Source organism: Sus scrofa, chromosome 1 (assembly GCF_054392235.1).
Source record: "Sus scrofa isolate SSC_HxYL_T2T_F1_AM1 chromosome 1, Sscrofa_HxYL_maternal_Yorkshire_Landrace_v2.0, whole genome shotgun sequence".
In the NCBI taxonomy this organism is placed as follows: Eukaryota; Metazoa; Chordata; class Mammalia; order Artiodactyla; family Suidae; genus Sus; species Sus scrofa.
Genome location: NC_139383.1, coordinates 275,155,101 through 275,227,189, shown reverse-complemented (window position 1 = coordinate 275,227,189; position 72,089 = coordinate 275,155,101). Strand labels below are relative to the sequence as shown.

The 72,089-nt window shown below is 39.5% G+C and overlaps 3 protein-coding genes and 3 pseudogenes across 3 annotated transcripts; 2 read left to right on the top strand and 4 right to left on the bottom strand.

The window, feature by feature from the left end:
- The first annotated feature begins 10,508 nt into the window (after positions 1 to 10,508).
- Positions 10,509 to 11,450, top strand: LOC100524066 (olfactory receptor 1L4). The gene has a single exon (XM_003122131.4). It carries the CDS (start codon positions 10,509 to 10,511, stop codon positions 11,448 to 11,450), a length of 942 nt encoding a protein of 313 aa, XP_003122179.3.
- A 12,887-nt stretch (positions 11,451 to 24,337) lies between these two features.
- Positions 24,338 to 25,393, top strand: LOC100525852 (olfactory receptor 1L4-like). The gene has a single exon (XM_013988865.3). The coding sequence runs from the start codon at positions 24,338 to 24,340 to the stop codon at positions 25,391 to 25,393; it is 1,056 nt and encodes a 351-aa protein (XP_013844319.3).
- Positions 25,394 to 49,852: 24,459 nt separating this feature from the next.
- Positions 49,853 to 50,788, bottom strand: LOC110258948 (olfactory receptor 1J4-like; annotated as a pseudogene).
- Positions 50,789 to 60,078: 9,290 nt separating this feature from the next.
- Positions 60,079 to 60,881, bottom strand: LOC100510999 (olfactory receptor 1J1-like; annotated as a pseudogene).
- Positions 60,882 to 61,251: 370 nt separating this feature from the next.
- LOC100511363 (olfactory receptor 1J4) lies at positions 61,252 to 62,247 on the bottom strand. Its single transcript, XM_021082257.2, has one exon. The coding sequence runs from the start codon at positions 62,245 to 62,247 to the stop codon at positions 61,252 to 61,254; it is 996 nt and encodes a 331-aa protein (XP_020937916.1).
- Positions 62,248 to 67,066: 4,819 nt separating this feature from the next.
- Positions 67,067 to 69,301, bottom strand: LOC146407226 (olfactory receptor 1J4-like; annotated as a pseudogene).
- Between the last annotated feature and the right edge of the window lie 2,788 nt (positions 69,302 to 72,089).

The window sequence follows — 72,089 nt, the reverse complement described above, 5'->3', positions numbered from 1 at the left end:
GGTGGTTTCTTAGTTTCTTACAAAACTAAACATACTCTTACCCAGCAATCATATCCCCTGATATTTACCCAAAGGAGTTGAATCTCATTTCCAAAGTATATGTGGATATTTATAATAGCGTTGTTCATAATGGTCAAAATTTTGACCTTTGTCCTTCAGCAGATGAATGGATACATAAACTGTGGGACATCCAGACAGTGGAGTATGATTCAGCTATAAGAAGAGAGGGAGAATTTTACATGCCTATCACTAACTTAAAAAGGCCAATCCAAAAATACTGTAAGATATATGATTCCAAATAAATGACATTTTAGAAAAGGCAAACTATGCAGACATTAAAAAGATGAGTGTTTGCCATGGCTTGGGGGAGTGTGGGGAGGGGTGAACAGGCAGAGCACAGAGGGTTTTTAGGGCAGTAAAACCATCTGTATGAAACTCTTACCCATGATTACGTATGATTACACATTTACCAAATCCACAGAATGCACAACACCCAGAAAGAACCCTAATATCGATGAGGACTATGGGCAAAGATACACCAAGGTAAGCTCATCCACTGTAACAAATGCACCACTTCAATGCAGGATGTTAACAACAGGGGAGACTATGTGTGTGCAAAGACAGGAGGGATATCAGCAACTTTGTTCTTTATGATCAGTCTTGATGTGAACCTAAATTTCTCTAAAAGAAAAGCTGAGATAAAAAAGAAAAAGCAGAAAAAAATTAAAAAATCAATCCAAAAGTTGTCTTCACATACACATGAGGACAATGTGGGTTAGTGAAGATAAATAACTTGCCCATTTAGTCATGGAAAACTAGGATTCAAAATCAGTAAGTCTGGCTTAAGAAATTGAAACAACAAAGGTTTAAGAAAGGTAAACAGCAACAAAAATTAGGCTCAGAAAAGGTGACTACTGCAAAAGATCAGCCTGTAAGAGGCAGAGCCAGGATCTCACTCTATTCATCTGGCTCCAGAACTTGTACCTTAATTCCTTGCCCAATAACATGACACTTGCACCTAGACACTATCATCCACACAGACACAGATGCTCAGAGATATCAGAGGTCATCTCTCCATCCTGTCTACACACTGACACTCACAGGAGCACAAGCATGTCCAGACAGCACATACAGTGTGCCAGCACACACATGTACATAGTGCACATGCACCTGCATGCACACATCCAACCCTGTGGCTTTATGGCTCCACTGCCCTTCCCAGGTACAGAGGCTACACCCCTGGAACCCAGGCTTCCAGGCTCCTGGAAACAGAGCTCAGAAAGTGCATCAGGAAGGTTCTCCCTCCTGGGAAGGCTGCAGGGATCCTCCCCCAGCATTATGGCTGCCTAGGGACTGGGGGAGGACAACCCCCTAGGCTTCCTGTTGTCAGAAAATCCCACTGTGGACAGAGAGAAGAACCAGCAGGGTCCTGAACTTAGAGCAGCACTTCACGCTGCCTCCTGCCTCAGAGATTCAGAGCCTGAACACAACCTGTCAGCAGGACCCCAGGCCTGGTCAGGACCCAGAATCTCCTCTGTCAAGCCCACAGGTAGGCAGGCTGAGGGATCTTTGGGAATAGAGCCCAGGGGTTAACCTCTTCCTGTGATCTTTTCCTAACCCCATTTTCCCTCCTTCATCTCAAAAGCCAGGAAACATTGACCCTCCTCTAGTTTTTTCTCTCTCTCCTTCAAAGTGTAGATCCACATTTTTCAGAACCTACTCTGGGTGAAGCACTGGCTCCTGCTTTAAAGGGAACCACCCACATCCTACAACCCAGAGCCACACAGTTATCTCAGCCAGGAGATGGATCAGCAAGGGAACAGGTGAACAAAAAGTTAGCATAATGCAGGGGCTCAGAGCAAAATCTCTGAAGCCATCAGAATCCACCCATCCAGTTGTGTGGCCTTCAGAAGTCACTTCCACCCTTCTCCCTCACTTACATTATCTGTAAACTGGGGTCTGTAAAGACTATGTATGTCAGTATATGTGAAGTTCCTAGAGCTGAATCTGGTACATGTAAACACTGTGTGATTCTTATCTAGGACATGACTGTGATTGAGAATGCATGTAGGAAGGGGCTTCAATGAAGAGGGGGTCTCAAGGTGGAGATACCTGGGTGAGGCATGGCCAGCTCAGCAGGGGACACAAGAGAATGGCTTTCCACACAAATTCTACTTTAAGCCCTCTGGCAGATCAGATGGGTATCAAGGGGTATTAAGACAGAGAGAAGGCAATTATTCACAAAAAGGATTCCAGTGGGCATATTGTAAAAGTCTACTTGCCTTGACATCTACAATAACAGGGGTGAAGTAAAGCTTTAATGTGATAGGGGAGGGAAACCTCAAGAGGGAGGAGAGAGTTCAGAAAGGTGAGGAGGGAAAGACCTTCCTGAAAAGGGCCCTGCAGACCCCGGAGCAGGACATCCCTGTTCAGTAGGCTGCACACCTATGTCTTAGTGCAGGCAGTGGAAAGAGAGGAGACAAGGAGAAGCTGAGTTTCAGAAAACCTGGGCTCAAATTTTTAGTTTCCACCTGTAAGTGATATTTGTCTTGGACTTACTTCACTTAGTATGATGATCTCTAGGTCCATCCATGTTGCTGAAAAACTAAACTTATTTACTAAACAGAAACAGACTCACAGACTGTTTTATTTTATTTTATTTATTTTTATATCTATTTATTTATTTATTTTTTCATTACTCAAATGAGTCAGACTCACAGACATTGAAAACAAACTACTGGTTACCAGATAGGAAAGAGAAGGAAGGATTGGGGTTTGGGGTTGGCATGTGCACACTAATATATATGGAATGGTTAGTGGACAGGGACCTGCTGTACACACAGGGAACTCTACTCAATATTCTGTGATACCCAGCATGGGAAATGAATCTGAAACAGAATAGGTATGTGTATATGTACAAATGAATCACTTTGCTGTACAGCAGAAATTAACACCATTTTGTAAATCAACTACACTTCAATACAATAGTTTAAAATGAAAAAAAAATTAAGAAACACTTTAAAAACTGGAGAGTTCCAATTATGGCTCAACAGGGGAAGCACCCAGCACAGTGTCTGTGAGGATGCAGGTTCAACCCCTGGACTTGCTTTGTGGGTTTAGGAGCCAGTGTTATGGCAAGCTGCAGAATAGGTCACAGATGTGGCTGGGATCCAGTGTTGCATGTGGCTGTGGTGTAGGTTGCAGCTGTAGCTAAGATTTTACTTCTAGCCCAGGAACTTCCACATGCCCCAGATTAGCTATAAAAAGAAAATATAAAAAGGACCTCAGGAAAGATTCTAAGGTCAGATACTGATGATGGGAAAGCAGAGAGCATTTGTTTGCTCACAATCTGCCAGAGCTGAGGTACACAGACTACACAACTGTTCTGATCTGAAGGCAAGGAAGATAGCAGAGCCTCTGGCTTACTGGGATGAGAGGAGCAAAGGAAGGAGGAGGAGGATCAGGTCAGCAAGGAGGCTTCAGGCTGTTGGTAGGCAGAGAACTTCTGCCAGCAAAGGACATGCCAGTTTAGTTCTCTACACAAGATGATGGTCTGGGAGAGATGTTTGATCAAGTCATTTGAAACACACAGTCTGAAATCAGGCATTCCTAGATTTGTGTTTCAGATACACCGACTGTGTGACCCTCCGAACTTCAGTCTCTTTATCTACAAAAAAAAAGGATAGTAATGCTACTAACATCACAAGTGCTGAGCTCAGAATCTCTCCAGTGCTGTCCACTACATTTTCTTTCACTGTGGTCACTTTTCAACTGCCCTTGCTCATTCATGGGAGCAGGCACGTGAACGATGGTAATTTTGCACCAGTGTTTTACCCGCTAAAATGTTTATATCCCACTTAAATAGTGCACTCTGTGCTCCAAGTTTCTGTTCTTTGGTTTCAAGTGGGCTGGTGGTGAAGCAAAGGAAATTGCATAAGTTATTAGGAATCAAGGGAAATAAAATAAATCTTAGATGATAAATGTCCACAGAGTAGAAAATTCCAGAGGAGAAAGTAGACAAGTATAGAAATAGTCTCCTATTTCCTATCTATCAAAAAAGGGAATAAATACATTTTAAGGAGGGATAGTATGATTAAAAGAGTTGGAGAGGTACCGATCCCTCTTAGTCCTTCCCAGCCACTGACTGATGACAAGCGCCATCATCTAAATGTCATTTCTACAGCTTATTGTTTAAGCAACAAGAGTACAGAATATTATAGAAAGCATTACCAAATTCTCACTCAACTTTCTTATTTTTCATTTTGCCAGTAACACAAAATATTTTATTACTAACCATAATTACATTCCTTTATAAATTCCTCTACCATGTAAATATGCGTTAGCATGTATTATTTAAATAATAGGAGGATGGTGAATGAATGTATAGAAATAATAATAAATTTCAGAAGACACATAATCTAATCAAGCTATTATAAATTGTGATTTGAAAGAAATGAAAAGTGCTTCCATTTTTACACTTACGTTGACTCTGAACCAAAATCCCATGTTTCATCTTAATCATCTCCAAGTCTTAATAAAGCAGCATTCTTCCACCACCTAATATGGGTCATGCAAAACCAAAAGCATGGGAAGGAGAGGCTAAATATTAGGAAGGGCCAAAGGTGGTTCATTTCTGAGTTCTAGCACTCTCATTCATGGACCCTGCATTTTTATGCCAAAATACATAATATCTGTCATGATATGGCATCAGATAACATGAGTTTATATCTAACTGTGCTCTGGGGGCAAGAAACAGATATTCCAGGTAAGTGGAAATTGACTTTTAGACATGAGACTGCTCAATCAACTGCAGTCAAAAATCACTGAATTCGGAGTTCCCGTCGTGGCGCAGTGGTTAACAAATCCGACTAGGAACCATGAGGTTGCGGGTTCAGTCCCTGCCCTTGCTCAGCGGGTTAACGATCCGGCGTTGCCTGTGGTGCAGGTTGCAGACGCGGCTCGGATCCCGCGTTGCTGTGGCTCTGGCATAGGCCGGTGGCTACAGCTCCGATTCAACCCCTATCCTGGTAACCTCCATATGCCCCAGGAGCGGCCCAAGAAATAGCAACAACAACAACAACAACAAAAAGACAAAAAGAAAAAAATCACTGAATTCTTTTCAGGTCTACCTCTGAAAAGTTTACAGAGACAGTCAATATGGCAGGATGCTCATTATCTATGAATATTATGTCTGCAAACCTTTCAGGATCTACAATGCTTCTTCTTCTTTTTTTTTTTGTACAGTTTTTGTTGGTTTGTTTGTTTGTTTGTTTTGGTAGGGCTGCACCTGCAGCATATGGAAGTTTCCAGGCTAGAGGTCAAATTGAAACTTCAGCTGCTGGCCTAAGCCACAGCCACAGCAATGCAGGATCCAAGCCACATCTGCAAACTATACCAAAATTCACGACATCATGGTATCCTTAACCCACTGAGCAAGGCCAGGGATCTAACCCACACTCTCACTGATACTAGTAGGATTCATAACCCACACTCTCATGGATACTAGTAGGTTTCATAATAGGAACTCCTTTTTTTGCATGTTTATTGAAGTATAATTGATTTACAAGTCATATTTAATGCATAAGATTTGGTGTGGTGATAGTACATGGCAATATACAAATGGCATTTGAGTGTAGGCAGGAAGAAAGTTAAAAAAAAACCATTTTATTGATGGTACATCGTGGGGAATAGACCTTCCCAAGGCGTGAGGAAATATGCAATGTTATCACTTTCAGCTAAATGGAAATGAGGGTCCCTATGTTTTGAGAAATGTCACAAGAGATCTGAAGAATTCCAAGTTCAGGACCAAGGAGGGTCAGATATCCCTTCACCATCAGGGAAAACAAAGTCCCAGAACTGAGGACAGGGAAAGACATGGGGAAAGAATCCAGAGTCAAATCAATACATTTCCCAGGAGTGAGATGAAGGATAATTGCCTCATATTGGGAGCAGCTACTAAAATTGTCTATGTTCTGGGAGTTCCCACTGTGGCTCAGCAGAAATGAATCCAACTAGCATCCATGAGGATGCAGGCTTGATCCCTGGCCTCGCTCAATGGGTCGGGGATCCAGTGTTGCCATGAGCTGTGGTGTAGGTCACAGATGCAGCTTGGATCTGGCATTGCTGTGAGCCATGGCAAAGGCCGGCGGCTGTATCTCCCATTCAATCCCTTGCCTGGGAACATCCATATGCATGAACGCAGCCCCCCACCTAAAAAATGTGTAGGTTCTTAACTCCAACTCAGCCGTCCAAGTCCCAGAATGTACTCTATGCTGTCACAGAAACCTCTCCTGAATGCAAAATATTTATATACAAAAGTATTCATTTCAACACTCCTCTGTGATGGGAGGAAAAAGTAATAGGGATAAATGACCCATTTCTGAATATAATATGTGTATAGATCCAGGCAGAGAAAAAAAACTTTAAAATATGCCCATATCTATAGTACTCTGGGAAGTGGAATTTTTAGTGAACTTTCACCTTTTCATTATAAAATTAATAAAAGAAATATGTGCCCCTCAGTTTTTAAAAGTTAAATACGGAAGGAACTTCCCACTCCCCCCTCTATCCCTCTCACTTCAGGAGGCGAGGACAGCACAGAAACACACACACCACACAAACACAGCATAGAAAGGGGACATCTTTTTGGACAAAAATGAGATTATTCTATATCCATTGTCCTGCAACTTGTTTTTGCCACTTAAAATATCACAGACAGTAGTGTAACTGGGATGACATAGCCCAGCAAGGAATCGCTCTCTCTTTGCCATCAGACTGACTGGACTCAAATCCCAGCTCTACTACATACTAAGTGGTTTAACTTTGCTAAGCTCTTTTTTTTTTTTTTAATCTGTAAAGTAGGGATATAATGGTGCCTATCTCTTAGGATTTGGAGACAATAAAATGATAAAAGACATGTAAAGATAGCTCAGTGTGTCATGTATATACAGGGCTAATAAACATTTATTAGCATTACTCATTTAAATTCTTTACACTGTGTGATATGAAGTAATACAAATTCACTATAAGTTATTTTAATAATTTAACTTCTTGTGGATATTTAGTTTGTGTGATCTGTGGGTTGTTTGTTTTGTTCATTTGTTTGCACTGTTTTATTTGGCAATATAAGGAGTGCTACAATAAAAATGTGTGTATATAATTTTGTGCTTAACATATATGACTATTTTTAAATGACAGATTTCTGTAAGTGAATTGTTGGATAAGGAGAGGTAGTTTTCAGATCTGATGGAAACTACCAAAAGGTTTATTTTGATAACCGCCTCACTATCAGGGAACTTGAGGGTCTTTTTCCACTTGGATATTAAAAAAAAATAAGGCCATTCCAATGAATGATAATTGTACTTAAGTCTAATTTATGTTTTCTGATCACCAATGAGGTTGAACATCTCATATGTTTTCTTTGGTGAATGTGTTGTAGATATTTTCTTGGAGTCTAGAGTTTCTATTTTACCTTTTCTTATGGTCTCTTTTGGTTGAATTTTCACATTAAAGCATTTTGTCTTTCATGGACCCTGCATTTTATTTCTTTGCTTGGAATGTCATCCCCAATTTTAGACCATAAAAAAAATGTTCCCTTTATTTGGGGCTAATATATTTTATGGTTTGGATTGTTTACATTTAGATAATTGATTTGCGTGAGTTTTACTTCTATGTTCAGGTTAGAGAGAAATCTAGCCTTACTTTTTCCAAATGTTCAGCCAGCGCCATAAATGTCACTTCTTTAATAGTTCATCATTTCTCCCTTGCTATGAAATAAATATTACATATTGAGTTCTATGCATATCTAGATCTATATATATACATAAATACAGGTACATAAACTTCTTCAATCCATTGATTTATTTTTCTCTGTGTGTAAAATTACCTTATTGTTTTCCATTATTATGTGCTTTGATTTTCAGTTAGAAAAGTCATCTCTCATTAGTCCAGTATTTTCAAAATGATCTTGCCTTTCCTTAGCCATTTACTCATGTAGATGACTTTGAAAAGGGCCTTCTCCAGTCCCATTAAATTCTCTTGGGGTGTTATTATATATGAAGTGAATTTGATTAATTTGAGAATGGACCTTTTTTCCTCAGATTTATTGAGATATGATTGACATGTACCACTGTGTAAATTTAGGGTGTATGATGTGATGATTTGATACACTTTTTTATAATTGACATGTAACACTGTGTAAATTTAAGGTGTATGATGTGATGATTTGATACACATTAATTGCAAAATGATTGCCACAGTAGGGTTAGTTAACACCTCCATCACTGCACACCATTTTCTTTGTGTATGTGTGTGTGGTGAGAACATCTAGGATCTACTCTCTTATAAAGAATGGAGGTCACCAGGGATGGGAATTGGGGGAACTGGGAAAATGTTGTTTAAAAGTACAAAATTGCAATCATTAGATCAATAAGTGCTGGAGATCAGCACAGCGATTATAGCCAACAACAGTAAATTAGATAGGCACTTCAAAAGTAGCTAAGAGACTCATCTTAGTTATTCCCGACAAAGATATAAATGATAACTACATATGGTGATAGACGTGTTAGCTAATGTTCCACTAGTAATTATAGTGCAATATAAATATGTATCAAATCAACATGTTCTTCACTTTAACTTACACAATGTTATATGTCAATGACATCTCATGAAAATAAATTTTAAATGAATATGTGAATAATATATCCTTTTATTAAAATTCAAGTATATAATATAGTGTTGTTAACTGTAGTTGTCATGCATCATTATGGATCCCTAGAACTTATACATCTTATTAACTTGATGTTTGTACCTTTGACTCAGACTGACATCTGCCCATTTCCTCCACCCTTCAGCCCCTGGCCACCACCCTTCTACTCTCTCTTTCCAGGAGTTTGTCTTTTTTAGATTCAGTCATGAGAAAGAAGGAAGGCCTACCATGTATGACAACATGAATGGACCTTAAGAGCACTGTGCTAAGTTAAATAAGTCAGACAGAGGAATACAAATGCTGCATGATATCATGTACCTGTGGAGACTAAGAACAGACATTTGAAATATTGAATCTTCCTTTTTTGGAGTATCTCACTTCCACTCAGTCTGATCATCCTTTCTATTCCGTTATATCCTGTTGCAGCATAGTTATTCTCACCTCTCTTTACAAACTCCTTCTCAGGTTGATTCCTAATTCTATTTTAGACTTTCATCCTATATTTTTCTAATACATGAAAAGTATTAATAATCATATACTTAATATGTATCTGAACACTATTATAAACTTCATAGGTTTTTAAAGAGTTCAGATGTTCCTCTTGGATTTTTCTAGATGGACAATCAAATCAGTTTTTAGTGTCAGTTTCATATTAACTGATTTTTACACCTCCTTTTCATTCATTTTGCTTCTTCAATGGCTTAAACTACCACCTGAGCAATATGACAAAATAGTAACCAAGGCCATCTGTACATCTTTCTGTGGTATTGTAGGAAATGAGATTCATATTCAAAGCGTTATATTCCTGTATTACTAGAATGTTTAGAATGAGAACTTCAAAGTTTTTAGTCAGGAAAAAATATGTATTTAAAGGAATAAACTCAGTACCATAAGCAATTTCTTGTAGGACACTGGACCCTTGAAGAACATTGGGGTAAGAAATACAAAATCGTCCTGAGTCAAAAATTCCCATTTTAATTCACAGTCAACGCTCCAAATCCACAAGTTCTTTATTTATGAATTCAACCAACCCACAGATGAAGTAGTACTGTACTATATATTTATCGAAAAAAATCTACACATCAGTGGATCTGTATGGTACTCCTGCATTGTTCAGTGGTCAATTCCATTCCTATTTTGAGTGGCATCCATCAACCAAAAACATAGGTTTCAAGTGTCCAGATCACTATTAGCCAAATAGAAATGCTTAAATAAATATTAAGCAGGTTTTGCTCTGAAGCCATAAGAAAGTTTCATGTGAACTCTCTGGGACCAAAGAGAATTCATTAAATCCAATATGGCCCTAGATCGACCATATGGACGATCACCAATGGATGTATGAGTAGGAGAGGATCAGTGAGAGGATCTCATTCATGCAGACCCCTTGTATTAAAGCATCCTGATTCAAGGTGTGACTCAGAAACCCCTTCCCCTAAGACAAGAAGGGAGCAAAAGGAACAGGGGAGGTAGGGTACCAGTCAAGAAGCAACTTCAGAAGAATCTTTAGAAAGAGTATTGAGACGAACACAAAAATTTAGGCAACTTAGAAGTTCCTAACATCATCTGGAAAAAATACAGTTTCTCAAATAGGGAGCACATTAGAATTATTTAACTTTCCCATTGGTGGATTTTACCTCCTGCTCTCTGTACTTTATTGAAATAATATCATAACAAAGAACAGTGGTCTTCTTCTCTCTCTATTTTTTTTTTTTCTTAGGCTGGAAGTTAGAAAAGAAGCCATTTTTGTCAAATTGCCATCTCTCCTAGAGCTTCTTCAAACTCTGTGCAGGAGGTCAAGGTCATGGACATGGAGACAAAAAACTATAGCAGCAGCATGTCAGACTTTATCCTTCTGGGCATCTCTTCCAACCCTCATCTTCAAAAACCCCTCTTTGCTGTCTTCCTCATCATGTACCTGGTCACCCTGGTGGGCAATGTACTCATCATCCTGGCCATCCACTCTGACGCCCGGCTCCACACCCCTATGTACTTTTTCCTCAGCAACCTGTCCTTCATGGACATCTGCTTCACCACAGTCATTGTGCCCAAGATGCTGGTGAACTTACTCTCAGAGACAAAGTCCATCTCCTATGTGGGCTGCCTGGTCCAGATGTACTTCTTCATGGCCTTTGCAAACACTGACAGCTACCTGCTGGCCTCTATGGCTATAGACAGGCTGGTGGCCATATGCAACCCCCTCCATTATGACGTGGCTATGAGCCCACGACACTGCCTCCTCCTGCTGCTGGGTTCTTGCACCATCTCTCACCTGCACTCCATGCTGCGTGTGCTACTCATGTCCCGCCTGGCCTTCTGTGCCTCCCACATCATCAAGCACTTCTTTTGTGATACCCAGCCTGTGCTAAAGCTGTCCTGCTCTGACACCTCCTCCAGCCAGATGGTGGTCATGACTGAGACCCTGGCTGTCATTGCAACCCCTTTCCTCTGCATTCTCTTCTCCTACCTGAGAATCATCTTCACGGTGCTGAGAGTCCCCTCTGTAGCTGGGAAGTGGAAGGCCTTCTCTACCTGTGGCTCCCACCTCTCTGTGGTGGTTCTGTTCTATGGAAGTGTCATTTATGTCTATTTTAGACCTCTGTCCATGTACTCAGTGGTGAAGGACCGGGTGGCCACAGTTATGTACACCATAGTGACACCCATGTTGAACCCTTTCATCTACAGCCTGAGGAACAAAGATATGAAGAGGGGTTTGAGGAAACTAAGGGACAGAATTCACTCATAGAAGGAACATGATAGAATATCACAATTGGGAGGTGACCAAAGAGGTGATCAGATTATCCTTCCTTCCTACCATTTTCACATGGAACCCAAAGAGGTGATAAGAGGTGGTATTGAAACACAGTGAGAGCACCGACATTAAAGCAGGATTATTTTGGTTCTACAGTGACCTTGATCAGTCCCAAGCTAATTACTGCTAGGAATCCTGATTTCAGGAGAAATAGTGGAAAAAAAGTATCTCCAAATAATGCTTGCATACATTTGACAATGGTCAGTACTCAAGTACTAGAAAATCCTATTCATTTTTGTAAGACATTACATGGACTCCATAGAGTATAGGGAATGTCTTCTTGAAATGTCCTTAAGTATGAATTGAATTTTGACAGGTTAAAGTTAATAGAACAAGGAAATAGAGAGTTTCACATGTGGAAACCATCCAAGCAAGTAAAAGCAGTAAACACTGGAATGTGTTTGAGAGACAGTGAAAAGCCCTGTGGTGCTTCCTTGATTTGAGATTAGGGAGAATAAAATGGGGATGGGGGGTGGGGGAGAGAGCAGACAGAAGAATCTATAAAACAGATTTACCTCCCCCAACACCACAGTGTCATCACAGTGTGAATTCACAGGACTCAACACGTTTTCCCTTCCTTATTAATTCTTTTTCCATGTGGCCGGAGTACTCACTGAAATGACCATTATGTCCTGGATAAGCAACTGTCAGAGTCAAGATAAGTGGAAAGAAACTGAGGTTGAATACAAGCCTTTTGGATTTAAAGATAATACAATAGATAAATCCCCATTGAGGCCCAGGGGAAATAAATCTGACTAGTACCCATGAGGATGCAAATTCAATCCCTGGCCTTGCTCAGTGGGTTAAAGGAATTGGCATTGCTGTGAGCTGTGGTGTAGGTCACAGATGCAGCTTGGATCCTGCATTGCTGTGGCTGTGGTGTGGTCCATCAGATGTGGCTCCAATTTGATCCCTAGCCTGGAAACTTCCATATGCCACTGGTATGGCCCTAAAAAGAAAAAAAAAAAAAGATTTAACAAGAGGTACATAACAACCTAATGGAACACAGGGATGCCTGGGCCCCAACATCCAAGTCCTTGCCATTGCTCTATGTCTACCTCCAGTTTTCAAGAAGCCATAAGCATCCAGGAAACACACTCCTTTTGCAAACACCTATTTATTTGCACAGGCACCTCTGGCTTTCACCACTATCTCCCACCAATCACTCAGCTTTGAGAAGACTGGCCTGGAAGATCTCTACCCATTCCACTTACTCTATTTATGTGCCAGGTTTTGCATGCTCAGCCAAATACAAAAATCACATTAGAATATGAAAAATTCACAGAATGTAGTAAATAAATAAATTCGTTAATGATACCTTCCATAGTTTATAAAGTTCATTAAGTCCTTTGGTCCCAGGAAAGCTAACAGTTTTTTAGTTCAACCTCCCTCTGCCCTTAGTACCAAACACATTTTTCTCAAGAACACATAGCTGTTAAGAAATCAAGATCCTTTACTTAAGATTTATAGATATTCCAAAAAATTCAAAAAAAGAGAAATACTTATTTAGTGACCATGCAATAACACATTTGAGTGAAAGATTAGCCATAAACTTCTCAGTCAGAACTAAACTGTTGTCTTTTTTAGAACATGAAGCAATTCGCTTAAGATGTCCTGCCACCATTCAGAAGTGAGTTCATGGGGACAGGTAGTGTTTGGAGACATTCATAAAATGTTTGCTATCCAAACAAAGCAGCCCAGAAATTAACCTGGGAGGTTGCTAATAAGCATTGCTAAGAATAAGTCCCATTTGAAAGTAGATATAATCAGAGGAAATGCCCCTGTAGTCCTTCTGAACACTTTGCCAGGTTAGGAAAATTTCTTCTCTACAACCCTTGGGAGACCACGAAATTTCTTCACACTCCTTCCACCATACAGAAACCATGGAGCCTGGCTGACTCTACAGTGGAATAAGACTGCTCTAATGAGGTCCTTTGATGAGAATATAAGGAAGGGAAATAGATTAGGGTCCTTCTGCTGTAGGCCTACATATATGTAAATGTTGACAATTTTTCATTATATTGAACTAAGAAAAATCTAGTTCTTTGAACCTATTTTGCCTGTTGATCAGAGTGAATGACATAAAGAAGGAGGCTTATATGAAAGCTGAGGAGAGCCTAGGGAAGTGGGCTGAGTATTTCTCACATTGAAGAGGCTGATAGAGGAGGTATTAGCCAAGAGGTCTGGTAAGAAATTGCCATATAAGGCAAAAATAGAAGAAGTTTCAAGAGGCAGTAGCTATTAATCCACATCAAAATATAATAAAAATTTAAGCAAAATAAGCCAGGAAGATTGTTCATCAGCTTAAATGACAAGGAGGCCATTGGTAATGAGGTTTTAGGTCATGAGACTTTAATGAAAAGGGGACATTGGTAATGATGTTTCAATGGAGGAATGTAAAAGGAACCAGACTGCAGTGGGTTAAGGAATCACTTGTGATTCTGTACACTAGCAATGAACAATCTGAAAAGTAAATTTAAAAACATAGTACCACCACTAGCATTAAAAGAATAAATTACAGAGGAATAAACTTAACCAAGGAGGTAAAAGACTTATCTACTGAAAACAGAAATATTGGATAAAATAAATTAAAGAATACACAAATACATGGAAAGACTTCATGAATAGGAAGATTATGCATTATTAAAATGTCCATAATATACAAAGTGATCCACAGATTCAATGCAATTTCAAGAAATTCCTTAAATCCCAATTGTCTTTTTAAAAGAAATAGACAAATCCTAAAATACTTACAGAATTATAAAAGACCCAAAGTGTCAAAAACAATCTTGAGAATGAAAAACAAAGCTGGAGGCTTCATACCTCATATTTTGAAAATATATTACAAAGCCACAGTAATCAAAATAGGATAGTATCAGCATAAAGACCAGTGGAACAGGAAAGAGAACTCAGATATAAAACCAAATAGAAACCATCAAATTTTCTTCCTTTATTTTTTTTTCTTTTTAGGGCAGCACCTGTGGCATATTTCCCACAGTAGTGGTCGAATCAGAGCTACAGCTGCAAGCCTACAACCCAGTCACAATGCGGTCTGAGACCTTCTGCAAACTACACCATAGCTCACAGCAACACCAGGTCATTAACCCACCTAACAACGACAGGGATTGAATCCGTATCCTCATATATACTAGTTGGGTTGTTATGACTGAGTCGTGATGGGACATCCCCCATCAACTAATTTTAAAAGGCAACTGTACAGTACAAAAAAAAAAAAGGTATTGGGGAAATGAAAGTAAAACAAAATTAAAAAAAAATATATACAATCATGCATTCCCTGGTGGCCCAGGAAGTTAAGGATCCAGCATTGTCATTGATGTGGCTCAGATCGCTGCTACGGTGTAGATTTAATCCCTGGCCCAGGAAATTCTATAGCCAAGGACAAAAAAAAAAAAAAAGAAAAAAAGAAAAAAGACATGTAAATCAACCAACACCATACACGACATTCACAAAAGAAAAGTCAAAAACCATATGATCATCTCAGTAGATGCAGAAAAAGCATCTGACAAAGTCCAAAATCCATTCTTAATCAAAACTCTTACTGAAGTGGGTATAGAGGGAACATTCCTTAACATAATCAAAGTCACTTATGACAAACCCACAGCAAATACAATACTCAACGGAGAAAAGCTGAAAGACTTCCCACTAAAATCTGGAATAAGACAAGGATGCACATTCTTCCCACTGTTATGCAACATCACATTTGAAGTCCTAGCCACAGCAATAAGACAAACAAAGGACATAAAAGACATCCAAATAGGAAATAAAGAAGTAAAATAGTTACTGTATATATGCAGATGACATGATGCTATATATAGAAAACCCTAAGGACTCAAATCAAAAACTAATTGAACTGATCAACAAATTCAGCAAAGTAGCAGGATAGAAGATTAACACTCAGAAATCAGTCACATTTCTGTATACTAACAATGAAATATTAGAAATAGAATACAGAAATACAATACCTATAAAACTGCACCCCAAAAATCAAATACCTGGGAGTACACCTGACCAAGGAGGTGAACGACTTATTTGCTGAGAACTATAAAACAGTAATCAAGGAAATTAAAGAAGATGTAAAGAAATGGAAAGATATGCCATGCTCCTAGGTTGGAAAAAATAGTATTGGCAATACTACACAAACCAATCTACATATTCAATGCAATCCCTATCAAATTATCCATGACATTTTTCATGAAGCTGGAACAATTCAAAAATTTATAGGGAACCACAAAAGACCCAGAATTTCCAAAGCAATTCTAAAAAAACAAATGCCAAGCAGGAGAAATCTCTCTCCCAGACTTCAGGCACTATCACAAAGCCACAGTCATTAAGACAGTGTGGTACTGATATCAAAACAGACATAGAGACAAATGGAACAGAATAAACAACCCAGAAAAAAACCCAGACATCTTTTGTCAATTAATGACAAGGAGGCAAGAATATAAAATCGGAAAAAGAAAGTCTTTTCAGCAAGTATTGCTGGGAAACCTGGACACCTGCATGCAAATAAATGAAACTAGGACATACCCACACACCATGCATAAAAATAAACCCAAAATGACTGAAATATGTGAATACATGACAAGACACCATCAAACTCCTGGGAGAGAACATAGGCAAAAAATTATCTGACATCAACCTTATGAATATTTTCTCAGGTCAGTCTCCCAAAGCAAAAGAAATAAAGGAAAAATAAACCAATGCTACCCAATCAAACTGACAAGCTTTTGCACAGTAAAAAGTAAACAAAAAGTCAATTTACAGAATGGGAGAAAAGTTTCCAATGATACAATGGACTAGGGCCTAATCGCTAAGATTTACAAACAACTTATACAACTCGACAGCAAAAAACCAACAATCCCATGGAAAAATGGGCAAAAGACCTGAATAGACATTTATGCAAGGAAGATATACAGATGGCCAACAACGTCATGAACAAATGCTTAACATCCCTGATTATTAGAGAAATGCAAATAAAAACTACCATGAGATACCACCTCACACCAGTAAGAATGGCCATCATTAATAAGTCCACAAAGAACAAATGGTGGAGGGGCTGTGGAGAAAAGGAAACTCTTCTGCACTGTTGATGGTAATGTATGCTGGTACAACCACTCTGGAGAACAGTATGGAGGTACCTTAGAAAACTATACATAGAACTATCTTATGACCCAGCAATCCCACTCTTGGGCATATATCCTGACAAAACTCTCCTTAAAAATGACAGATGCACCCACATATTCATTTTAGCACTATTCACTGTAGCCAAGACATGAAATCAACCCAAATGTCCACTGATAGATGACTGGATTAGGAAGATGTGGTATATATACACAATGGAATACTACTCAGCCATAAAAAGAACAAAATAATGCATTTGCAGCAACATGGATGGAGCTAGAGACTCCCATACTGAGTGAACTAAGTCAGGAAGAGAAAGACAAATACCATATGATTTCACTTATATCTGGAATTGAATACATGGCACAAATGAAACTTTCAACAGAAAAGAAAATCATGGACTTGGAGAATTGCCTTGTTGCCATGGGGGAAGGGGAGGGAGTGGGAGGGACTGGGAGCTTGGGGTAAATAGATGCAGAATGTTGCCTTCAGCATGGAATAGAAATGGGATCCTGCTGTGTAGCACTGGGATTTCTGTCTAGAATGGAACACGTAATGTGAGAAAAAAAGAATGTATACATGTAAGTGTAACTTGTTCACCATGCTGTACAGCAGAAAAAATATATATATTAATGATTTAAAAAATAATATTCAATGAAGATAGTAGAGTCTCTTCAATAAATGGTGTTAGGAAAAATGGAGATCCATGTGTAGAGGATTCATTTGGACCATTAACTTAAACCATTTACAAAATTCATTTTGAAACTGATAAAAATTTACATATTTGACCAAAAAATATAAAACTCTTTGAAGAAATGTTCCTTGACATTGGTTCTTGCAACAAGTTATTGGATATGATGCCAAAAGCACAGACAGAACAATCCAAAACAGACAAGTGGGAATACATCAAACTAAAAAATTCTAAAAAGCAAATGATACAATAGACTGCAAAATGCTTTAGGGAATAGGAGAAACTATATGCAAAAAATATGCAATATGATGTTCATCTATAAAAAATATAAGGAACTCCCACAACTCAATAGCAAAAAAAAACCACCCAAATCATCTGATTTTTTAAATGAACAAAGGACTTTAATAGACATTTCTCTGAAAAATACATACCAATGGCTAATGAGTATATGAAAAGAACTTCAGTGTTAGTAATCCATCAGGGAAATGAAAATCAAAATAAACATGAGATAACCCTTCACACCTGTTAGAACAGTCATTATCAATAAACAAAGCAAAACAAAACAAAATAACAAGCATTGATGAGGATGTAGAGAAACTGGAACCCTTGTACACTCTTGATAGGATTGCAAAATGATCCAGCTACTATGGAAAACAGGATGGAGTTTCCTCAAAGTATTAAAAACAGAACTACCATATTATCCAACAATCCAACCTTTGGGTATTAGTCCAAAAGAACTTAAATCAGTATCTCAAGGATATATTTGCAATCCCATGTTCATGCAGCATTTTTCACAATGTCCAACATAGGCAGACAACCTAATTATACCTTAACGAATGGATAAAGAAAATATGGTGTATACCTGCAATGAAATACTACTCAGCCATTAAAAAACAAGGAAATTCTGCAATATATGACCCCATGGTAAACATGGAAGATGTCATGCTAAGTGAAATAAGCCAGTGACAGAAGGACAAACGTTGCATGACTCCATTAGTGTGAAGTAGCTGAAAGAGGCACATTTATAGAAACAGAAGGTAGAATGTTTGTCCCCAGGGGCTAGGAGGAGGGGCAATGGGGAATTTCTCTTCATCTGGTAAAGAGTTTGTCATAAAACATGAAAAAAGTTCTAGAGACTTGCTGTACAACAATTTTGCTTATTGTTAATAGTGTACCATGCAATCAAAAATATGTTAGAAGGGAGATCTCATGTTACATTTTTAATCACAATTGTTATTAATTTTATTGGAATGTAGTAGCCTTACAAAGTAGTGTTAAGTTCAGACATACAGCAGGGTAAATCAATTGTACATACATCCATTCCTTTTCAGATTATTTTCCCATATAGGTTATTATTTTCCCATATAGTAAATTTCCCTGTGCTATGCAGTAGGTCCTTGCTCTCTGTCTATTTTATATACAGTAGTGTGGATATATGGATCCCCACCCCCTTTAATCCCCAACTATGTTTCTCCTTTGGTAAACATAAATTTTAACCACAATTTTAAAATATAATAATACAGGGGGAAAAAAAGAAGGTCTAAATAAATGTAGAAAAGAGGAACAGAACCAGATGGCTCAGGAAGTAAAATACCCTATTTTTGAAAATATTATGAAAACAACAGCTAATTACACAAAAACATATTGAGATAAGAAAGAATATATGAGCTAAGGTTTCATATCCAGTCAAAATTACTTTTAGTATGAAAGCCTCTTTCAGTATTCAAGTTCTGAGAAACCTACTACAGCACAAGTTTCAGGAACCACAATGACTAACCAGACAGCAAATTAAGAACAGGTGACAAACAGCAAGCATATATTTACCTGTGGAACTAACAGTAAATGGAGTGACGTCACCAAGATGGTGGAGCAGCAGATCCCAGCATCCACCCCCCACCCACAAAGATCAGCAACTAGACAGCTCTCCACCAACGAAACAGCTCTGGGAGAGCTCCCGAGTCTACTTAAGAGACTTAAGGTTTTCTCCTGCAGCTCAGTGGGTTAAGGATCTGGTGTTGTCACTGAAGCTGCTGGGGCATGGGTTTGATCCAGATCCTGGGAAATTTCATGTGCCATGAGTGCAGCCAAAAAGAAAGAGAGAGATAAGGGTGAGAGGACTTCAACAACACAATGACAAAAAAAAAAAATACCCTTGAGAATAAAAGCACCAAAAGGGAAGGACAAACAGCTTCATTTTACCTGCATCAGCCCATAGTCCAGGCTGGCACTGCTTGGTGCCAAGGGGAATTCCCCAGCAGGAAAGAGTTCCCCTATGAGGAAAAGGAATATTGATAAGTGAGCAACTAGCTTCCCTAGCATTTGGGGACACAAGCTGAGGGTCCAGCTTCACCCGACTCAGAGACTGGCAAAGCTGAGACATAGAGATTTCTAGGAAGAAGGAAGAAAAGTCAAGACTTGCATTATTAGCCTTGCAGTAAGAGAGACCACAGTTCCCAGGGACCTGCCCTGCCACTGACCCCAGCAGCTCTCTCCCCTGAAGAAATGCATGGCTGGCACAGCCATCAAGATCCCCTGCAGATTTATCTAGATTTTTCCCCACATGTATTTGAACTTCCTGATGCCAGCCACTTGAGTCCCTCTCTGCTGCCCCCACCATCCCTGCCATATACAATGGAATATTGCAGTATTGTTCTCCATAGCTGAAATATGGAAAAAATCCGAAATGTCCATTGACTGATTAACAGATATAGAAAATGTAGTGTGTGTGTAGATATATGATAGATAGATAGATAGGTAGATAGATAGATAGATAGATAGATAGACAGATAGATAGATAGATAGATATGGTTATGGGTCTAGAGTTCCAGTAATAGGATGATGGAAAAGCTCTGGAGGTAATTGTTCCACAACTGTGTTAATGTACTTAATGCAATTAAACTATACATTTGAAAATGATTATAATGGTAAAAATTATGTCAGGTGTATTTTTTTAAATAGTTTTCTTTTAATGGATGGATTAATAGGTGTGGCTATATGAGCACCAACTAATCAACAAAGAACATTTTTTTTTAAGTTTCAACAGAGAACATTTATGTGAAGACCTGGATACTTGTCTTGACCCTCTACATTCTCCCCCACCTCTTGGGAGAAGCCCCAGGCTTTATCTATGAATTTTCCTCTGTTTCCTTAGAAATCATTACTAACAAGGACTAATTATATGGGATGCTATGAAAACCAATGCTATGGTAGCCTGGGTTCTCTTGGTCTTTACTGAGAGGCCTCAGTTCCCAGATCAGGGATTGGACCTGGACCACAGTGATAAAAGCACCAAATCCTAACCTCTAGACCATCAGAGAACTCCCTCAATGGAAAGGTCTCTACTTCTCTCCAAGCAAGGTGTTTAAGGAGTTCTCTGGGGTTGGTACCAGGAGAGGCTTCCTATCTCCTTGGTGTGAAGTCACATGCTGGACAGTCAGGTACTTCCAAGCCCCTACCCAATCCCTGAACACCTGATGGATCCTAAAGGTGGCATGTGGTGGATAGTTGGGGATGGATGGATGGATGGCTCATGATTCCATTGCCAGGGGCTCCATGGAGAGGTCACCTCTCAGGAGGGAGAAGAAAAGTGGCCACATCAGGAACTTATAATGTTATATCTAGGCTGAGGCAACAATCACAGGCACTCAGTATTGCAGGTCTTGACACCTGCCTCTGGAATATGGGGCTTTATCCTTTTCTTGTCCTGCTCTGAACATTCCCTCTGTTCCCCAAGCCCTCCAATCCTTCTCTAGACACCAGGCCAATAAGGCTGAGGAGAAGGTGACCCTGGCTGTCACCATCACTTACCTGAGTAAGTAGCTGGCATCCTCAACTCTATACCTAGAGTATTTCTAACCTGGAGTGTGAGAAACTTTCACACCTTCCTATCTGATACATTCATTCTTACCGAAAAGGAAAACTAGTGGTCCAATTACATGCAGAACTAAATGCCAGGGTTGGGCTAAAAGTGGGGTTATCTCATCCTTCACACCCTGCCTTCTGTATTTCTCTGAGGACTTCAAGCTCCTCCACACACCTTGTTTCCCTTCTCCATTCACAAAAGGGAGGGAGGATTGGCTCTGAGTGGGTGAAACTCCAAAGGGATCGACCCTTTCAGAGGAAGAGTGTTGCTTGAGGATGATGAGGGGAAAAAAGTCCATCTTCTGTCATCCAGAATGTCCCCAAAACTGCCTCCTTGAGGCCTCAACTGGCCTTCAGGAAATATATCATTTAGGTCAGAATTTATATTTGGAAATTTTCTTTACCACTGAAAGCTTGTCTTCAAAATTATCCTTTAAAACAAAATCTGTATGACACATGAAGGCATAAATTTTCTGGATAAAAAGGAAGAATTCTGGGACTCCTAAGTCTTCCTATTCACACAATGCCTCACTAATGACATGTCCATCACACAGGAGTGTCAACCATGGGTTAGAGGAAGAATGAGACAAGAGATGTGCAAAGATTTGAAGCTGTGTCATGGGAGTAGGGGGACGGGTGAGAGTGAACACAAATGACATGGAAAAGTGAAGTAATATGTGGACATTGGCCTTAAAGTTCTGAAGAGTGATTGGAATCTCCTCAACTCTGTGTCCCCAAGACCTCTCGTGACTATTGGAACTAAGGAAGTGCCTGCTTAATGCTTAATAAATCAATCATTCCACAGGAAGGAGAAAAGCAAAATTGTGGTCATTTTTTATAAGTGAAGACAGTTAAGTAAGGCTATTGGTTTAGAATGGATAAGCAATAAAATCCTACCAAATAGCACAGGGAACTATATCTCATCTCTTGGGAGAGACCATGATGGAAGATAATATAATTTTATATATATATATATATATATATATATATATATATATATATATATGACTAGGTCGCTTTGCTGCACAACAGAAATTGGCACAATGTTGTAGATCAACTCTAATTTTTAAAATACTAAAAAACACAAAAAGGAAGGCTATTGGAAATGTTAGGTTTATAATTCCTGACTCCTGGCTTTAACACCAAAAATATAGATGTTGCTCCTTGCGATTCCATGAAGTTAGAAGGCAGTGAGTTCTCTGTCTCTAGACGTATTCAAGCCAGATGACCACTGTCAAGGCTATTCTAGGTTTCTTGCTCTGGGTGATGGTTTGAAAAGGATGATCTCAGACTCTTCTTCTGGCTCTGAGATTATTCAGGTCTATTAACATTTCTTCAGGCACTTATTGAACACCTACTATGTGCCAGTTTCCTAAGGTTTATATACACAAATTGATTAATTAATGTTGTTAAAGAGCAGAAATAATTGAAGTTGACATTTATAAGAAGCTCATTCTGTGCCACCTAAATTACTAAATTATTTGCATGCATATTGTGATGATCCTAACTGCTTTTTTTTTTTTTTTTTTACAGCCGCACTACTGGCATAAGGAAGTTCCTGGGCCAGGCACTGAATCCAAGCACAGCAGTGACCTACTTGGCAATGCTGGATCCTTTCATCCAATGCACCAGGCTGGGGATGAAACCCACATCTACACAGTGACCTGAGCAACTGCCATCAGATTCTAAATCCACAGTGCCACAGCTGGAACTCCCCTTATAACTACTTGGAAGCACATACTCTTTAATTCTTGTCTTTATAAATAAGAAAACTAAGACAAAATGCTTAAGAAGCTCACTTAATTCACTCTGCCAAGAATCAAGGAGACCTCAACTCTAAACTACTGTCATGATATGTACTTGTTTCTTGTGTGGTGCCATTTTTTTTCTTTTTCAGCCACACCCAAGCCATAAGGAAGTTCCCAGTCTTGGAATCAAATCCAAGTCCCAGGTGTGGTAAAGTTGGATCCTTAATCCACTTCACTGGGCTGGGGATCAAACATGCATCACCACAGAGACAATGCTGGATCCTTAACCTGCTGCACCACAGTGAGAAATCCTGTAATGTCATTCTTAATACCATAAACCTACATAAAATGAAAAATTTAACCAAACCAGGAAGAAGCTCTCCTGATGCCAGAAAGTGATCTGCCCTCTTCTACACCATTCTAGAAAGCCGTTTTGTCCTCAGATCATACAGCTTAAACAGTTTCACCTTCTAGAGGGTTGTAGACTTTGGAGTTTCATGGAGCTCCTGATATAATTGTTACCCCAAACTCCCAAATGCATCCCACAAATTTTTCCCCAAAAGACTAGTGCTAGGAACTCCAACATTTTTTTTGGTCTTTTTCTCTTTTCTAGGGCTGCACTGGGGCACATGGAGGTTCCTAGGCCAGGGGTCTAATTGGCACTATAGCTGCTGGACTACACCACAACCACATCAACATGGGATCCAAGCCACATCTTTTTTCTACACCTCAGCTCATGGCAATGCTGGATCCTTAACCCACTGACCCAGGCCAGGGATCAAACCCGCAATGTCATGGTTCCAAGTTGGATTCCTTGACCACTGAGCCACCACAGGAACTCCAAGGAACACCAACTCTTAACTTTACATGGAGACATTAAGATAGTCTTATTTGGGGGGGGCACACCCATGGCATATGGAGGTTCCCAGGCTAGGTTGAATCAGAGCTGTAGCTTCCAGCCTACACCACAGCTCACAGCAATGCTGGAACCTTAACCCACAGAGCAAGGCCAGGGATCAAACCTGTATCCTCATGGATACTAGTCAGATTCCTTTCCACTGAGCCACCACGGGAACTCCAAGATATTCTGATACTCATTTTTAAGAGACTAGAAAGAGAGAAACCCTGGCCAATATAGAATAGCCTTAGGAGGAAAATTTCATAATTTCTGTCTTTATAGATCAAGGAAATGTAAGCTCAGGAGGGCACTCATGTTCAGTGTAAAAGAGTGACAGAGACAGAATGGAAAGGCAGACCTGTGTGACACTGAAATCCATACTCTTGTCAACTAGACCAGGCACTCGGAATAATTTAGAACTGGTAACCAGGCCAGGACACACACCTAACATTCCTTAATGTTTCCTACTTGCAGGAGAGCAATGACAAGAGGAAACGAGATTCACATCACTGAATTCCTCCTTCTGGGACTGACCAGTGACCCCAGAAAGCAGGTATGGCTCTTTGCCAGTTTCCTGGCCATGTACCTGGTCAATGTGGCTGGCAACTCAGTCATCATTGCAGCCATCTGGGGGAATGCTCGCCTCCACATCCCCATGTACTTCTTCTTTTCCCCTCTGTCTTCGGTGGACATCTGCTTTATAAGCATCATTGTGCCAAGTTTGCTGGCAAACATATTGAGAAAGGGAAAGAGGGTCCCCTTTGCAGAGTTCCTCACACAGATGTATTTCTTTGTGGCCTTTGGGATCACTGACAGCTTCCTCCTGGCTGCCATGGCCATTGACCACTATGTGGCCATCTGCAACCCACTGCATTACACCACAACCATGAACCCCAGGCGCTGTCTCATGCTAGTGATCACATCCTGGCTGGTGTCCCACCTCCACTCGCTCACCCACACCATCCTCATGGCCCGCCTCTCCTTCTGTGGGCCCAACATCATCCACCACTTCTTCTGTGATGTCCAGCCACTGCTGATGCTCTCCTGCTCTGACACCTCTGTCAATGAGCTCTTGGCCTTCACAGAGGGTTCCTTTGTGATCATGAGCCCCTTCCTCTTCATCATTGTCTCTTATGTGTGTATCACCCGTGCTGTTCTGCGGGTCCCTTCTGGGAGAGGCAGGTTCAAGGTCTTCTCTGCCTGTGGATCTCACATCACAGTTGTGACACTGTACTATGGCACATCCATCTCAGTGTACATCTGCCCCTTGTCCACCTACTCAGTGACAAAGGATGGTGAGGTCACTGTCATTTATACTGTGGTAATCCCCATGTTGAAACTTTTTATCTATAGCCTTAGGAACAAGAACCTGAAACAAGCTTTAAGAAAGCTGGCTGGAAGAAAAGAACAAACAATAAAGACTTTATGGCGAAGTAGTCTGAAATTACATGAGTATCTCATCCTTCATCAAATGTCTTCCCATCTATTCATTTACCTATCTTGGTATCAAATTATTGTTTCTTACTTTAGCCAGTGAGTTATACTTGCTATACCTGTATCCTTTCAATATGTTCCCACCATTCTTTGAGCAATTTTGTATCACATCAAGATGTTCCAGGAGCTCCTGTTGTTGCTCAGCAGTTAACAAACCTGACTAGCATTCATGAGAATGTGGGTTCGACCCCTGGCCTTGCTCTGTGTCTTAGGGATCAGGCATTGAGATGAGCTGTGGTGTAGGTCGCAGACATGGCTTAGATCTAGCATGGCTGTGTCTGTGGCATAGGCCATCTGCTACAGCTCCAATTAGCCCCCTAGCCTGGGAACTTCCATATACTGCAGGTGCAGACCTAAAAGACAAAAAAAAAAAAAAGTTGTTGCAGACTTGTGCTTTCTCTGCTCCAGTCCTGGAGTCATATATTTCCTTAAAATCTGGCTTCCCTGCATGGATACCAGCTTCAGCCTACTCAGACACAGATAGTACATGCTAATTTAATCCTAGCCCCTTTGGGGATCTGACTCCTCTCTCTAGGATCAACTTCACACAGATATCCTTCTCACCCAATGCTGTTTTGCCCTCAGGTATGGGCACCCACTTACCACATTTTTTCTCTGATTCCCCATCCTGTCTCTTCCTGAACCCCTTCCACTGGCCTCCCCCTTTGACGGAAGCCCTCTTGCTCATCCTACATGGACTCCCACATCTCATGGCAGGTTGCCCTCATCTTGGAAACCCTCTGCCTTTGTTCAGGCTCTATCACCCTATACCAGGCTGTCGTTTGCATAGATGTTATCTGCACTCTGCCTGGACTCTATTAGTCTGGGTGCTACCAAGAAACAAAAACACAAGGATGCTGACATCTAGATATGAAAATAGGGATCTGACTTATATGACTATGGAAGCTAAGCAGTCCCAAGATCTTCCATTGGCAAGTCAGAGAGACAATGGTAGAGTTCCAGTTTGAGTCTGAGTCCAAAGACAGGAGAAGACCACTGTCCCATCTTGAAGACAGGATGAGAGGGCCCTCTGCATGCCTGTCTCCCTTCTCCCTTACTCAGGATTTTTGGTTTATTCAAGCCATCATTGGAAACTCCTGAGCTACCTGCTTTGCCGCCACAAAGACACTTGGTCTACCTCTTGTGGTCAAAATCTGACATCTGTCCAGACTCACCTATCCATATTTAGCAGCACTGGGACTTGTCCACAGGTCTGTGATTGTCCTCATCTTGTTCTCTTGTCATGGTGGAGACTAAGATCCTCAACCATTGCAAACATCTCCTTTGTGCTTTGCAGGACGAGCTGCTCTAGTCTCCCTTCGACCTTTCATTCATCTGGTTTACAGCTCATTTGCTAAACAGGATGGTAGACAAGTCTAGAGTCTAATAAACAGTTAAGCATTTATTAACCTAAGTTTTTAATCCTTTCTGAGGTATTCTAATTTATACTGACTCAGAAGAATGACTTTTTGTAGATTTTAGCTTCAGTTTGGTTTCAATCCCTGGCCCAAGAACTTCCGTAGGTCATGAATGTGGCCAAAAAAGGGGGGTGGGGAGATTGAGATAAAAAGAGAGTAATACATGACTTATGTTCACATTTTCTCATTGCCTGAGACTAAGTCAAAAGGCCTTCTACAGCTGAAACAGTAGCTGAAATTCTGATTATAATTTGTACAGCCTGTATTCATTCTAAAGGCAAACAAGGAGAAGGGAATTGGATTGAGTCCTGGGTGCCCCAACCTGCAGTGTCTGCTTCACCTCACTCTGATGGACCCTTCTCCCACCACCGAGCTTGTGATCTCTCAGGGGAGATGAGACAGTAGCATAGGCAAGAGCATATAGAGTGGGGAGGGAGTCTCCATGTGACTGTGGAGAGAAGCCACCACTACATGAATCCAAGGAGGTACCAAATGAATCAAATCTAAAGGTGAGCAAATTTGTAAGCAAATATGGTAATCTTTCATATAAGAGGAAGAATAGAAGTGTCAAGCAAAGATAGAGAGGCTCTGTAGTTAAGTGATGCCAAGGGAATGGCACATAAAAATTCACATGGCAATCAGATGCTACAGAAAGCAAGAAAGCAAGGATTTCTCTAGCCTTAGGAAGTCCTGATAGATGTTGGAAAACAGGAATAGGGTTAGTTCACACAATTTATGAATAGCAAGCTTAGGAGCTGGAATCATTTTCAATAAACATAGCAAGCCTAAGATTCCATTCGTTCTCTCGTTACTCCAATATATTCACTCTCAGCTTGAATCACATTTGGCTATTTACAGATCCCCAGACAGATCTATTGACAGACTGAACATGCCCACCCACAAGACTGTTCTTCTGCCTTAACTGTTCTTCCCCATGACTCACAGTCCATCTTTTACTTATGATTTCAATAATCATCTCAACACATTTCTATTTGAAATGCTTTTCTCAACCCATATCTAAACTAGTCTCACCCAAGCATCAATCCAATGCTTGCCTTTTTTTTAATTTTTATTGCAATGTAGTTGACTTATAATCAGTGCTTGCTTTTCTGTACGCTCAATACGCCTTACACATACTTTTTTTTTGCCCTGTACAGCTGTTCATTTATTGGTGTGGACTGTGTTTTGTTTTGGGTTTTTTTTTTTTTTTTGCCTTTTTTTCTACTCTATATCATGTTGACCCAGTTACACATGCATGTATACATACTTTTTTTTCTCATATTATCATGTTCCCTAATTAGTGACTAGACATAGTTCCCAGTGCTACATAGCAGGAAGATGGCCCACTCCCTAGTGTGACTACATGGTTACATATCTCTCCCACACTAGACTGTAAGAATAGGGACTCACTCTTATTGATTTCTGATGTTTAGCATCTAACAAAGTACTGAGTGAGTCAATGAATTGAAGATCTTAATCAAAGAAGCAACATGATTAGAGGCAAAAAGCTCTCTCAGGGTAGTTTCTGGCTTCCTCATTCTAAGAAGCTGATTGATTCAGTGGCTAACTTCTATCAATGATGGCAGGAATACCTTTTAAGTCTTTGCTATTTCTGGGCATTAAGGCATTCCTTTATTTTGAGTCTAAAAACACTTAGAAATACAATGTTGATAGCATAGCAACAAGAACTAATCTAGTTTAGAATTACTTTTAAAATCTTAAACAAACATTTTCAAGGAAAAATACTGTGCAAGGTTATACTCTTGTCTAAAGTAGAAACTTGCTTAAGTTTCTTAAAAACTTGAAGTTTTCATAGACTATGTCCTTGGATCCATGGTTACCAGTATTTTTGGTCAAAAAGAAACTAGTTCATTCCTCAAAGGTACCTCAGTGAAACCTAAGTTAAGTTTTCAATTAAAGATGAAGAATGACTTATTATTGCTTTAAAATGAGGCATCCTCTTTCTCCTGTTTGGACTGCAAACATCTTCCATGTGAAATCTATTATAGCATCTGCATAAGTGAATCTTAGGAATTATGTACTGTTGCCAAGGCTCAGAAGAGGGCATAATCCATAAAACCATGAATTATGGGGACACTTGATAAAACTTCTGCAAATGCCAGTGTGTGCCGTTACCCACCTCCAGGTGCCAGCCAGTGGTAGAAAAGGAGTCAAGTACTAATTACAAATGGAGATTTGATTAGACAGATTTAAGAGGAACAGATGAGCCCAAAACCCCTTTTTATTACCTACTGTACACTTAGCTAATGCTTTCTGCTGTGAGAAAGGCTTAAACAGTAAGCTCAAATAGCACAATGAAATTGTAATACTCTCTCAGCATGGACCTGGATTATTTCAGCCACCAGCAATGTGAGTAGCTGCAGGTGTTGCACTAAATAAAGTAATATAAAGTGTCTAAAAAAAGAAAAAATGCTGTGTACGTTGTTTATTTATTTAATAAATGGTTTTGAATGTTCATGGTGAGCCAGACTCTGCATTACATGTTGGGCCAGGGGTGCATCCATGAATTCAAAATAAGATACAGCCCTACCTCACTGAGCCCTATGACTGATGGAGAGCCAGTGTGATAAGCACTACCAGAATGGGGGGCAGTGGCTAAATTTGTAGATGTAAAAGGTAGGCTAGCACCTTGGAGGAGAGAATCAGATGGAGCCATCTAAGACATTCCTAGGTGAAGTTTCTACATAAAAGAGTGGACAAAGTGTGGACTTTAGGAGCAGAACAACCTTGAATTTGAGCTTAGCTGCAGTACTTCCTAACTATGTGACTTTGGGCATACTATTTACTGAGACTGAAACTCATCCGCCTCATATGTAAAGATCAGGACACTGCACTTGAAGAGTTACATATCAAATGTCATGAAATTGTTCAAAAATTGCTATTATTATTAAAGGAACATATTCTTTTTTTAGCTTAACTCATCTTCCAGGCAACCCTCTCTGAGACACAAGTACTAAAAATCCCATGTTATAGATGACAATCCTAAAATACAAACAGGCTAAGAATTTGACCCACATCACAACTAATTGGCTAAATAGAACCCAGGAATCTTCATTTTTAGGACCATTTCCATGGTATGACATTTCACCCCCCAAGAAACCAGGGATGGCTACAGGGCTAGGGCTTCTCTCTTTACCTATCTCAACCTCTTTCAAAATAACAATAATAATAAGCCACTAATTATCAGATTCAAAGAAACTTGTCACCATGGAAACTTGTGTTTCAATGGCCTTTACTCTTCTCCAAAGTTTCCTTCTTAATGAGATCCCTTGAGATGGTAGATGGAAAAACAATGCCTCCTTTAGGAGAGGTCACGTGAAGGGCAACCACCTCCTTCCAGATCCCTACTCTTCCTCATCATTCAAGTGAATCTGCAGAGGCCAGTGATGGTAGCTGTGGACAAGAGAGCCTTGGGTTCCAGATGCCTGGAGCTACTCTGAAAGATTTCCTCTCTAAAGAACAAGAGAGCAGACTCTGAGATGACAATCACATGCACAGCTCTCAGAGGGCAGTGAGTCCTGTCAGCTACTACACCAAGCCTGGAACTTTTCTTCCTTCACTCAATATGAGAGCTCTACCTATGCCCCCAGCCCCATGCTCCTCCCCTCATCACCAAGGCCAATGAGGCTATGGAGGAGATGCTTGGACTCTATGATGGCCACCTCAGGGGTCAGCGGCCCTTTTCTGAGTAAGTAATCACTAAGTTCCACCCCATCACTATGCCCAAGTTCTACAAATTCTGGGGTATTAGAAACTGAGACATCATTTTGCATAACATCCTCTTTTTATAAGAGTGAATCATAAGGCTCAGCATAGCAGAGCCTACAAACCAGGTTACCTGCCTAAACGTCCAATGTCCTTGTCTCCACTCTTCTCCATTCCCCCCTCCCCATTTACATAACACAGGAAGGATTTGTTCCTGAAGAGTAAGACCCCAAGGAAGGAGGCTGTACTCTGGGGATGGGACAGATGTAACCGCCTCAAGACTGTCAAGTAGGACCCAGCTTCTGTTGGCTCACCCCTGGTCATCCCCAAAGCCAGGCATACTATGGAAGCCTCCAGATGCTCCAGGCGCACCCCAACTTCTGAATATCTTCCAAACAGCATGGTCCTGAGCTGACATATGGGCATGATATGGCAAGAATGTAGCATTGGGTAAATCGCTCCCTCACCAAGCCTCAAGTTTTCCCTAAGGAAAGCAAGTATGCTGTCTTCAACTATATCTTCATAATATTTCTTCAAGTAATTTAATATGCAAAATACTAGACATCAGAATTGCTCTGATTCACAAGAAAGGGACCTGGAGTCCCACCCATTGAGTATTCCCTTCAGATTCTCAACCTTTACTGGGGTGGTCTCTGACTCCCCCCAAGGAAGCATGCTGTGGAAATCTATGACATGGACAAATGTTTAAGATCACTTCCACCTCCAACAACCTACAAGTTTACAAATGTCCCGCAATAATTTACAAGCTAAAAGGAAATACATGGCATCACACAGGGAGCTTGAGCCATGCCAGCCAGTAGCTTAAAAAGGAGACCACAGCTGGTGGGATGATTTAATGCCAAATCCTGTTAGGTAAGATCTCAAAAAAAACTGGGGAAATTTCACCCAGGGTATAAGCCTGGGGACATGTCCCTGTTTTCAAACATCAGAATGGTCTTCCTGTTTCTTCTGAGCCCCTTGGTTGTAACTCAGTGAAAATATCTTGAGTGAATTGTAAATCATTAAATTAAGTCATGAAAGAATAACATAGCCAACATCACTAGGAGAGAGTAAAGTCAGCTAACAGAAGATGCCGATACTGCCAGGCTTAGAATCCTTGGCTCTTTCATTTCAATCCAGGATATAGACAAAATCCAAGTTTTATTACAAATAACCAAGGGACCCAATTTATGTCATGTGGACTCTCTTACTAGAAATATTTCAGTAAATTTCAATGGCCTAGCATCTGCATTTCCTGATGGCTTTTTTCTGTGAGAACTAGAAGGAGAGAAATCCCTTTAGTTATGTTGAAGCCTTGAAATTCTTTCTCTTATTCATAGAGTTCAGAGAAAAGGACTGAATTAACCACACACCTCAATTCATAACATATTGCCAACACTAGGGCCCTTTTTCATTTTGTTTGTTGGCTTCCTCTCTCATGCATGTATTTTTATACCCCTTCTCCCCATTCCTGTTGCCTTCCCTCCATTCTAATATGCTTAAAGTTTAACTTTGTGTATGGACATCCTTGTTGATTTGTTGCATTTCTAAATACTTTAAGTTGTACAATGTGATGTTTTGATATGTGTACACACCGTGATGATCACCACTTTGTTGCATTTTTAATTTGTATACATCTTCTTGTGTTCTGTATGTATTGTTTTTCTTCCTTTTGAACTCAGATTATGGATTTAAAATCTACCAATGTTGCCATCAATCCTCCTAGTCAGGTAGTTGCCACTGTGGCTCGGTGGGTTAAGGCCACAACATTGTCACTCTAAAGATGCTGGTTCAATCCCTGGCCTTGCTCCATGTGCTAAGGGTCTGGAGTTACTACAAGCTGCAGTGTAGGTCACAGACACAGCTCAGATCCAGCAATGCTGTTTTGTAGGCCATAGGCAGCTGAAGATCTTATTCAACCCCTGCCCTGGGAACTTCCATATGCCCCAGCTGTGGCCATGAAAACAAAAACAAAAAAATATATATACTTCTTTGTTTGCTTCTAAACAGCTGCATGGTACCTTTGGTGAGCTTCTGTCCATCTTCCATCCCAGTGATGGACACCCAGATTGCCACAAACTCCCCATGACTGCAAATGAGTGTGAAAAAAAAAAAAGCATCACATGAAACCATTTATTAACCTGGATATTAACCCTGGTAATTTCTCTGGGATATTCATCTAGGAGCAGGATTTATGGGTCATGAAATATTCTTCAATGTTTGATAGAATTCACCTTAAATCAGAGTTCCCATCATGGCACAGCATAAATGAATATGACTAGGAACAATGAGGTTGCAGGTTCAATGCCTGGCCTTGCTCTTTGAGTTAAGGATCTGGCATTGCCATGGGCTGTGGTGTAGGTGGCAGATGTGGCTTGATCTGGCATTGCTGTGGCTGTGGGTGTGGTGTAAGCCTGTAGCTGTAGCTCTGATAAGACCTCTAGCCTGGGAACCTCCATATGCTGCGGGTGCAGCCCTAAAAAGCAAAAAAATAAATAAGACCTCACTTTAAATCCATTTAGGGGAGTTCCCGTCATGGCGTAGTGGTTAATGAATCCGACTAGGAACCATGAGGTTGCAGGTTCGATCCCTGCCCTTGCTCAGTGGGTTAATGATCCAGCGTTGCCATGAGCCGTGGTGTAGGTTGCAGATGCGGCTCAGATCCTGTGTTGCTGTGGCTCTGGCATAGGCTGGCAGCTACAGCTTCGATTAGACCCCTAGCCTGGGAACATCCGTATGCCGCAGGAGCAGCTGAAGAAATGGCAAAAAAAAAAAAAATCCATTTGGGTCTAAATTTCTTCAAGAGGAAAACATTTTGCGCTATTTTTTTATTTTCTTGCAATTATTTAATTAACTTTATTTATTTATTTATTGCTTTTTAGGGCCAAACCAATGGCATATGGAAGTTCCTTCCCAGGCTAGAGGTCAAATTGGAGCTGTAGCTGCTGGCCTATGCCACAGTCACAGCAATGCCAGTTCTGAGCCTCATCTTCAACCTACACCACAGCTCATTGTACCACCCAGTCCTTAACCCAAAAGGCAAGGCCAGGAATTGAACCAGTAAACTAATGGTTCCTAGTTGGATTCATTTCTGCTGCGCCCCAATGGGAACTCTCTGTAAATACATTTTGTTTATTCTTCTTAATCATTTCATCATGTTGATTGACTCTTTTTAAGACTTGTGTAGGTCCTCTTTATATTAAAGATTTAAACTTTGCCCTCTCACACTCCTAGCGCAAACTTTCCCCAGTCACCTTTCATCCTTTGGTTTTCTTTTTGATTTGTGGACCTAAATGGGTTTTCTGTTTACAAAAATGAAACATAAAAATAATTCCTTGTGATTCTTCTGTCAGTGTTATTGGAAATCCTTCTCTGTGTAGAGTTCATGTGAGTAATAAATTGTTTGATTTTCACTTCAGTGAGATGTGTTATTTTTAAATAAGTCTTATGGAGATGTAATTTGTATATCATAAAATTCATTTTAAAGTCTATAATTCAGTGGCTTTTAGTATGTGGTGTGTTATTTATTTTTTGGCTACACCCACAGCTTTGGAAGTTTGTAGGCCAGGCATCAAACCTGTGGCACAGTATTGAACTGAGTCACAGCAGTGACAACACCAGAACTTTAACCCACTGTGCCACCAGGGAACTCCAGTGTGTTATTTTACTGCAACACTACATGACTCTTAAAATGATATTATGTATTTAAATAACTCTCCTCCATATACAACTCACTCTCTTCCAGAATGTCCTGGAACTTCCCTTGTGGTGCAGTTTGTTAACCATCTTGCTCTGGTTTGCCACAGCTGTTGTACAGATTACAATTATGGCACAGGTCCAGTCCTTGGCTTGGGAACTTCTGCATACTACAAGTTTGGCAGAAAAAAAGGTTTCTTCTCCATTTCAGGTCCCATAATTATTCAAAACCAGGATGCTGACTACAATGGAGTTCTCATTCACTCACATATAGCATATACATTGTCCCTCAGGGCCTTTCTTTCTAATATTATTTCCTCCTCTGTGGCACATTACAACAAGCCCACCTAGTTTAAATGCCATGTCATCTTCAAAAAGTACCCTCTCACACCAGCCCACTCCAATAATCAGACATATTCTCTTTTTATTTTGAGCTACACTACCCTTCAGCTGGTGTTCATATTCTTGGTCTTCCAAGATCAAGAATAAAAATAACTCTTGCAACTTCCATTTAACATTGCACTAGAGGTTCCAATCAGCACATCTAAGTAAGACAAGGAAATAGAAGGCATTTAGATTGTAAAGAATGAAAATTATCTCTACTTGCAAATGGCAGATGCTGTATATTTTTAAATTATTATGAAATCAATCCCCACAAAAACCTAGTAGAAATAATAGATGGTCTGAATTCAACACAATCCCCTTTAAAAATCTCAGCTACGTATGTTGCAGAAAATGACAAGCTGAACCTAAAATTCACATGGAAATGCAATAGAACCATAATAACCAATGCATTCATGAAAAAGAAGACTAAAGTTGGTCGACTCACACTTCCCAAGTTCAAAACTTACTACAAATTAATTAACTAAATACTAATTCATGCTTAGTACTTCACATGAAAAGATGCTCAACATCACTAATCATCAGAGAGATGCAAATCAAATTGTGATGAGATATCACCTCACACCTGTTAAAACATCCATCATCAAAAAGAATGTAAATCACAAATGCTGGCAAAGATATGGAGCAAACAGAACCCTGGTACACTGTTAGTGGGACTGTAACTTGGTGCAGCCATTATGGAAAACAGGATAATAGTTTCTCCAAAAACTAAAATAGAACTACCAAACAATTCCACTCTTGAATGTATAACCCCCCAAAATAAAAAACCACTACTTGAAAAAGATACATGTACCCAGATATTCACAGTGGAATTATTTACAGTTGCCAAGATATGGAAGCAAACTAAGTGTACATATATATATACACAATGTACTACTACTCAGTCATAAAGAAAATGAAATTGTGTCATTTGCAGCACCATGGATGGTATTAAAGGACATTATGCTAAGTGAAAAAAGTCAGAAAAAGATAACTATCATGTGACCTCACATATATGGAATCTTAAAAGTACAACAAACAAGTGAACCTATCATAAAGAAGCAGACTCACAGATATAGAGAACAAATTAGTGGTCACTAATGAGGAGAGAGAAAAGGGGAGGGGCAAGAAAAGTTCAGAAGATTAAGAAGTACACACTAAATAAGCCACATGGATATATTGGACAGCATGGGGAATATAGCCAGTATTTTATAATAACTCTAAAGGGAGTATAACATTAAAACTTATGAATCACTAAATTGTACACCTGTAAGTTATTTAATTATTGTACAGAAACTATACTTCAATTAAAAAGGAAAAGGCCATACTAGCATAATGCTAGAAAAAGGAATACAATTTAGAGTTAACAAATAAACCTTCACATTTATGAGAAATTTGTTTTCAAGAAGGCTTCCAGGGCAATTCAAGGGGGAAAGAATAGTGCTTTCAACAAACAGTGCTGAGACAACAGAATAGCCAGAAGCAATAAAATGAAGCTGGACCTTCACCTCACACTACATGCAAAAATTAACTTAAAAGGATGATAGGGCTCAATGTAACAGCTTAAACTATAAGACCCTTAGAGAAAAGCATGGGATTGAGAATCATAGTGACCTTAGAACAGGCAATGGTTTATTTGGTATGACACCAAGCTGCTTGTCTGCATGAGAGGTAATAGAATAAAATGAATCAACAGGAATTCATCAAAGTCACCAAGTTATGTACTTCAAAATATACCATCAGGAGAGTGTATAGACAACCCACAGAAAGGTGGAAAATATATGCAAATCATATATTTGTATAAGAATATATGAAGAATTCTTACACCTCAACAAAAAGACAAATAAACCACTTTTAAAATATGCAAATGATTTAAAGAGACATTTTTCCAAATCAAAAAAATGCAATGGCCAATTAGCACATGAACAATACACATCATTAATCATCAGGAAATACAAATGATAGTCACAATGATAATCACTTCACTTTTACTAGGATGATTAATTTTTTCAAAAAAATTTTAGTGGACATTATCAAAATGTTAGCAAGGAATGAGAGGAGGGTGAACCCATTTGTATTGGTAGTAAGAACTTAAAATAAAGCAGTGAATTTGGAAAACATGGGCAGTCTCTCTAAAAGTCCAAACAGAGTTACCATACCACCCAGCAATTCCATTCCTAGGTATATAACTAAGAAAACCTACATAAAACATAAATGTCTGTACATGAATGTTCATAGCAGCACTATTCATAATAACCAACAAGCAGAAACCATCCAATAAAGCACACAATTGCTGAAAATTTTCTGTTAACTCTAGTATCAGTTCAGGCCCACATAAACAAGTGCTAAAAAGTAATTAGGGGAAAAATATATTAGGGAAGATGCTTATGAAAGATAAAGAGAATAGGAAAGATACCCACACACAAGCCCTTCCATTCACATAAAGCATAATCCACTTGCCATGGAGGAGGGGGACAGAAAACCCAGCTGTCTGCTTACAAATTTATCCATGAAAAAATAGCTAGCCACCATCCCCCCACCCCAGAATGATAGGAGGCAGTTTTAATAAGTAAGGGAACTTACTTAACAAGGTTTGTCTTGGTATCAAAAAGAAGCTCTCCACCCATCCTGGTCAGGATCTTGAAAGCTTTTAGAGAGGCCTTCAGTGGGTTCAGACACCCATGTTGTCCAGAGAGACTCAGCAACACACTGTACCTTCGAGGCTGCCTCCTTGAAAAGCCTCCCAGTCTGTAAACTGAGGGCAAAATGTACATTTTAAGGACACAGGCAGGGTCAAGTTACCTCCAATCAGCCAAGTCCAACTTGCATGTCAATCAGCAGTCACTTCTTCTCTGTCCTCTCCATGTAACTGAATAGGACCCTAGGAGGTCTTCCTGGGAAACACCACCCCCATCCCCTGCTCCACCCCATGTCCTCAGCCTGCTGCTGATCTGTAGACAACTTTAGCCTCCTAGGCCTTCCTGGAGTTCCAAAGAACACATTTAATCAGAGAAGTGAGAAAAATACAGAAAGGGAAATAATCAACCCAGACAAAAAAAAAGAATAATTTAGTCAAAAAACAAGGTCAAGGACATTTAGCTCTTCCTAAAGTGCTAAAGGTAATATTCTGAGCCATATCTTTGATCTGTTTGGCAGACCCTGAAACCCTACCACGTGGGAAAAGTTAACGGATTGGTAACCACAAATACATGTACTGCATGGAACTCTAAGGCTGATGATGTTGACTCCTGATTACATCACCAACAACCAGTCATAGGAATGTCCACCAGCTGGTGGAGCTAATCCTGCACCTGAAACTCTCTCCCTCTCACTGTCTTTAAAAATGTTTCTCTAAAAGCCATTGGGTTTTTGTTTTGTTTTGTTTTGTTTTTAGGGCAAAACCCGTGGCATGTGGAAGTTCCTGGGCTAGTGGTCAAAAGGGAGCTGTAAACTCTGGCCTATGCCAGATCCACTGCAACACAGGACCCAAGTTGCATCTGTGACCTACACCATAGTTCATGGCAGCACCAGATCCTTAACCCACTGAGCGAGGCCAAGAAGCAAACCTGCATCCTCATGGTTAATAGTCAGATTCACTTCTGCTGAGACAGGATGGGAATTCCCCAACCACCAGGTTTTTTTCAGCATCAACCACCTTGGTGCCCTGAAACAAATGCTGCCCTGTCCTTCACTGCAGCCCAGTGTCAGGAGAGGCTATACTGCCCACAGGTAAATAGAATGAAATCTGGTTTGGTGACACATACAATCTGGTGATCAGCTCCTATGATCTCACATGTCTCCCTCTTCTGCAATGTGCCAGAAATGACCAGAAAGAGGTGTCACTGGCTTGGAGGTGGCTCGTTTGGTGGTTATCTGGCTGCATTTGGAGGCAGGTATCACAGCAACAGTGTAGCTTGTGCAAGAAAATAAATAGTTTAGGATAATGATTTCCAAAATAAGTAACAATTTTTTCCACTATGAGCCCATGATCTGAATCACTTATTAAGCTCCCTAGGCTGGGGACTCAGGATAGTCACTTGAGCCCTCATGTGATTTAATAAAATGATACATGCATAGACTCATCAGGTATGAAGTCACAAGATTCTGGATAATGGCACAAGCACCTCCTTGCAAGGCAGTGATAATGTTGTCCAGGCCATCCTTTTCTTCTGAGGGCCAGAGGCCAGGAATACACCACAGCAGTGACAAACAAGTTGCTTAATCTGATGAACCACCATGGAACTTCCCCCATCAGCAGATTGATGGGTTTTCTGTATACAGTGATTTACATAAAAAAGAATACTCATGCCTAATGTTATTGATTGTGTGTGCCCCAGGCCAGGTTTCTGGATCAGTACTGGTAATACCAAATGGATCAATAGTGGTCTTAAAGAGAAAGAAAAAAAAACATGATATCATTTATATGTGAAAACTAAAATATGACATAAATGAACTCATCTACAAAACAGAAACAGACTGACAGACATAGAGAAAGGCTTTTGGTTGCCAAGGGGGAAGTGGGTGGAGGGGAGTTGTATTGGGAGTTTGGGATCAGCAGAGGCAAACAATTATACATAAAATAGATAAATAACAAGGTCCTACTGTATATCTCAGGGATCTATGTTCAATATCCTGTGATAAACATGAAAAAGAATGTGTATATATGTATAACTGAATCACTTTGCTGTACTGTAGGAATTAAAACAACATTGAAGTTCCCAATGTAACCAAGAAGGTTATGAACCTGACTAATATCCATATGGATTCAGATTCAATCCCTTGCCTTTCTCAGTGGTTTGAGGATCTGACATTTCTGTGGCTGTGGTGTAGGCTGACAGCTACAGCTTGGATAAGAGCCCTAGCCTGGGAACTTCCATATGTCACAAATGCCATGGATACAGTACTAAAATGACAAAAAAAGCAAGAGGCTGGGCATTCCAGGCAAGAGGAATATGTGAAGTGTTAGGAGACCCACAAGAAGAATTTGTGTTGTGTAAAAGGTCATAAAGCATAAGAAAAATATGAAGTCCCAATAATGGATTGTAATCTGGTTGGGGGCAGGGAGAATAGATGGGGAAATGGGGCCTAGGGGATGCCTCTAAGCAAGCAGCATGACTGTCGTCCCCACACAGAGCCTGGTGACCCACTCAGCCAAACTTTTCCAACATCCCCTGGCTCCAAAGCATTGTGTCATCCTGGGCTTTCCCCCACCACCAGCTGTCATGGAGTCCCCAAAGGCTGTGGAGAGGGAGTCTCCATGGAATTAAGGACAGCAGAGGGGGAGGAAGAGTAGTTAGAAGTCAAAGTGGGACCCTTCTCTCAGGGTCAAAGGAAAATACAATCCCCCAATTTCTCTGTCTTCAGTTTGGCATGTCCCTGCCACCTCCCCCTGCCATCATCACCCCATGGCTGGACTGAAGCTGCTCTGTGGAAGAACGCCTCACCCACCTCCATCTTCTAAGTATGTCCTACTAATCCCCTAACATTCACCATCATGGTGATAGCAGCCTGAGACATATCAAAAGTCTGTGTGCTGAGGAGGAATGAGCTAAGAATAGGGCCTTCTTAGGAAACGGGGAGGCCACATCCTAATAAATGCCAGGAGTCCAGCCTCACCACACTGAAGAGTATGGTGGGGCCTGGGAAGAGAGGATGAGTCAAAATGAAGTCATCAGCAGAGAGAAAGGAGCTAGCAGGAGGCAGCTGAGAACGAAGTGTTGGCTGGGAAAATGCTTAATAGTGAAGAAGTGACAGTGTATGACCTAGGCTGGGGCATTGACAGAGAGATTATGGATGGGACTGATTTTCCTGTCTTCATACCAAATACTGTCTCCTGCACAACAGAAATAGATATTCATGTGTTTGGATCTCCATGAGGCTACAATTTGCTAAGTGCATACAATGGGCCTAGCTTCATAAGCACCTTACAGACAAGATCTGTCAGCAAACAGCATGATCCCAGGTAAGACCACTGTATTATATGAATCACCACAGCCTAAGCCAAGGCCACCAAGCTATTAAGTGGGGAAATGTTAAAGATATGTGTGTGGATGTATATGATTCCAGAGATGAGACTTTTATTTCTAAACAGTTTTACTGAAATTGAAGAAGGCTGTCAAAAATATTGGACTTCCAGGGTCCCTGTTGGAATATTCCAATCACAGAAAAATGGATGGCAGTAGCTCTGCAAAGTAAGTTTCCTATGGAGCTGTCTGTGTGGATTCTGGTCTCAGGCAGGTGGAGAGTAAAAAATGTGAGAATATCTCAGACACACACACACACTCTCACACACACACAATTATTTATTTCTCCTGTGTGAATGAACTCAAGGTGTGTGTTTTTTAGACAAAAGTACTTAACACACTATCACCTACACATACATGTGAAGTTTAGATTTATATATTTCTCTGGCTTATACTATCACTAGATAAATACAGTCAGGATGTAAGTCAGAGGAGGAGACAAATGGCGGAAGAGTAGGGGCACATGCTCGCCCTCCCCCACAAACACAACAAAAAAAAAGCACATCTACAGGATAAATGACTCACGCAGAACAGCAACCAATCGCTGGCAGAAGAACCTAAACTCCAGTAATGGCAAGAAGTTCGTGACATTACTAGGTAAAACAAGAGAAAAAGGAAAGTGAGAGAAGGTGAATCCAAGCTGGACGGGCGATCCCGAAAGGGAACTGAGGAGGAGAAAGGGATCCTGCACCCTGGAAAGTCACCTACTGGGGGAAAGATCAAAGGAACCAGAGGAATCTCCAGATGCAGAGAAGAGTGTAGCAGTAAGTTGGAGTTCTGAAAAGCAGATCCAGAACCGAATGGACCATCTGGACTATGGGCACAGTCACCAAAACTTGAGACGCCTGGGTGGGGGCTGGGCACTGAGACCTCGGCTCCAGAGGTTAGTCCCCGGGAAAGGGCCAGGGGACGCCTGGGTGGGGGCTGGGCACTGAGACCTCACCTCCGAAGGTTAGTCCTCAAGAAAGGGCCGGGGGACGCCTGGGTGGGGGCTGGGCACCGAGACCTCGGCTCTGGAGGTTAGGAGGTTAGTCCCCAGGTAAGGGCTGGGGGGGAGGGGTGGAGAAGAGACTGCTGCTTGGGAGGTCTAGAAACCAGTCTGTCAAGTTTGACCCGGCAGAGACTGCCTGGGAGACCAGAAAACAAAGCTGTCACAGAGGAAGGGAGCAATACTCTAGGGGCGGGGAAGTGGAAAGCCACATCAGAGGGAACCTGGGAGAAGAGCCTGATCTGCACCCATGCCGGGGAGGGGAGAGAAGCAGGGGTAGGTCCCCATAGAATACTCCCCACGCCACAGAAAGCTTTCAGGCCCACTAGCTAGCAGAAAGCTGTGCTTCCCAGTGCATCCCCTCCCCCCACCCCCACCACCCCCTACGCACTCGCCAGACCTGGGGCTGCCTGTCATCCAGGAGGGCTGGCCTCAACAATTGCCTGAAGCCTACCACTGCAGGGGCTGTCCCTGCACAGGCCTGCTTGCCCTTTGGAGGGGCTACACCCCTGCAGAGAAGCATCAAACACCACCAGCCCCCGAGAAAAGGCCTGCAGCCCAGAAAAGCTAGAACAAGCCTAGCCAGGCTGTGAAAAGATCTGCCTAATTCTCTGATGGTCTTTCTGAGTCGGGCTGCCCTGAGGAGGAGCCTCTTGGATTGGCAGCAGCCCAGCTAGCCACCCAAGCCCTCAGGGGGTGCCACAATCTTGCAGAACAGCTGCAAAGGACTGCCAACTCTGCAGGACCTGCTGCAGCAAAGAAAAGCTACAACAAGCTTGGCCAGACTGTGAACAGATCTGCCTATATTCTCAGGCCATCCTTCTGAGTTGGGCTGCCTTAGGGAAGAGCCTCTTGGGTTCTCAGTGACCCAGATATCTGCTCCAGCCTTCAGGGGGTGCTGCACTCCTGAGGAATAGCTGCCCAAAATTGTCAACCCTCTGCAAGAACCCCACAGCCTAAAAACACTAGAGCAAGCATGGCCTGACCAAGTGAAAGCTGCTACCATCGTGGAGTGGACCTCCCAGTCCTGTCGGCCCTCAGGAAGTCCTCCTTTGCTTCAAAGAGACCCTGTTAGCCCCATCAACACTCCAGAAAAGCCACACTGCCTCAGAAAAGACTAAACAAAAACGCCAGCCCTCAGGAAACAATCCACTGCAGTGACAAGGCAAACAATGCCTGGTCACAGAGAATACAACTCCCTCAGGAAAAAGAAAACAACAAGCAAGATGAAGAAGCTGTCAAACCAACAAGAGAACTCACCTAAAACAGTCAGCAATGAAACAGATCTCTGCAGTCTGAAAGACCTGGAGTTCAAAAGAGAAATAGTGAAAATACTGAAGGAATTAAGAGAAGATGTGAACAGTAATTCAGATACCTTCAGAAAGGAACTAGAAAATATAAGGAGGAGCCAAGAAAAACTAGAACATTCATTTGCAGAGATGCAAACTGAACTAAGGGCAGTAAAAACCAGAATGAACGAATCAGTGATATGGATGATAGAGTAATGGAAATCACCCAATCAGGTCAGCAGACAGAAAACCAAATCAAAAAACTGGAAAGCAATATAAGAGACCTATGGGATAATATAAAGCAGGCCAATCTACACATAATAGGAATTCCAGAAGGAGTAGAAAAAGATAAGGGAATGGAAAATATATTTGAAGAAATTATCACTAGGATCTTCCCAAATCTAAAGGATACTGGGTTCAAGATACAGGAAGCACAGAGGGCCCTAAAAAAATTGAACCCAAATAGACCCACACCAAAACACACAATAATAAAAATGGCAAAAGTTAGTGATAAAGAGAGGATCCTAAGGACAGCAAGAGAAAAGCAGAATGTTACCTACAAGGGAACCCCCATAAGATTATCAGCTGATTTCTCTACAGAAATACTACAGCCCAGGAGGGAATGGCAAGATATATTTAAAGTGCTAAAAGGAAAAAATATGCAACCTACACTACTCTATCCAGCAAGAATATCATATAAAATAGAAGGGGAAATAAAATTTTTTCCAACAAACAAAAACTAAAAGAATACAGCAACACAAAACCCAGGCTAAAAGAAATACGGAAAGATCTTCTCTAAACCAAAAAGAAAGGAAGGAAAGGGAAAAACAAAGAAAAAAAAAGAAAAAAGAAGAAGAGGAAGAGGAAGAGCTAGGACTGAGGAAACTGCAATCAGAGAGCAGTCACTCAAATAAGCCAGCATACAGATTTAATCACGAACATGCTTCAAACAAAATAAAATTAAAAAGAAAAAAATAAAAGAGTCATCAAATCATAAAATGTGGGCAAGGGAATGTTAGGAAATAAACAGACCCTTTTTGTTTGTTTGTTTGTCTGTTTCTCTTCTCAATTTTAATATAGTAGTGAAGTGTTTGAACTTACAGGACCATCAGTCTAAAACACACAATTATGGGAAGGGGTTAGCATACTTAAAAACAGGGCAACCACAAGCCAAAACCAAATACTGCATTTGCAAAAAATGAAGGAAAAAAAAACAAAAAAAACCATAGAACCATAGAACCATAGAATCAACTGGAACACGAGGTTCAAAATGGCAATAAATAATCATCTATCAATTATCACCTTAAATGTCAATGGACTGAATGCCCCAATCAAAAGACACAGAGTGGCTGAGTGGATACAAAGGCAAAAACCTTCAATATGCTGCCTACAAGAAACTCACTTTAGGACAAAGGGTACATATTAATTGAAAGTGAAAGGGTGGGGAAAAATATTTCACACGAATAGACATGACAGAAAAGCAGGAGTCGTAACACTCATATCAGACAAAATAGACTTTAAAACAAAAGACATAAAGAAAGAAAAAGAAGGACACTACTTAATGATTAAGGGATCCATCCAATGAGAGGATGCTACTATCATCAATATATATGCCCCAAATATAGGAGAATCCAAATACATACATCGAATATTAACAGACATAAAGGGAGATATTGATGAGAATACAATCATAGTGGGAGACCTATGTTACTATCATCAACATATATGCCACAAATACAGGAGCACCCAGATACATACAAAAAATATTAACAGACACAAAGGGATAAGTTGATGGGAATACAATCAAAGTAGGAGAGCTTAATACCTCCCTCACATCAATGGACAGATCCTCTAGACAGAAAACCAATAAAGCAACAGAGATCCTAAAGGAAACAGTAGAAAAGTTAGACTTAATTGATATCTTCAGGACACTACATCCAAAAAAATCAGAATACACATTCTTCTCAAATGCTCATGGAACATTCTCAAGAATTGGCCACATATTGGGACACAAATCTAACCCCAATAAATTTAGGAGCATAGAAATTATATCAAGTATCTTATCTCACCACAATGCCATGAAATTAGAAACCAACCATGGGAAAAGGAAAGAGAAAAAACCTACTACATGGAGAAAAAACAAGATGCTACTAAAAAACCAATGGGTCAATGAGGAAATCAAGAAGGAAATTAAAAACTACCTTGAAACAAATGATAATGAAGACAAAACCTCTCAAAATCTATGGGATCCTGCAAAAGCAGTGCTCAGAGGGAAATTTATAGCAATACAGGCCTTTCTCACAAAAGAAGGAAGATCCCAAATTGACAACTTAACCCTCCACCTAAATGAATTAGAAAAAGAAGAACAAAAAAGACCTAAAGTCAGCAGAAGGAAGGAAATTATAAAGATCAAAGAAGAAATCAATAAAATAGAGACTCAAAAAACAATAGAGAAAATTAATAAAACCAAGAGCTGGTTCTTTAAAAAGGTAAACAAAATGGACAAACCCCTGGCCAGACTCACTAAAAAGAGGAGAGAAAGAACTCAAATAACCAAAATTATAAATGAAAAAGGAGAAATCACAATGGATACAGCAGAAATACAAAAAACCATAAGAGAATACTATGAACAACTACATGGCAACAAGTTTGACAATCTGGAAGAAATAGACAATTTTCTAGAATCTTACAACCTGCCAAAACTGAATCAAGCAGAAACAGACCAACTGAAGAGACCGATCACTAGAAATGAAATTGAAGAAGTCATAAAAACACTCCCTACAAATAAAAATCCAGGACTAGATGGCTTCACAAGTGAATTCTATCAAACATATAAAGAGGAACTGGTGCCCATCCTTCTTTAACTCTTTCAAAAGGTTGAAGAAGAAGGAATACTCCCAAAGACATTCTATGATGCCACCATCACCCTAATTCCAAAACCAGACAGAGATACCACCAAAAAAGAAAACTATCGGCCAATATCATTGATGAATATAGATGCAAAAATTCTCAACAAAATATTAGCCAACCAAATACAACAACATATCAAAAAACTATACACCATGACCAGGTAGGGTTCATTCTGATTGCAGCTTTCCTCTGGATTTCCAGCCTGCCAACCTACACTGCAGACTTTGCACTTGCTAACCTTCCCAATTATGTTAGACAATTCTTTAAAATAAATCTCTTTCTCTCTTTTTTGTTTCTTCTCTAGCATATGGAAGTTCCCAAGCCAGGAATCAGATCAGATCTGCAGTAGCCACCTATGCCAATGTTGTGGCAATGAGATACTTTAACACACTGCAGATATGCCACCAATCCCATAATGCCACAACAGGAACTCCATAAATCTCTTTTTCTTACACACACACACTATTAATTCTACTCCTCTAGAAAATCTTGATTAATACACCTCTCCATGCTTTTGCCCCAGAAGCACCATGGCTCACTTCCCTGTCCACACTAACATCTTTGGCTGTTACCTTCCCAATGAGCTCTACCTAGACCACATGGTGTGAAATTATGAACCTCACACCAGCACCCTTGCACCCCACCTTTTTGATTTTTAGGGCCACCAATGAGACATATGGAAATTCCCAGGCTATGGGTAGATTTGGAGCTGTAGCTTCATGCCTATACCACAGCCACAGAAAAGATGGAACCCAGTCACAGCTGAGACCCACACTGCAACTCCCAGCAACACTGTATTCTTAATCCACTAAGCGTGGTCAGGGATTGAACCTGTGTCCTCATTGACATCAGTTGAGTTTGTTACCACTGAGCTTCAATAGGAAATTATTGCTCCCCCATTTATGACATCTTTATTCATAGATGATTTTTACATATCAAAAAATAGAATTTATTTCAGACATAGAAACCTATCTACCATTGAAATTTCAGCTCAGTTCTATGATGACATATTGTAAAAATAAACTAAGTTTACGATGTGTTGGTTAAATCTTGCTATGGGGAAAAAGATGAATCATGAGCTGGATCAGGAATGCTGGAATATTAACTCTACAAGGGGATACCTTTTAAAATGTTCATTCTTAGAATATACAAAACTGCCTTGCACATAGTAGTCATGTAATAGCTATTTTTGTGTTCAAAATTTATAAAATCAGACATTTAGCACTTTTTCATATGAGAAGTGACATCTGTGGGGGAATTACAACAATCATTTCCAAGTGTAAAATTAATCCAATAGCTGTAGACTGGAAACAACGAGTTTATGAGGAAAAAATATAGTCTTCCTGTAATGGGAAAATTTGGTAATTTCATTGACTACTCTGTGTTGTCAAAAGCACAATCAAATTAAGGTTTATTTCGGTTTAGCAAACCATCCAAAGTACTATATTAACTTGATACAGCATTGACAATATAAGCATTTTTGACTTTACTCAATTGAAATATTAGAAACTTAACTGAATGTTTGTAGCTTTGGAAGGTGAGAAGCCAAACATGGAAGCAACCCAAATGTCCATCAACAGATGAAAGGTAAAGTTGATGTGGTACAGCTATATAATAGAATATTTTTCAGCTATAAAAAGAATGAAATAGTGCCTTGGAGGTAGAGATTATCATACCAGATGAAATAAACCAGAAAGAGACAAACTTATATCATATGATATTGCTTACATGTGGTATCTGAGAAATAGTGATACAGAGAGTTCTTGTGACACAAGGGAAATGAATCTGAATAGTATCCATGGGGATGTGGGTTCAATCCCTGGCCTTGCTCAGTGGGTTGTGGATCCAGCATTGCCCTGAGCTGTGGTATAGGTCACAGGTTTGGCTTGGATTGCACATTGCTGTGGCTGTGGGGTAGGCCAGCAGCTATAGCTGTGCTTTGACACTTAGACTGGGAATTTCCATATGATGCTGGTGTGACCCTGAAAATCCCCCCCAAATAAGGCTACAATTGAACTTATACACAAAACAAAAATAGAAACATAGGCATAGAGAACAAAATTATGGTTACTAAAGGTGAAAGGGGGGATGGAAATATTATGATTTTAGGATTAACGTATACCCACTGTATATAGAAAATACATGACTAATAAGGACCAATTGTATACCACATGGAACTGTACTCATATTTTGTCGGGAGCCATAAGGCTGCTCCAGTAAAGAAAGCAGAGCCACAGTCAGCACCTGCATGAGGCTTGTCTGGTTAGCAGAGCTACAGACAAACTGAAGAAAGAAGAAGGATTGCAGAGCAATCCCTTGAAAGACATCGGCTCCAGGAAAATAAAAATGATATCCCCTAAAAACTATGTTAATCTATTTTTCTGTGTTTATCCTTCCTTTTCTATCTCTATTCACAGCTTTCTTACTGCTAAAGATTTGCCCTGGGTACGTAAAACACTTGAACCAAAACAGAATGAAGTTATTTAAACAATGTAATGGAAAAAGCCTTTGTTTTGGAGTAACAATTTATGGCACCTATTTTGTAAGAGTATACAGGGGAAACTTATGATTTCAGTCCCTTTACTTAAAAAGAAGTTTGGGGCTGGGAAAATGTTGTTTGGCCTATAAATTGCTATTTTCTATAATAGATATATTTTTTAACAGTGTCACTTGTAACTTTCATCCCTTGTGGGGGCATTTGTTAATTTTTGGGTATAATACTCCTTTCTATTGAAATTGGTGGTTTGGAACTTACGTAAATCAGCACAATAGGTTAAATGCTTAGCTTGCTGGCGCCAAATAAATCATAGTTTTAAGAATGCCATGAGCCCAAGGCTTTCATGCGTTTTGTTAACCACATACACCTTTAGTTAAAGAATGTTAGGTATCATAGTTTATTACTTATTAAAGCTTTGTTCTTAATATAGAATAGAATAGCTACTGTTGTTGACCTTTTAAGAAAAATACAGTGTGAAACTTTAAGTTTGTAATCTTGAAGGAAAATCTGAAGTTGAAAGGAACATGTTTTAACTAACCTTCTTTTTTTGTATCTCGGGTGGAGGGAACAAAAGGGCTTTAAATCAAATGTTAATGTCAAATCTTACATGAAACCTGATTGTGATAGGGTATAAAAACTGATGCTTTTCATTTAATAAATTGGGTCATCTGCAGCATGCAGCTGAGGAGTTGGCTCCAGTTCTTTCCGCGCCGTTTGTAGCCCATCCTCTCCTTCGGCACTCCCTGGCTGCTGGGGCTGGACCTCGGCAATATTTTGTGATAACATATGAGGTAAAACAACCTTAAAATATAAATATATACTACATACTATATAAAAGATCTAGGAGTTCCCGTTGTGGCTCAGTGGTTAATGAATCTGACTAGGAAAATGAGGTTGTGGGTTTGAGTCCTGGCCTTGCTCAGTGGGTTAAGGGTCTGGCATTGCCATTTGCTGTGGTATAGGTCACAGATGCAGCTCAGATCTGGAATTTCTGTGGCTGTGGCAAAGGCTGGTAGTTACAGGTCCAATTAGACCCCTAGCATGGGAACCTCCATATGCCACAGGTGAAGCCCTAGAAAATACAAAAAAGACAAAAATAAATAAATAAAAGATCACTTTGCACTACACTTCAAACTAACACAAAATTGTATGTCAAAATACTTAAAATTAATTACATAATTAATCAATTAATCAATTGAAAAAATAATGCCCAAAAATAAACCACAATAAACTTAATATATATATATGTAATTTAAAAAGCTGTAAAAAAGCCAAATGGAATAATTATACAACATATTAAAAAATAAAATTTAAACATATTTACACATATACCCAAAGGAGTTTGGTGCATTGAAGACCACAGGTTGAATGTGTGTTATGAGAAACGTCATATTTAGGGTTATGGAAAAATAAATTCACAAGAGATAGGACTAAAGGGAAATAGATTGCTCCAATAAAAATAACTATTTAAAGGACAGGGAGGAAAGTGCTAGAGACATGTGTGAACAACACACAACTTTTAAAGGCTTTACTAACAAGGTCAGTGAGTAAATAAGAATGTGGTTAGGTGATTATCAGTTAGCAAAAAGATAACTGTTTCTGAAAAGTATCTGCAGAGCCAAAGTCATGTCTCTGTTTCACAGGTTGTAGATGAAAGTGTTCAGCATGGGGGTGACCACCGTGTACAACAAGGAACAATGATGTCTTTATAATGGGACTGGCCTGTTGAAGAGGGAAGGTACAGTGCCATAATTTTCCCATAGAATAAAGACACCACAGAGAGGTGGGAGTCACAGGTGGACAAGGCTTTGCAGATCCTTTTTGTAGAGGGGATCCTCATGATGGAGACCCCAGTGTGACCATAAGAGACCAGGATGCAACTCAGTGGAAAAATGAAAACTGCAGTCACTAGAGTGAATATGACCAGCTCAAGAGAGGGGCATCTGAGCACGACAGCTTAAGCAGGGAAGCAAGGTCACAGAAGAAGTGGGGGATGATGTTGTCAGCACAGAAGTATAGTCGAGCCAGGAGAAGGGTGTGGGTCAGGGCACTGACACAGGAGAGGAGCCAGGATCCAGCTGAAAAGCAAAGACACAGCTCTTCTTTCATGATGATGGCATAGCATAGAGGATGATAAATAGCCACATACCTGTCATAGGCCATCACTGCAAGAAGATTATCAATGCAAGCAAAAAGTAAGAAAAATACATCTGTGTTACACACCCTGCATAGGTAATTGATTCATCCTGAGTCCGCAGGTTCATCAGCATCTTACTGAGAGTGACAGATGGATAGGAAACCTGCATGAGGTCCAAATAGCAGAGGAAGAAGTACATGGGGGTGTGGAGGCCAGGGTCCAGCCTGACAAGCAGGATTATGAGCAGGTTCCACAGCACTGTGGTCAGGTACATGGCCAGGAACAGGGCAAAGAACATGTCCCATTGCTCTTGTCAAATGGGGAGCCTCAGAAGGAAGAACTCAGACATGTTGCTCTGGTTCTCCCTCCTCATGCCACTTTAATCTCGTTTGGGAATGAAGAGACATCAGAAATTCTGGAACTTAGAAGTACTGAGCATTGCAGTTATCACATGATCAGCTGATTTCTCAGAGTGACTGTGTCAGTTTATAGACAGATCTCACTGCACTGCACTCACACACTGATGCCTCCCTCATCCAGTCTGGTGAGAGGAACACAATGTGATTTGTCTGAACTCTGATACAGTCTTATGGAGAAAGTATATGACTTCAATCAAACCCTTCATTGGAAATAAGGAACTGCTCATTCTCTTTTTTACAAAGTGGAGACATAATGATAGATAGGGAGGGAGTAATAAATAAGACACAGAAACTTTCATGGATCTATTGTCAGATTGCTTATGTTCTTGTGTCTGTCTAACACACACAAACACACACACACTCACACACACCACTTAAAATGTTGTTCATAAGATTAATGTACTATGTACAAGATAAAGTGATTGGAATAAAATCTTATTTTATCATTACAATGAATGTAAGAAATACAATATAAAGACAGAAGAAAGAAGGAAAGAAAGAAAAAGAGGAATAAGAGAAGGAAGGAGGTAGGAAATAATGTTGATGGAAGGGGGAGGGAGGAAGAAATGAAAAGAGAAACATTAGGAAAGTTCCTTAAAAAAATTAATAGAATTTTCATATGATTAAGGAATTTTACTTCTGCTCATATAGCCAGAATAATTGAGAGCAGGGGCCAAAATATATTTATACACCCAAATTTAAAACAGCATTATTCACAGTAGTCACAAGATTGAAATATCTGATGACTTTTAGCAAATGATGGAATAAATAAAATGTGGTCTATACACAGAGTGGAATAGTATTCAGCCTTAAACATGAAAGATATCCTGATACAGCCACAACATGAATGGACCTTGAAGGCAGTATGCTAAGAAAAATCATGCAATCACAAAATTGTAAATACCATAAGATTCCATTCATATGAGACTCCTAGAATAATCAAATTAATAAAGACAAAAAAAATGGAAGGGTGACTGCCAAGTGCTGGTATGTGGAGGATAATGAGTTATTGTTCAGTGAGTACAGAGTTTCCATTTGCAAAGATTAAAAAATTCTGGAAGTGGTTGGTGGTGATGGTTGTACAACAACATGAATTACTTATTTCCACATAAATGTACACAATAATTATTGAAATGTTATATTTTGTGACATTTTCCACAATAATTTTTTTACAGAAATAAAATCTGTTTGATAATTTTATTTATTTATTTAATTATTTATTTATTTATTTTTTTAATATTTTTTTTATTTTCCCACTGTACAGCAAGGGGGTCAGGTTATCCTTACATGTATACATTACAATTACATTTTTTCACCCACCCTTTCTTCTGTTGCAACATGAGTATCTAGACAAAGTTCTCAATGCTATTCAGCAGGATCTCCTTGTAAATCTATTCTAAGTTGTGTCTGATAAGCCCAAGCTCCCGATCCCTCCCACTCCCTCCCCCTCCCATCAGGCAGCCACAAGTCTCTTCTCCAAGTCCATGATTTTATATTTATATTGCACAATAAATTTTTTAATTTAGAAAATATATCATGAGTCAATATATACTGACTATAAATAGCAATCAACAGGAGAGTGACCCCAAAATTAATCAGCTCATTATTTTGTGCAGGATGAGTAAGCAGACATCATGAACTAAAGTTGACACATATATAGGAGGCCATCAAGAAAGATCAGGTACCTACCTGAAAATGTGTGTTTACTTCTAAGGACATGCTCTCACATCCAGAAAACTACACTGGCCTTGACCACAGGTGCCGCTTGAAGATTTGTAGGTCCACAGCATTTGACTCATTGCATTTTAAAAATTTTTCCAAGAAATATCTTCTTTCATATTTGCCATTGTCTCTCTATCTCTCCCCTTACATCAGCAGGAATTTAAAATGGCTCAGTTCTGAGCATACAGGAAATGGAAGGGACATGATAATTTTCCTGATGAGGTTACCTGAGAGCCAAGATATTACAGATGCTGTTGACCAAGGACCTATATCAGAATTCACAGTCATCTCATTAACTAGAGAAGGTTCTAAAATTGACCCCATTCTGTTCCCCAGAGTGGAAATGTGGAAATCATTAAACATCAATGAAGAACTTTGCAAAAAGTTCAACAGCCTTCAAACCATCTGGATAAAGCACTGCCAACTTAACATAAAGAGGACTTTCTTTGCTGCCTGTTTATGTCTAGAACTGAGGCAAAGGAAGACTCAGGCTGTGAGGCTATCTGACCAGGTCAAATGCATACACATATTTCCCAGGCCCTCACATGGCCCTCTCTGCTCTACAGCCACCCAAGAGAGGAGAAGGAGATTGTAAGTGTGTTATACACAGAAACAGACACTCAGCATGAAACGTAGTGACCCAAAAACAAAATGCCAGGTGTTGTTTTTGGCCCTCTGTAATCCAAACTCATCCTATTCAGAACTGAGGTTTGTTTGGATTCATACCAACTTACTTAAATTTTAAAATAGAATATTTTGGAATTCCCATTCTTGTGCAATGGAAATGAATCTGACTAGGAACCATGAGATTGCAGGTTTGATCCATGGCCTTGCAAAGTGGGTTAAGGATCTGGCATTGCTGTGAGCTGTGGTATAGTTCACAGATATGGCTTGCATCTGGCATTGCTGTGGCTCTGGCATAGGCTGGCAGCTACAGCTCCGCTTATACCCCTGGCCTGGGAACATCCTTATGCTGTGGGTGTGGTCCTAAAAGGACAAATGACAAAAAAAATTAAAAAAAAACTTAAAATGGAATATTTTGTCAACCTCAATTTATAAAAAATGGAATCAAGAACCCTTCTACACTGTTGGTGGTGATGTAAAATGGTGTGGCCATTTTGGAAAACTGTATGGAGATTTCCCTAGACATTAAAAATAGAACTACCACATGATACAGTAATCCCACTTTTGGGTGTAGACCAGAAAGAACTGGAATCAGGATCTCAGAGATATATCTACTCTCCCATTTTCATTGCAGCTCTGTGAACAATAGATAAGCTATGGAAACAAGTCCCATGTTCATTGAAAGATGAATGGGTAAATGTGGCACATACACACAATAGATTATAATTTTCACTTAAAAAATGGAAATCCTGCCATTTCTGACAAGATGGATGAAATAGGGAATATTATGCTAAGTGAAATAAGCCAGTCCTACTGCATAATTTCACTTTGAGAAACTCATATAAGGATAGAATAAATGGCAGTCTCCAAGGGCTAGGGGGAAGGAGAAATGCAATGTGGTATTTAGTTGAAATAAAGTTTCAGTTATGCAAGATCAATTAGTTCTAGAGACGTGCTCTATAGCATATGCCTAGAATCAGAAAGACTACACTATGCACCAAAAAATTCTTCAAAAGAAAAGATCTCATATTAAGTTTACTTACCACATAAAAAAGACACAAGGAAATTTTGACAGGAGACAGATATGTTGATGACCTTGATTGTGGTGGTAGCTTCACAAGTGTGTACACATGTCCAAACTCCTCAAATTATATACATTACATAAAGGCAGATTTTGTCTATCAATTTCACCTCACAAGCTGTTTTAAAAAATATGCAAAACTGACATCTGGTCACCTACACAATTCACAAACCACACACACTCACACAAACAGAAACTCCACAACACACACTAAGAAACATGTGTGGTCAAACCCAACACACAGGGAGTTCCCGTCGTGGTGCAGTGGTTAACGAATCTGACTAGGAACCATGAGGTTGCGGGTTCGGTCCCTGTCCTTGCTCAGTGTGTTAACAATCGGGCATTGCCGTGAGCTGTGGTGTAGGTTGCAGACACGGCTCGGATCCTGCGTTGCTGTGGCTCTGGTGTAGGCCGGTGGCTACAGCTCTGATTGGACCCCTAGCCTCGGAACCTCCATATGCCATGGGAGCAGCCCAAGAAATAGCAAAAAGACAAAAAAAAAAAAAAAAAAAAAAAAAAAAAAAACACAAATAACATAAATAGAAGCAACATGCTCAAAGCAACCCAAGCACACACACACATGTATTGCAGATTTCCAGCTTCCATGGTCTATTATTAGCACTGTACAATAGGACTTTCCACAACCATGGAAATGCTTTATAGATAAGTGGTCCAATACAGCAGCGCAAGTTTCATGTGACTACTGGAGACTTGAAATGTAGTTAGTACAATTGAGGGACTCAAATTTTAATTTCAGGTCAGTTTTTAATTTTCATGTTACAGCCACTTGAGGTTGGTGGCACCATGTAGGTCAGTGTGTGAATCAGTCACTAAAAACACAGGGTTATAGGTGCAACATAAACACACATTTTCTCTGTCTCTTTTTCCTAGTCTTCACATCAATGTACACATTCAGGCCAAGTGATGGTTCCCCACCTTGTTCTGATCTCTGCAGGCCCAGGCTACTACCCAAGGACTCATCTATTTTGCCTCTATGGCCTGAGGATATTTAGCACTTCCCCACCTGTTTACAAGAAGGAAAACAATGAACAGGGAAGATCTGCATTTACCAAGAGAACTGAGACCCCAGGGAACATACCTCAAATCTTCTGGTTAAAGAATAAGACAATTGAGTTAATTGCCCAATTTCTTGCATTCCTCTTGAGGTGGATCCAGTGCAGGGGCCAAAGGGGCTGAGTACCATAAGATGTCTCTAATATCAGTGACACATTGGGCTCCCTTCTGCCTGCTCAGGAGGAAAAGGAGTGGCCATGAATACCCTTCAACTATGAAGAACCCACAATGAAATCTGCCACACTGTACACTGCAGAAAGGACTAAACAGAGTAGGACCATCACTTGGGATCCCACACCACCTAACCTGAAATTTTTTGGAGCTAACATCCCATGATCATCATTTATTCCATCCATATTAAACCACAAAATACCCACAAAAGCCAAAGCCATCTTGAGAAAAATGGACAAACCCCTAGGCATCACACTTCCTGATTGCAAACTATAATACCAACTTTTAGAAATAAGCACTGTATGTTACTGGCATTAAAATGCACAAATTAAAAAATGGAACAGAATATTGAGCCCAGAAATAAACTGACACATATATGCCAAACTTACTTTTGACAAAGGCACAAAAAACACACGTTGGGGAAATGTTAGTCTCTTCAGTAAATGGTGCTGGGAAAGTGGATATACACACACAAGCAAATGAAAGTGAATTCCCAACAGTGAAAACAACTGTCTGTGCCATCTTATTATGGGGACTAAAAATGCTTGCCACCTTTTTTGGCAACAACATGGCCATAAGGGAAATATTCAAGTGCATCACACTGTTCACAGCCATGTTCCAACAACATGGGTGGATCTAAAGTATATTATGCTCTGTGAAATAAGGCAGAGAGACAATGTTAAATATCATGATATCTCACTTATGTATGGAGTCTAAAAATCAAAACAACAAATCAAGAAAACAAAATGAAAACAGACTCATAAATACAGAGAAGGAACCAGTGGTTGCCAGAGGGCTTGGTGTCTGGGGGAAAGGGATGAAAAACATGATGTGGATGAAGAGAAAAAAGATCTCCAGGTATATAATAAAGAAACATTGGAGATTTAATATACAGCATAAAGAACAGGATCAATAATACTATAAAAGGTTTTATGGACAGATAGTTACTAGATTAATAACTTTAATTATTTCATAATGTATGAACATGTCAAGTCACCATGTAATACACCTGAAACTAAAGTAAAATTGTTTGTATACTTTATTTCCCATAGCACATTAGCAGGGACTTGAACCATGGACTGTCAGCTTAAAACTGTGATGCTCTACTGACTGAGCTGTTCCTACCCTGAAAATTATATTTCTTTTCTTTTTTTTTTTTTTTTTTTTTAGGACCACACATAAGGAGCTTCCCACGCTAGGGGTCAAATCAGAGCTACAACTGCTGGCCTAAGCCACAGCGATGTGGGATCCAAGCTGTTGTCTGCCACCTATACCACAGCTCATAGCAATGCCAGATCCTTATCCCAATGAGGATGGAAAGGGATTGAATCAGCATCCTCAGGGATGCTAGTCGGGTTTAACCACTGAGTGATGACGAGAACTCCATGGACCCTGCAAATTATATTTCAATAAAGTCAGTAAAGCTTATTGATGCAAGAATAGTCCAATAACATTCATAATGCTGAAAAAATTTGTGAACCTTTGAGTCCTAGGACAAGGGCTTTAGTCATGTTTCCTCATTTATACAAAACATAAGCTTTATATTCTCAATTATTTTAAAAAATTGAACAGCTTTCTTAAGAATTTGTGTTCTTTGGAGTTCCCTTTGTGGCTTATCAGGTTATGAACCTGACTAAGATCCCTGGTCTCACTCACTGGGTGAAGGATCTCTCATTTCTGGAAGCTGTATTGTAGGCTGGCAGCTACAGCTCCAATTCTACCCCTAGCCTTGGAATTTCCATATGCTTCAGCTATAGCCCTAAAAAGAAAAAAAAACTTTTTTTCCAGTTTCTAGTGATCTCATCCTTGTTCAACTAGTGAAGGTGCTCTCTCCCAGGTTCTCTACAGCAAGTTACAATTTTAACTTTTGTAGTTAATGAAGTATTATTTCGGTAGATATTTTGAGTTGCGCAACCACAGCACTTTTCTTAATATAATTTCCACTACATCTAAGAGTCTTTGATGATTCTTATATTGAACAAACTGTTGCAAATATGATGACCAGTGGTGATTTTCCAATTTGATTATTTCCCCTATGTTGATTAGCTCTCTTCCACTATGAGAAGAAACATCCCCTTACTCCACAAGCATTTGATTTTTCATTGATTTATTTATATCATCACAGACTCAGGAATTTTTATTATCTGAGCTGAAACCCATTACTGACATTATTCATTTTGAAGCTCTAATTATTCCACATTTGGTCAATGGGAGCCTCTTCCAGCTGGCTCCTGGGTCCCCATGATTCATTGAGCACTTTTTATTTTCTAACTCAGCAAATGTTCCCTGGTCTTGTTGTGCCCTGGCCCCAGCCTTAGAATCTGCCATTTTTCTAAGTCACTTTAGTTCCTGTTAGAGGAGACTGATATTCAAAAATCAAATTTTGCATTGTGTGTGTTTATAGCATGATTCTAAATGATCTCAGAGAATACAGCCAGGAAACATATATTAAAAAAACACAGGATGTAAAAACTAAAACAAGTAAACTGAAGGAATGGTTACCCATGAGAAATGGGTCAGGAGTGGGGTGGGACAGAAAGAATGGGAAATGGGAACCAGACAGATATTGATATATAATTTCAATCTGTTTATACACATTACAACCCATGAATTCAAAATGGTTATTTTCAATTCTAGCTCAACATAATAGGGTTCTTTCTAGCCTCTCTTTTTTCTATGTACCTCACACAATTCCCCTGGTGAGGACTCAGTCCCTTTTTCAATAAAAGTTTCTTATTTACTAAATATTTGAAGATATGTAACTTCAGAATCTTGAACTGAAACCATTGGTAATAACAAACTAACTTCAGCTCCAAGAATTTGCTTACCAAAAAAATGTGCTTTCATTATTGTGAGGCTAGCTTATAGAAATAAATTCAGGGTTCAATAATAAATTACTTTATTTTCCCCTTTAGTATAATTATGGTATTAACTTGAAATAAAGTTCATTTTTTTCTCTTCTAGTTTGCTTTATTTTCCATCACCTTCTTTTTATTTTTTAGTGGTGAAAATAACATAGTCAAAATTTTACAAATAAATATACACATTTCTCCATTTTTCTATCCTATTCCCACACCAACCCCTGTAGGTAAGCAGTCTCATTAGTTTCAAATTGATTCCTCATGTGTTTCTTCTTCTTAATGGGAATATATATGTATATATTATTTTCCCTTCTTTTTCACATAGGAAGTAGCATGCTATAGATGATCTTTTATGCATTGCTTTTTTCCATTTAATAATATATCTTGGAAATCCCTCCATATTAATTCACAGGTATCTCTGCCATTATTTTTTCATAGCTGTGAAGTACTCAACTGCATGATGTTCCATAGTTCCCTTTTGAAGGCCGAATATAATAGCAGTGATGAACATTCTAAATGCCACTTAATAATATACCTCAAGTGGTTAAAATAGTAAATTTCATGTTAGGTAGTAAATTCTACAATACACTTTTTTAAGAAAAAAAAGTCATAATCTCCACATAAAGCACAGAAAAGAATAACAAAATAATAATAATGAATGATTAATATGTTGATGGAGGGGATATGGTATAACAAATTATAAAGAGAAGTGAGAATAAATATTAAATCAGTTGTGTCAATTATAATACATATAGAAACATGGAAAATATAAATTTGAATACATTCTTATTATATTAGATGTTGGTAGATCAAATTTTCTATAAATACAATTATTGTTAACCTACATAAAAAGAGTGAAAGCCAACTCTACATTGTTAATAACTAACAATTTTAAGATATAAGGACATAAGAAATTTTAAAGTGTTAGAAAAGAAATACATGTAAAAATAACAAAAAAAAAAACCCTGGTATATCTAAACTAATATCAGAGGATGTAAATGAGATGTGAGGGTAGGAGCCATGGCTAAAAATAAACCTCTCCTCACTATAAAGGCAATGGTGTGCTGTTCAATGAGTAAGAAAATGCTCCCTATCACATGATATCAGTACTTTATAGCATTTGCAAATCTCCATAGTGTAATTATGCCCATCATGGCTGATTTCAATTCACCAGCTTGGTGTCATTAACTTTGGAGCTGAAAAGAGAAGTTCACAATCAGCTTGAAGCCAATGCAAGCCAATTTAAGCACATCTTACAGAGAAGAATCCATCCACAAGGAGAAGAACATGAGACTAAATTGGTGTGTTCTCGATAATATAGTATGAGAATATATAATCAAAAACTGACATATCAAAAAGAAAAAGAGAAAATCACAATCATAATTATGTGGAATAATGCACATAGGACTTTTCACATGTAGTTGAAGAGATGATGAAGCAAAAACAAATTAAAGATGAAGACTATTTAACAATTACATTAACAAACTGGACCTTATTGACATATGTTTAACACTATATATGACAGCTGAATGAATAATCATTTAAATTTACAGAATTGCCAACTGTATGATAATTATAGGAGATACATCTCACTGTGTTCATGACTGCAATAAGAGTATTTAGAGATTGTCACTTCAAGAAGGTAGCTCTATTAACAAGTATATCTAAGGCCCATTTTCTGTCTCTGTTCTTGAGGCTATATATGAAGGGGTTAAGCATGGGAGTAACTATTGGATACATGACAGAAGCAAGTATGTTTTGTCATTGGAGTCCCATAATGAGGAGAACAAGGAAACACTAGCAAGTGTCCCTCAGTATAGACACCACAGAGATGGGAGCCATAGGTGGAAGAAACTTTAAAGGGACTCTTGGTGGAAGAGACACTCAGAACTGTGGTTCCCATATGAATATACAAGCCCAGGAAACTACTCAAAGGCAGGATGAAAAGCATTCCACTGGCAGTAAAGATGACCAGCTCATTGAGGGAAGGATCTGAATAGCTCAACTTCAGGAGGGAAATGAGGTCACAGAAGAAGTGGGGGATGATATTATCCACAAAGAAGATAAGCTGGACCAAGTGGAGGGTATGCAGCAGGGTGTGGGTACAACAGACTAACCAGGACCCAGCTACTAAGGAGACACACAGTTCCTGCTTCATGATGGTGCTACAGTGGAGAGGCTGACAAAGGGCCACACACCTGTCATAAGCCATCACTGTGAGAAGGAAATTTTCAAGACTATCAAAAAATGAGGGTAAAATATATTGGCATAGGGGATAGATTGATTCTGAGTCTACATGTCCATCAGCATCTTAGTGGCAATGACAGATGAAAAAGAGATGTCTGTGAGGGGCAAGTGGCTGAGGAGGAAGTATATGGGGGTGTGGAGGCAAGGCCCCAGGATGATGAGCAGGATGATGTGTAGGATCCCCAGCACCATGGTCAGATACATGACCAGGAACAGGGCAAAGAACATGTCCTGATGCTCTGATTGGATGAGTAGCCCCAAGAAGAGTCAACTATATTTCCATTATTTTATTTTTTAATTAAAAAATTAAAAATTTAAAAATCAATGCCCAATATATGACCTTAATAAGACTTAAAATATATACTTACACTTTAAAAAGCTGTAAAATACAAAATGTAATAATTATATAACTCACTTTAAAAATAAATTTAAAGACATTTACATACACACACAAAGAAGATTGGTGGTTTGAAGAATATGAGTTGAACATGTGTGGTGGGTAATGTCTCATTTAGGGTTATGGAGGAGTAAATGGACAAGAGATATGAATAAATTGAAAGATGTTGATCCAATAACAATGACTGTTTAAAGGACAGTCAGAAAAGCACTAGAAACATGGTTGCTCAACACACAATTTTTAAGGCTTTTTTAACAAGGGTATTGAGTTAAATAAGAACATGGTTAGGTGATTCTCACTTGGAAAAAAAATACGGTTTCTGAAAAGAATCCCCAGGGCCTGTTTCATGTCTCTGTTTCTCAGGCTGTAGATGAAAGGGTTCAGCATGGGGGTTACCACTGTGTACATCATGGAAGCAATGATGTCTTTTTCATGGGACTGGCCTGATGAGGAGGAAAAGTACACTGCCATTATTGTTCCATAGAATAGAGACACCACAGAGAGGTGGGAGCCACAGGTGGATAAGGCTTTGCAGACCCCTTTAGTAGAGGGGACCCTCAGGATAGAAAGCCCAATGCGGCCATAAGAGACCAGGATGCCACTCAATGGAAAAACAAGGCCCACAGACCCTACAGTAAATATGACCAGCTCATTGAGAGATGTGTCTGAGCAGGACAACTTAAGCAGGGGGACAAGGTCACAGAAGAAGTGGAGGATGATGTTGTCAGCACAGAAGGACAGTTGAACCAGGAGGAGGGTGTGGGTCAGGGCACTGGCACCGGAGAGGAGCCAGGATCCAGCCAACAGAAAAATACACAGCCTTTCCCTCATGAAAATTGCATAGTGTAGAGGGTGACAAACAGCCACATACCTGTCATAGGCCATCACTGCAAGAAGAAGATTATCAATGCAAGCAAAATGTAAGAAAAAATATGTCTGTGTCACACACCCTGCATAGGGAATGGATTTATCCTGTGTCTGCATGTTCATCAGCATCTTAGGGACAGTGACAGAGGAAAAGGAGATGTCGGTGAGGGCCAAGTGGCTGAGGAAGAAGTACATGGGGGTGTGGAGGCGAGGGTCCAGCCTGATGAGTATGATGATAAGCAGGTTCCCCAGCACCGTGGTCAGGTACATACACAGGAAGAGGGCAAAGAACATGCCCTGATGTTCTGGCTGAATGGGGAGTCCCAGAAGGAGGAACTTGGACACGCTGCTCTGATTCTCCCTCCTCATGCTCCTCTCCTCTCACTCCTCTCCTCTCTGTTGGGGAAGGTCTAGAGTGGGAAATGTCAGAAGCATTGAAGTCACAATGGTGGCCACCACACTAGGGTCTCTCACTTTCTTGTGGAGACCAAAAAAAAAAACTGCCTGCATTTCTTATATCACCTAGTGTTAACAAAGCAAGTGACACACCCTCAACACTCAACATGATTCCTTTCAATGAAAACCAGAGCTAATTTTTTTCTTTTTAATCAACCATGATTCTGACACTAAGCTATTAATTGGACATACAAGATTAAATGGGACCTATGGGACCTCTTTCCTCACATTACTAACCCTCGAGAGCACAGCTGACTAAAGACTGACTATATGTGTGAAACTGAAGCCTGATTCATTATGATTTTGTCCCACCATTCTCTTGCCTTATGTCTTGTGATGTAAAATCTCTTTTGACCTCAGGTTGTCCCTCTATAATGTGAAGATGCCAATATCACACATTCATAGAGTTAACAAGAAGGAGTTTAATTCATTAGGCATTAATATCTAAGAACAATTTCCTCCATAAGTAAACAACAAAAATTGCACAGATTATTTTTATGAGAGGATCTACATCATCTGCCCTCAAAATAGCATCAAGTTCAGAAATTTCATAAAACACTATTATGATGTAGTCAGCCTAAAAGACCAGAAGTGGCTAACATTTATGTTAACTTATCTGAGCTCTCACACTCTTCAGGTGAGTTTCTGAGCTCATATGCTATCACTGGAGTAAGTTCCCTGGTGGAATTTGTCTTAATGTATGTTTATCATCTTGCCTAGAAAGAAACCTTACTTCAGTTCATGCACCTCCATCCATCTCTCTACATTTCATCTTCCAAGATGGCTCAGATCTGGATATTCATTAGTAGGAAGACAACTGAGATCTGAGATAGGGTCTGAGAGTGAGAGATACTGAAGGATTGGTGTGTCTATTAGAATTCAGTTACCTGATTGACCAGAACCCTTTCCCAATGTAGATCTTCAGACTGATAATGATTCACAGTTAATTAACAGTATGTCAGACAAATACTTTTTTTGCATTATTGCCTCACTGAATTTTTCAAAAGTCCAACAAGGGAAGAGTTTCTCTTGTTTCTCAGAGGGTTAAGGACCCCTGACTTTGTCTCTGGGAGGATGTGAGATTGACTCCAGCCCTTATTCAGTGGATTAAGGAACCAGCGCTGCCACAAGTGGTGACATAGGTTACAGATGCAGCTTGGATTTGATCCCTAGACTGGGAACTTCTAGATGTGGCTGTAAAAAAAAATGAAAACAAGCAATGGGATTCTGCTGTGTAGCACTGGAAACTCTGTCTAGTCACTTATGATGGAACATGTAATGTGAGAAAAAAAGAACATATACATTCATGTGTAACTGGGTCACCATGCTGTACCCTAGGGGGAAAATATATATATATATATAAATGAAAAAAATAAATTGAATATGCAAAAAAAGAAAACAAACAAAACTCATTAACTACATACTCAGGAGTAGAAAACTAGCATAATTATAGAGTTAGTAACTGCTGTAGTCACAATTCCCTCCCATGCTATTAAAATTATTTTGGAATCTTTGCTCCTATGACCCTAGTGTTCCTCCCTCTCTTTAGTTAGATAAAATTCACAGGACCCTAAGAAGAATTACTTCAGGATTTGAAGGAGTGCTTCTGCTCAGATAACTTTCCATACTCATATTCCTGCAGCCCTTTATTTTGCCAATGTCTTTTATATGCCTTCAATTTCATTCAATCCATCAAACTTTATTTGTGTCTAGCAAGTAGAGAATACTGTGTTTTTTTTCCCTCTGTATTACCAACAGGAGCAGTGAAATCACTTAAACAGTCTCACGTAGATATGCTATAATAGAGGCTGCTTCATAGCCTGATTTCCTTCCTTCCTTCCTTCCTTTTTTCTTTTCTTTTTATTTTTCTTCTTTTCTTTTCTTTCTTTCTCTCTTTTCTTTCTCTCTCTTTCTTTCTCTCTTTCTTTCTTTTTATTTCTCTCTCTTTCTCTCTCTCTTTCTTTCTTCTCTCTCTCTCTATCTCATTCTTTCTTTCTCTTCCTTTTGCTTGCTTTTTAGGGCTGCACCTGTATCATATGGGATTTCTAAGACCAAGGGTCAAATCTGAGCTGCAGCTGCCCACCTAATCCACAGCCACAAAAACTATGGATGCAAGTAGGGTCTGTGGCCTACACCAGAGCTCACAGTAACATTGGATCCTTAACCCAATAAGTGAGGCCAAGGATCAAACCCACACCCTAATGGATACTTCAGGTCCATAATCCACTAAGTAACAACAGGAACTCCTTCAAAGTTTGATTTTCTGATCATATTTTCACTAGAGAAAGAATCCACCACTTTTTATTGGGGGGCAGAAAAGCTAAAGTCAAATGTTAAATGTGAAAAGATAAATGTTAAAATATGCTTGGGATAGGAACTTGATATTGTGTAACAATCTGTTGGTAGATTCTTGCTCCAGACCAGGGAGTTGCTGGGTGTTATTAATTGACTCAGTTGCTGGGTGATATAAGGACGGACCAGACAATTGACCCTCCCACCAAGCACAGGCTTCTCACTGAAAGCTGCTGGGTCAGACTTAGCCCAGGATCTCACAGATATCCTGCAGGAGAACCAGAGATCCTAATGACATCCAGGAGCTGCAATGGGAACAGAACGGAATAATACAGATGTGGTACTTTTATTCCATCATCACCATGTGCAAAGAGGTGACTGTATAATTGCTCAGTAGTGAAGAGGAGACTGAGTGTGACCTAGGGCATGGTGTTGAGAGAAAGACTATGGATGGGCTTTATTTTTCTGTCTTCATACCAAGTATTGTCCTATGTAGAATAGAAAATGGAGAGTCAAGTTTTAGGGTCTCCATGGGGCTACAATTTGCTAAGTGCTTATGATGTGCCTAGCTTCTTAAGGACCCTACAGACAAGATATGTCAGCAAATAGCATGATTCCATGTAACAGCAATGGATGCTGAGAATAACCAAACCCAAGGTCACCAATCAATTAAGTGAGGAAAAGATAAAGATCCGTGTGTCCACATATGTGATCCAAGAAGTGAGGAATTTGTTTCTAAACTGTTCTACCAAAATTGAAGCAGAGTGTCAAAAACATTGAGTTTCCAGCAGCCCTGCTGGAGTAGTCAAATCACAGAAAAATAGATGATGATATTCTTCAAAATAGGTTTCCTGTGGAACTGACTGTGTGGATTCTGGTCTTAGGCAAGTGGAGAATAAAAAATGTGAAAATTTAAAACACACACACACAGATATTTATTTCTTCCATGTGAAGGAAGTCAAGCTGTGTATTTTCTACACAAAAGCATGCACTCATGCTAAATGGAGATTTATAGATTTCTATGGATTATACTCTCACTAGATAAATATAATCAAGGTGTGAGTCAGCTTCACAAAAATTTGTGCAAAACTCACAAACAAAATACACATGTGCTATACAGCTACACACACAGAACAATGAAGCATCTTAGACCAGGGGCACTGTCGACACAAGTTGTCATTCATATTCAAACCCAAGTAGTGCACAAGGTCTTACACACAGCACACAAGCAGCACATGCACATAGAACAAGCACACTCTGAGGAAATATCAAGGCTTCTGTGACCTCTTTATATCCTAGTGTGTGTCATTCAGTGTGTTTGTCAGTTATACATACACATAGATTCAAAAAACACAACATGCAGACACAAATACTTTTAACTTCTCTGATGGCCACACACATGCTTACACATAGACACACAATGCATGACTATGGAGGTTTCTGGGCTCCTTCGGAGTTATACTTGTGCTCTGTGTTCAAACAACTTCTGCTTCACTCTGTTACCTGAATCCTCACTTTCTTTCTGGAAACCCAGAATCCAAAGAAAAAGAGCAAACCTTGGTGGTCTGAAGAACTTACAGACTCTCATTTCAATTCAGAATCTTAACTGAATACTTATAGCTTTGGAGGGCCAGAAGCCCAGACATGGAATCAATGTAAACATCCATCAATAGATGAATGATAATGAAGATGTGCTACATATATATAAAGCAGAATACTACTCAGCCAAAAAAAAAAGAATGAAATAATGCCATTTATAGCAACATGGATAGAGCTAAAATTATCATACTTAATGCAGTAAGCCAGCCAGAAAAATTACACATGATATGATATTGCTTATATGTGGTATCTTAAAAAATGATATAAATGAACTTGTACACAAAACAGAAATAAGACCCTCAGACATAGAAAACAAACTTATGTTTACCAAAGGGGAAAGGAGGGAGGGACAACTTAGAAGTTTGGGATATAGACACTGCTATATATAAAACAGATGATTAACAAGGACCAATATTATTGCATGTGGAACTATACTCAATATTTTGTAATAACATATAAGGGAAAACAACCTAAAACAATACATATACTTTATAATATATATAAAAATAATCATTTTGTTATATACCTGAAACAAAAAGAAATTGTAAAAGACAAATAAATTCCAATTAATTAATTAATCAATTAAAAATTGAAAAACTAATGCCCAAGAATAGATCACCATAATAATACCTAAAATATATGTATACTTCAAAAAAGCTGTAAAAATGCCAAGTGTAATAATAATATAAAACATTGGGAAAAAAACAAAATTTAAACACACAGAGGCACATACACACAAAGGAGTTGGGTGCTTTGAGACCACAAGATGAATGTGTGTTGTGGATAATGTCTTATAGGGTTATGGAAGAACAAATGGACTAGAGATATGACCAAAGGGAAAGAGATTATTCCAATAACAATGAGAATTTAAAAGAAAGTTAGAAAAGTTCTAGTGGCATGGGTGATCAACACACCCATATTAAGGTTTTCTAACAAGGTCAGTGAGTGAAATAAGAACATGATTAGTTGATCCTCACTTGGCTGAAAGGTTATTGTTTCTGAAAAGAATCCCCAGAGCCAATGTCATGTCTCTGGTTCTCAGGCTGTAGATGAAAGGGTTCAGCATGGCAGTGACCACTGTGTACATCATGGAAGCAATGATGTCTTTGTTGTAGGACTTGCCTGATGAGGAGGGAAGGTACACTGCTGCGAGGAGCCAAGAAGATACAAGGAGCCAAGGAATGGAGCTTGCCTAATGGTACAAGACTGAGGGCAGATTCCTACTCATAAAAAGGGACCTGCCTGAATGGTGCAAGCCGAAGGTGGGCTTCTGGTCAGGATAGAAGCCTGTCTGTACAGTGAAAAATTGAGGGCAGGCTGAAGCCTACCTGTATGGTGGAAAACTGAGGGGAGCCTGAGACCTGCATATAGGGTGCAACCTGAGGGCAGGCCTCAGGTCACATGTCTCTCATGTTGATGTTGATGGGGAAGAATTGGGGCTTTCCTGGGAAAACAATTTCCATGTTTGCGCTGGAGAACATGGATTCTTTCTCAGGTGACCTAGTCTTTCCTGTGGTTTTGTTATTAAATTTTCATCAGTCTTTCCTGATTATTTACTTATTATTCTTATTTTCCATTCTTATTTTCCTGTGGTGATTTGTGATTTAAAAAAATTACAACAATAATATAATAAGAATTTCATCCAGAAGGACTTTTCCCTATTCAAATCCAACTTAATTAAAACATAGTGTTTATCTACTAACTAGTTATAGAGTAAACTTTAGAGTTAGGATTTTAATGAGGTCTATAGAAGTTACACACATATTATTCATTATCAAAAGAAACCCAGCTGTGAGTTTTGTCCTTGATTTTTAGAAACTTTTAGTGGTTGCTAACTAAATTGATTTGTATTTTCTCACACTGTCTCTCTGCCAAGGACACTTTGAAGATAGACACTAGTCCAAAGACAAGATTTTTTGTGTCTCTAACTTTTTCAGCTTGTGGGAACTGGCTGGCCATGGGATGGTTTGTGCTGGGTCTCCTCTTTCTCACATGATATTCTGTGCCTGTTCTTGAATTGTACTCACTAAATTTAGTTAGGCTGAAGATTTTAAGACATGACATATTGGTACTGTACCATGTGATCAAAAAACAAAGCCTAATATTTAACCAATTTACTTTTAACACTATGATGTAATCTGTAGTGAAAAATTGTCTATATAATCAACCACTTATGCCAATAAAGTTTGAGCAGTCCAGTGCCCTGAAAGAAGGGACAATTAGACTGTATCCATTGCACACACTGATTCTGTCCATCTCCTTCAGGGAAAGTGTACACTCCCTGGCAGCTGGAGCCAGACTCTGGCACACTTCCATCATTGTTCCATTGAATAGAGACACCACAGATAGGTGGGAGCCACAGGTGGACAAGGCTTTGCAGATCCCTTTAGTAGAGGGGATCCTCAGAATGGAGACACCAATGTGGCCATAAGATATTAGGATGCTGTGCAATGGAAAAATAACAAATGCAGCCCCTACAGTGAATATGACCAGCTTATTGAGAGAGGTGTCAGAAAAGGACAGCATAAGTATGGAAGAAAGTTCACAGAAGAAGTGGGGGATTATGCTGTCAGCACAGGAGGACAGTGGAACCAGGAGGGTGGAGTGGGTCAGAGCACTGGCAGCAGAGAGGAGCCAGGATCCAGGCAACAAACATATAAAAAGCTCCTCCCTCATGATGATGGCATAGTGAAGAGGATGACAAATGGCCACATACCAGTCATAGGCCATCACTGCAAGAAGTTCATCAATGCAAGCAAGAAATAAGAAAAAATATGTCTGTGTTACACACCCTGCATAGGCAATTGAATGTTCCTGAGTCTGTATGTTCATCAGCATCTTAGGGACAGTGACAGAGGAAAAGGAGATGTCTGTGAGTGCCAAGCAGCTGAGGAAGAAGTACATGGGAGTGAGGAGGCGAGGGTCCAGCCTGATGAGTATGATGATGAGCATGTTCCCCAGATTTGTGTCAGGTACATGCTAGGAACAGGGCAAAGAACATGCCCTGTTGCTCTGGCCAGATGGGGAGCACCAAGAGAATGAACCAGGACAGGCTGCTCTGGTTCTCCCTCCTCATGATGCTATTCTCACTTCTGCGAATGAAGACAAATGGGAAATGCCAGGAACTTAGAATTATTGTGTACAGCAGTTACCATGTGGTCACACATGCACTCTCAGAGTGACTGTCAGTGTACAGACAGATCTCACTGTGCTATACTCACAGACTGATCCCTCTTCCTCTCTGGTGAGAGCAATGCGATGTGATTTGTCTGAACACTGACACAGTCACATGGAGAAATTACATGACTTCAATCCAGGACTTCAGTGGAAATCAGGAACAGCTCAACATTTTTTTTTTTTTTTACTGAATGGGGACACTACGTTAGACATTTGGGAGAGCGTAATAAATTAAACACAGTCCCTTCCCTCTCTTTACTGTCAGATGGCTTATACGCTTATGGCTTTCTTACACACAAAACACACACACACACCACTTAAAGCATTATTGGGGAGGTTAATGTACCATGTACAAAATCAATGCTCAAACAAAAAATAACTTATCATTAGAATGACTAAAAATAGTAAAGGAAGGAAGGAAGGAAGGAAAGAAAGGAGAGAAAGAAAGAAAGAAAGAAAGAAAGAAAGAAAGAAAGAAAGAAAGAAAGAAAGAAAGAAAGAAAGAAAGAAAAAGAAAGAAAGAAAGAAAGAAGGAAGAAGGAAGGAAGAAAGGAAGGGAGGGGAGAAGGAAAATTATGACAGTTCATCAAAAAAACAAACAATTACCAAATGATTATAAAATTTTACCTCTGGATATGTACACAAAGGAATTGAAGCAGGAGCCAAAGAGGTATTGATACAGCCTTGCTTAAAACATCATTATTCACAATACCCAAAATATGGGAGAAAAACCTTGTCTTTTAACAAATTAATGGATAAATATTTTATGGTCTTATACATACTGTGGAATATTATTCAGCCATAAAAATGAATGGAATACTGACACAGCCACAACATTAATGAATCTTGAAGACATTATGCTAAGTAAAATCATGAAGTCACAAAAGTGTAAATACTATAAGATTCCAGTTAGATTATTGGAATAGTCAAATTAATAGAGACAATTTTGGAATGTAGATAATCAAGGGCTAGGGTGGGGAGGAAAATGAGGTGTTATTGTTCAGTGGTTACAGAATTTCCTTTTAGGAAGATACAAAATTTCTGGAAATAGATGGTGGTAATGGTTGTACCACAACATGAATTAGTGCCACAGAACTGTACACAAATATTGAAATATTATGTTAAAAATATATATATATATTTATCACAGTAAAAATTTTAATTTATAAAATATATCACAAGAGTCAATGAATCATTGACTAAAAACAGCAATCTAAAAAGGAGTAACCCCCAAAATAAACAAATTGTCTCATTTTTTGGGCAGGATGAGTAAGCAGACAACAGTAACTAAAGAGGACAAAAATATGAGGAGTCCATCAAACAAGATCAAGTAGCTTCATGAAAATGTGTGATTATTTCTGAGGTCTCACTCTCCATGAAACAGTACAGGTGCAGAACACAGCCCTTAAAGAGTAGTAGATCCACATCATTTGACTCATTGCATTTTTAATAAATATGCCAATAAATAGTTTCCTTCATATCTGCCATCATCCCTCGATCCCCTTCCATCATGAGGGCTTTAAAATGTCTCAGTTCTGAGAACACATGCAAAGTGAAGGACATGTGAATTTGCCTGATGAGGTGACCAGATGCTGTAGGTCAAAGAATATATATCAGGATTCACAGACATCTGATTAACTAGACAGGGTTCCAAAAGTTACCCCACCCTGTTCCCCAGAGTGGAAATGTGGAAATCATTAAGTATTGATGAGGAATATTGTGAGAAGTTCAGCAGCCTTCAAATCATCTGGACAAAGAGTCATCAACTTAACATAAAGAGGACTTTGTTTGCTGCCTGTTTATGACTAGAGCTAAAACAATTGAAGATTCAGGCTGTGTGTCTGTCTGACCAGGTTGAATGCATAAATATATTTTCAAAGCCCTCACATGGGCCTCTCAGCTCTACAGCCATCCAGGAGAAGGGCAGGAGATTATGAGTGTGTTATACACAGAAACACACAGCATGACACAGAATGACACAAAAACAAAACCCCAGGTGCTGCATTTTGGCCCACTCTCTTACCTATACTCATCCTTGTCAGAAGTGTGGAGGTTTGTATGGATTCATACCAACTTTATAATGAAATCTTTTGTCATACACCACTTAAAAAGCATTCAAACATGAACATTTCTTCATTGTTGGTGGGGAAGTAAAATGGTGCCACCATTATGGAAAACAGTATGGTGATTCCCCAAGACATTAAAAGTAGAAGTACCACATGATCCAGAAATCCCACTTCTGGGTGTACACCAGAAAGTTTTGGAATAAGGGTCTCAGAGATACATCTACTCTCCCATGTACATTGCAGCACTGTGCTCAATAGATAAGCTATGGAAACAAGCTGATTTCCATCAACAGAAGAATGGATAAATATGGCATATACACACAATTGGATACTATTTTGTCTTAAAAAAGGAAATTCTGCCATTTCTGTCAACATGGATGAACCAGGAGTATGTTATGCTAAGTGAAATAAGCCAGTCCTATAAGGAAAAATATTGAATAATTTCCCTTTAAGAAACTCATAGAAGCAGAGAATAAATGGCAGTCACCAAGGGATAGGGTGAAGAGGAATGGTAGTGTTGATATTTAAATGAAATAAATTGTCAGTTATGCAAGATGACCTCTTTCTAGAGACCTGTTATATAGCATAATACCTAGAGTCAAAAACACTACACAGTGTACC

Excerpts from the sequence above, each read along its gene's own strand:
- LOC100524066 (XM_003122131.4), top strand. The coding sequence starts at position 10,509 with ATGGACATGGAGACAAAAAACTATAGCAGCAGCATGTCAGACTTTATC.
- LOC100525852 (XM_013988865.3), top strand. The coding sequence starts at position 24,338 with ATGACAAGAGGAAACGAGATTCACATCACTGAATTCCTCCTTCTGGGA.
- LOC100511363 (XM_021082257.2), bottom strand. The coding sequence starts at position 62,247 with ATGAGGAGGGAGAATCAGAGCAGCGTGTCCAAGTTCCTCCTTCTGGGA.